General features: G+C 38.6%; 5 protein-coding genes across 12 annotated transcripts in view; 3 read left to right on the plus strand and 2 right to left on the minus strand.

Annotated features, from left to right (window-relative positions):
- syk (spleen tyrosine kinase) overlaps positions 1 to 4,005 on the minus strand; it is a 23,987-nt gene extending 19,982 nt beyond the window's left edge. The window contains exon 1 of one of the 3 annotated variants that reach the window (XM_084400305.1): positions 3,723 to 4,005. The gene's annotated coding sequence lies outside the window, so the exon portion shown is untranslated. The remainder of the gene's footprint in view (positions 1 to 3,722) is intronic. The other 2 variants (XM_084400304.1, XM_084400303.1) reach the window with 2 other exon arrangements.
- Positions 4,006 to 11,201: 7,196 nt separating this feature from the next.
- diras2 (DIRAS family GTPase 2) lies at positions 11,202 to 13,381 on the plus strand. The gene is made up of 2 exons (XM_084401239.1): positions 11,202 to 11,395; positions 12,568 to 13,381. Exon 2 carries the CDS (start codon positions 12,586 to 12,588, stop codon positions 13,183 to 13,185), a length of 600 nt encoding a protein of 199 aa, XP_084257365.1. The 5' UTR covers positions 11,202 to 11,395; positions 12,568 to 12,585; the 3' UTR covers positions 13,186 to 13,381.
- An 11,154-nt stretch (positions 13,382 to 24,535) lies between these two features.
- Positions 24,536 to 40,346, plus strand: pdzph1 (PDZ and pleckstrin homology domains 1). Of its 2 annotated transcripts, XM_084401456.1 has the most exons (14): positions 24,536 to 24,978; positions 25,595 to 25,687; positions 26,833 to 29,100; positions 30,338 to 30,505; positions 30,890 to 31,060; positions 31,140 to 31,241; positions 32,456 to 32,566; positions 32,896 to 32,961; positions 33,260 to 33,438; positions 33,521 to 33,678; positions 34,342 to 34,384; positions 34,575 to 34,761; positions 35,500 to 35,635; positions 38,144 to 40,346. In XM_084401456.1, the coding sequence occupies exons 2-14, from the start codon at positions 25,630 to 25,632 to the stop codon at positions 38,241 to 38,243; spliced, it is 3,747 nt and encodes a 1,248-aa protein (XP_084257582.1). In that variant the 5' UTR covers positions 24,536 to 24,978; positions 25,595 to 25,629; the 3' UTR covers positions 38,244 to 40,346. The 2 variants fall into 2 exon arrangements, with proteins under 2 accessions (XP_084257582.1, XP_084257583.1); XM_084401457.1 differs by lacking the exon at positions 32,896 to 32,961.
- A 367-nt stretch (positions 40,347 to 40,713) lies between these two features.
- st8sia4 (ST8 alpha-N-acetyl-neuraminide alpha-2,8-sialyltransferase 4) lies at positions 40,714 to 60,639 on the minus strand. The gene is made up of 5 exons (XM_084401458.1): positions 60,458 to 60,639; positions 52,271 to 52,399; positions 51,318 to 51,575; positions 43,684 to 43,977; positions 40,714 to 41,944 (listed from the first exon to the last, which is right to left on the minus strand). Exons 1-5 carry the CDS (start codon positions 60,577 to 60,579, stop codon positions 41,662 to 41,664), a joined length of 1,086 nt encoding a protein of 361 aa, XP_084257584.1. The 5' UTR covers positions 60,580 to 60,639; the 3' UTR covers positions 40,714 to 41,661.
- Positions 60,640 to 63,521: 2,882 nt separating this feature from the next.
- The window catches only part of pam (peptidylglycine alpha-amidating monooxygenase), a 52,756-nt gene continuing 44,188 nt past the window's right edge, over positions 63,522 to 72,089 (plus strand). For 2 of the 5 annotated variants that reach the window (XM_084401460.1, XM_084401462.1), the window contains exon 1: positions 70,558 to 70,664. The gene's annotated coding sequence lies outside the window, so the exon portion shown is untranslated. Of the gene's footprint in view, positions 63,818 to 70,557; positions 70,665 to 72,089 lie in introns of those variants that run through there. The other 3 variants (XM_084401461.1, XM_084401459.1, XM_084401463.1) reach the window with 3 other exon arrangements.

The raw sequence follows: 72,089 nt of genomic DNA on the forward strand, positions 1-72,089 counted from the left end.
TATTTGACCCAAAGTTGGGTTAAAACAACCCAGAATGTATGTGGACAATAAGACATTACAGACTAAATGTTGTGCCTAACAGCTGCAATTAAAAGAATCAAAACTAAAATACTGGACCAATGTTCATTTACATTATACATGTGTATATATATATATACACACACACACACACATGTGATATACATGTGACCCTGGACCACAAAACCAGTCACATGATTTATACATAATCTGAAAGTTGAATAAATAAGCTTCCCATTGATGTACGGTTTGTTATGACAGGACAATATTTGGTCGAGATACAACTCTTTGAAAATCTGGAATCTGAGGGTGCAAAAAAATCGAAACATTGAGAAAATCTGCTTTAAAGTTGTCCATTTATGTTCGTGATTGTGCTGCATTCACTCACAAAAATAAATGTTTTATATATTTACGGTAGGAAATTTACAAAATATGTTCATGGAACATCTTTACTTAAAATCCAAATGATTTTTAGCATAAAAGAAAATGGATAATTTTGACCCATTCTATGTATTGTTGGCTACTGCCACAAATATACCCGTGCCACTTGTGACTGGTTTTGTGATCCAGGGTCACATATATATATATATATATATATAATTATATATTTAAGTACTGAGTAATATTAAGCAACTACATGTACTCACTATAGGGTTAGGGTAGGATTAGGATTTGGTTGAGGGTTAGTTGCATGTAATTATGCATAATTTACTGTTATTACTATGGTAAGTACATGTAACATATGTAACAAGGACAATCAAATAAAATGTTAGCCATATTTTTAGTGAAAAATCAGTGAGGCTTCAATCACACACCCACGAGTACTGTGCACATTTAAATACAATCTAGAGATTTAACCCTGTGACGATAATGCCAACCTTATACAAGATGCCATTTAATTAATTCACTTCATAAAATGATGCTGTAAAGAATATTCATATTGAAATTTGTAGGCTGTTATGTACTGTATAGCATAAGACATTACAAACTGAATGTTGTGCCTAACAACTGCAATTAGCCATTAGCGTAATACATTTTTTAAAGAAATAAAATATTGGACCAATGCGGTAATCATTCTTTTAGCGATTTACTTTACTTCATTACACACTTGTCCCTTTGATGCATTCTGTCAGCTCACACTCTCTCACACTGTTTACTAATTTTGTGTGTTCTTTAATTCTGTTATCTTTAACACTGTTATCTTTACTGTTTCATTTTAATCTGTTTCTTATCATTTTGAGATATGATCACTTAATGTATAGTAAATATAGAGATATAAATATGAATTTTGTTTATTTCCTTGTTTATTTACGTATTTACACTACAAGTAAATGAATTGGCATAATCTGAATTGGCAAAACATTTCCAGGTGGAAAAACTTGAGAAAACTCAACTAAATATGAGTAAACTAAACGTATATAACCATTGTTTCAAGTCACAAATGGATTACTTCAAGTCAAATGTTCTGAAACCGCATAAGCTTGAGTTCAAAATTCAAAACTTGTCACGACAATTAGAGTTAAAGAGAAGAAAAAAGCTCAAATGACTTAATGGGGCTATCTGTTATTAATGTTTCCCACATTTTCTACAATAGTAAACTCTGAAATAACACAAAAATAGAAGTGTGAGAATCATTTAATGATGAATATTAAACGGATCATTACAGTCTGTCAAACAGGAGTTTCTTATCTATGGTTGTTTCACCTTCACCACCATGTCCAAATCATTAAAAAATATATATTTTTAAATGTATACATAGTCACATTTTATATATATATACACAAAATGAATTTAAGATCAAACAGGTTTTGAGAGTCTTTCCAAACCTTTGACTGGCAGTGTATTTTATTTAATTTCCCCCCTTTTTGTAGCAAAACTAAAAACATCTTTTAACTTGTGTAAGAAGTTAAAAGATGAACGACATGCGCCTCTGAGAAACTAGTTCACGCAGAAAGAGGAAGCGGTCAAGTCTTTTGCAATAACATTTAGACTCTACTACTTAAGCCCATTCCCATCATGCGTGCTTAAAGATGACTACTACTGCAACTATACAAGCCAAGGTCACACAATTAAACACTTTACATGGAAATCACAGATCTCATGCTTCAAGAGAGAAATTGCCAAATGCTCATTTGTGGTATACCACAAAGGAAAAACATTTAGAAAATAGCGTGGCATCATAATCATTATAAATAAAACGTAATCATGCTAACTCAATTTTATCTCAGCAATTTAACCCCAGTCTGATCTCCTTGTATGATATATCTTTATTTAGACTTCTGTTATATGGTCAAAGCGAGCCAGATTACAGTGGCCTGACTAAAAATGAATGACTGAAATACAGTACGCTGTGTCAGCTTTACATTGTGCTACATTTATATCCATCATGCTTCGTTTGTTTTTCTTTTAATTTCCCCCATTATAATGCAAAATTAATGTGCCTGAAGTACAAAATGAAGCAAACAGAAAATACATCCTCTAGCCCTTTTACTAACTAAAAAGCAACCTCAAACACAAGCGCTAATGCAAAACCTCAGGGTCTCGTGTTAATGCATGAAAGAGAAGCAAGTCGAGCGGAGCATCAAATTCAACCACAAAAGATTCCATAAAGAAGAAGACATGGTCAGGTTATTGCAACCAAAAAGCAAAATGAAATGTTTCTAATGGAAAATTAGTTTCAGCTTTCTGAGAAAAAGCAGAAATCCACAAAAGCAACAAAGCAGTAATAAAGCATTAATAGCCACTGGTCAGATGTGTGTTTAAATGATGTAATTTGGGGATTTTATAGTTCTACAGGTCTAAGGCGTTTTGGTGAGATATCATAAAATGTTATACTAAGGTGTATTATACTGGCAAAATTATATTAGAATAGTTTTGTGTCCTATATTAACATTTTCTTGCTTTTTGTTCTATAGAAGAGCTGTGGACTATAATATATATATATATATATATGAAAGGATTTCTGACATTTTTAAAAGCCGTTTCAAATTATACAATTCTTTCATCATAAATTATAATATATAATATAATACCAATTTGGTAACATAAGTGTTGTTATAAGTTTGTCATTAACATCTTTGTTGTACAAGTTTCAAAACCCTATGAATTTCTAATTATTTCCAGGTTAGAAATATATTTTAAATAGCTCCCATGTAGACGTTTGCAGATGTTCCAGATTTTTGGAAGTAATCATTAATAAATGATTGCTGAACTTTTAACACATGCATAAAATAAGTTTGTAACTTAATAAATCATTAAAGACAAATAATTACCTTCTTTAAGAGAATTGAGTCCACGGTTAGAGAAACATCTGATATTTCTGAACAGCTTTGCTTTTAAATTTACTTCAAAGTAATAATGACAGATCAGTTATTGCCACAACAAAGTGCTGTCGCAGATATTACACAGATCATTTAAAACGTTTCTTTTCCCTTTTATTTTCCCTGTACCATAAATAAATGAAGATAGTAGAAAATTATAATATTTATGTACACGATGATCAATTATACAATTGTATAATACAACATTGCATATGAAATATTCAAAGAGAAATCATGTGAAACTGTAATGAAAAGTATTTTTGTCTCACATCAATAATTTAGGCCACTTAATTCACTTCGCCTTATGAATTTGTTCAATTTAACATCATACTTGAGCACACGACCTGACGTATACGTAAAACAGAGAATTAGACATATTCTTACCTTACAAAGTGTGTTGAACTCCCCTCACTTTGGACAAGGACTACATAGCATGTTCAAATTGCTCTAACTGAACAGGATGTGGTATGACCAAAAACTCAGTGGATAGTTCAAAAGAAGCTGTCGATTCGGGAGCACTTACTTCTGTGAGAAACCGTGAGCGTACACTGATGTGTGCATTGCTTTTTCAACTTTGTGTTGCTGTTATTGAACTGACACAAACCTTTTTACTTCAGTAAGTAAATGGAACTATTTGTAGACTTCCTCATTTTAAGAAACTTCTGCCTACTTCCTTTGCTATTTTTTTTTTTTTGTCCTATCTTTAACTTCCCCCTCTCTCTCAGAATGAAAACACTCAATAGCAGATATTTAGTCCAGGAGCAGCCTATGCAATAGTTTGCATTGAACAAACATCACATTGTACAGTTTGTAAAACTCCAGATATATTACGGTCCTGCTCCCCATGTACATATTATACTAATTACAATAATTGTGTAATAACTAGGTACTAACGCTGAACCTAACCTTAACCCATGTAGTTACCTTATATTACCCAGTACTTTCTTAAGTACACTGTAAGGGTGTACTGTCAAATAAAGTCAAAATCAAACCACATGGTTTATGTGCTCCCAATTTAGGTGTCTTCAACATCAATCAATAATTTAATAGTGAACAAACATGTTTCTACATTGCGTCCCCTTGGAATTATAAGGTTCTGTCTGCGTTCTGAGCAGTTTTGAGATATTGAGCTTTAAAGTTTTTGCATTCCATTCGACTGTGTGGAAAGAACCTTTTTAGTTTTTAAATAAAACTAAATAAAAGTTCCAAAATGTACACAACTTAAAAAACAACATCACATAATGTAAAGAAGTGGTCACGGAATAAGAATGACTAAGAATGTGAATAACTAAATTTTGACAAAAATGTCAGATCACCTTATAATTCCAAGGGGACGATTGTACTTATGTATTCATCATTGAGTTAATACTATAATATGATAACAACTAAGCGATGCTTTGCTTAACGGTTAATAATGATGAAATGGTAGCACTTTATTTTACAGGCATACTCCCCATGTACTTATTATAGTAGTTGCAATAATTGTGTAATAACTAACCCTAACCCATGTAGTTACCTTATATTACCCAGTATTTTCAGTGCATGCACTGTAACATAAAATGCAAGCGATGAAATACATACTGTAACTGATGGAAAATGCAAGCCACAGCTGTTGCACAACCAATTAAAACCTGTAAAATATAGCCTGCATATTAATCTGCCACAGTGCTGTAAGAGCAGATGTGTTACGCGGTTCATTGAGCTGAACCCAGCTGTGATGACAAATTGTACAAATTTACATTGCCTCCTTTGTTTACTTTAGTTCTGAGTGTTCTGAGTTACACCTGTTTGCCCGTCAGTCCGCGGTTATATACAACTGTGATCGTCTTAATAAACATAATAAATGCTAAAATCATACGCCTTATGTTGCAAATGCCGACACAGAGGATTGTTTGATTCCAGCAACAGAGAGAAATGCCACACAGCTTCAAGAACAACCATCTGAGAATTTCGCAACTGACTGACATTTAAACCCTGAGTCGCATTTTAAGCTTCAGAAATGCATTTTAAAGCAAGGCTTGAGGCTCTGCGCTCTTGGAGGGAAATCATTTCTTCAAAACTCACTGCATTGTATTTAAATATGTTTCAGGCACAGCATATAATGATTGTGAGGACCCTGCAAATGGTGGCCGCCGTTGATTTTGGGGTTCTGGACATGCGCTCGAGGTCAAAATATATTCCTCCTTTTCTTTCGCATGCAGTACTCTTGTGCCTGTAGTATATTTTTAGAGAATGCGGTGAGTTTTGAAGAAATCAAACTTGTTTTGTGAAGTTTCATCTGTTCTCAGCAGAGGGCGGCACAATGCCGAGATCAACTGGAACGCCTTCATACCACATCTGTTGCTGTGGTTAGCAGTCCTTTATTTTCATAAACTGATCAAAGTTGATCTTATCAGACCAACACGTACTGTATCTCGGCCTTCAGTCTGTTATCATTTTAATGTTTGAATCAAATCTCCAATGCAAATATGATTATGTACAATTTTATACACAAGCTAAACTGATGATTACACTATTCTAGAAATGATATAACTAGAAAGATGTATATTCATTATAAAAATAACCAAATAATAAGAAATATTTCGATTTTTAGTAGTTTATTTCAAGCTTGTTTGGTCTTTTAAGTTATCTTGAGGCCCTCTAGTGGGCCCCGGCCCCCGGGTGCAGAACTACCGCTTTAGATTTTGCTTAAAAACTCATGAAATTCGGTCGTAAAGTCGTAGTCACCAGCCATTAGGCATTGGCAAAACTTGGAGATAATTAAGATGTGCATAAAACAAATGTGCTAAAAACTTGGTATATTGTACATAAATACTGTACATATACTGTTGAGCCGAACATCTTAAAAATATCACTCTACCCAACAGGAAGTCGGCCATTAAGGGTTTTGTGAAAATGAAAATCACACAACTTTTAAATACTCTTAGAGGATTCATGTTGACCAAACTTTTTATGTTTTTGTATGAAGGTTCCCCTTAGGCAAAGTGTTTTCAATCAGGATTGCAAGGCAACATAATGCTATGTCTATCAATAGTATGTTTATTTGGTGGTATAAATAAATAAAACGGGTCATGACATAGTTTATTTGAGTTTTCCCCGAGGTCTCTGTAAAATGTCAGTAAACATTAGGTTACTCACATAACCGCAGTTCTCTGTAAACAAAGCGAGTGTGTGGAAGAATAGTTCACAGGTCATCATAAGGAGCCGATTCCCTTCTCTCACAGTTTCTGCAGTTCACACAGTGAACAATATGTGCAGGTCAATGCATTCGATTCCCAGGAAATTGCATGAACTTATGAAATGTAAACCTTCAAAGACTGTGGAAGTGAGGTTTGCTTATACGCAGCAGACAGACATCATATCAGTTCTCTCTCCATCCCTGACAGAGAGCCTTGATTGGCCAATGTCTGCAAAACAAATAAGGGATGCTGGGAAACAGGAGGCACAGAGGCGAAGGACGGCTATAGGCTTCTTCTGGTGCTGATTGGTTGGAGGGACGGCTATAGGTTTCTTCTGGTGCTGATTGGTTGGAGGGACGGCTATAGGTTTCTTCTGGTGCTGATTGGTTGGAGGGACGGCTATAGGTTTCTTCTGGTGCTGATTGGTTGCAGGGACGGCTATATGTTTCTTCTGGGGCTGATTCGTTGGAGATACAGCTATAAGTTTCTTCTTGTGCTGATTGGTTGGAGGGACGGCTATAGGCTTCTTCTGGTGCTGATTGGTTGGAGGGACGGCTATAGGTTTCTTCTGGGGCTGATTGGTTGGAGGGACGGCTATAGGCTTATTCTGGTGCTGATTGGTTGGAGGGACGGCTATAGGCTTCTTCTCGTGCTGATTGGTTGGAGAGACGGCTATAGGTTTCTTCTGGTGCTGATTGGTTGGAGGGACGGCTATAGGCTTCTTCTGGTGCTGATTGGTTGGAGGGACGGCTATAGGTTTCTTCTGGGGCTGATTGGTTGGAGGGACGGCTATAGGCTTCTTCTTGTGCTGATTGGTTGGAGAGACGGCTATAGGCTTCTTCTGGTGCTGATTGGTTGGAGAGACGGCTATAGGTTTCTTCTGGTCCTGATTGGTTGGAGGGACGGCTATAGGCTTCTTCTCATGCTGATTGGTTGGAGGTACGGCTATAGGTTTCTTCTGGTGCTGATTGGTTGGAGGGACGGCTATAGGCTTCTTCTCGTGCTGATTGGTTGGAGGGATGGCTATAGGTTTCTTCTGGTGCTGATTGGTTGGAGGGACGGCTATAGGTTTCTTCTGGTGCTGACTGGTTGCAGGGACGGCTATATGTTTCTTCTGGTGCTGATTCGTTGGAGATACAGCTATAAGTTTCTTCTTGTGCTGATTGGTTGGAGGGACGGCTATAGGCTTCTTCTGGTGCTGATTGGTTGGAGGGACGGCTATAGGTTTCTTCTGGGGCTGATTGGTTGGAGGGACGGCTATAGGCTTCTTCTGGTGTTGATTGGTTGGAGGGACGGCTATAGGCTTCTTCTCGTGCTGATTGGTTGAAGGTACGGCTATAGGTTTCTTCTGGTGCTGATTGGTTGGAGGGACGGCTATAGGCTTCTTCTCATGCTGATTGGTTGAAGGTACGGCTATAGGTTTCTTCTGGTGCTGATTGGTTGGAGGGACGGCTATAGGTTTCTTCTGGTGCTGATTGGTTGGAGGGACGGCTATAGGCTTCTTCTGCTGCTGATTGGTTGGAGGGACGGCTATAGGCTTCTTCTCGTGCTGATTGGTTGGAGAGACGGCTATAGGTTTCTTCTGGGGCTGATTGGTTGGAGGGACGGCTATAGGTTTCTTCTTGTTCTGATTGGTTGGAGGGACGGCTATAGGTTTCTTCTGGTGCTGATTGGTTGGAGGGATGGCTGTAGGCTTCTTCTCGTGCTGATTGGTTGGAGGGATGGCTGTAGGCTTCTTCTCGTGCTGATTGGTTGGAGGGATGGCTGTAGGCTTCTTCTCGTGCTGATTGGTTGGAGGGACGGCTATAGGTTTCTTCTGGTGCTGATTGGTTGGAGGGACGGCTATAGGCTTCTTCTCGTGCTGATTGGTTGGAGGTACGTCTCGACCTGACTGCAGTTCATCATCGTAACCGTCTTGAGTGGGCAAATGCTCACATTCGATGCCGTCTGGCACTTTGGAGAGGTGTTCTCTTCACAGATGAATCCCGGTTTTCACTGTACAGGGCAGATGGCAGACAGCGCGTATGGCGTCTTGTGGGTGAGCGGTTTGCTGATGTCAACGTTGTGGATCGAGTGGTGGCGGTGGGGTAATGGTATGGGCAGGCGTATGTTATGGACAACGAACACAGGTGCATTTTATTGATGGCATTTTGAATGCACAGAGACACCGTGACAAGATCCTGAGGCCCATTGTTGTGCCGTTCATCCACGACCATCACCTCATGTTGCAGCATGATAATGCACGGCCTCATGTTGCAAGGATCTGTACACAATTCCTGGAAGCTGAAAACATCCCAGTTCTTGCATGGCCAGTTTCTCAATATTTGAGAGAAATAGGCCTTTTGTGTACATAGAAAAAGTCTTAGATGTTTGAGTTCAGCTCATGAAAAATGGGGGCAAAAACAAAAGTGTTGCGTTTATAATTTTGTTCAGTGTACTTCTAATATTTTAAATTTTCCTTTCTAAAAAAGGCCTACTGCTTATCAGAAGCTCTTCCAGGTTTGTGGAATTGTCATGTGACTTTCACTGAAAACTGAGATTTACAGAAGTCACTTCACTCATAATAAGTGTTTTCTTAATCTTGCAACTTTGCAGCTCCTGACGAACACATTAATTATTATCTGAATGATCACTCAGTCAGTTATTTAACCATGTATTACTTTCTTAGGAAAGCTTTTGTCTTTTAAACACATTAACCAATGTCCAAATACACATAATGGTCACATTGTCAGTTTGTTTTAATTTCTGTTCTGGTCTGTGTTAAGTTAATCTGGTAATAATATAATAATAATAAAATTAAAGCTACAATATGTAAAAAATTTTCGCTGCTAGGGGTCACTAACCTCTTACAATAACAAAGGCGTATGTTAATTGACGCATAAGCAGAATTATGGAACTTGTTGTCATGCTGATGGATCTAATAATGTTTATGGATGAGTGAATACATTGATGTTTTTAACATGACTGTGGAATGAAGCAGGGAGTGATTGCTAATGAGAGACAGATATCAGCACCACACGCTGCTGTGTGGACTCCCGCGGATATAAAGGAATGAGGACATTTCATTCTACCGAACTACCCGCAAGTGTAGAATTACTAGTTACTCACACATGTCAGTTTATTAGACGAATAAAACTTGTGAGGTAACGCAGCGCTGTTTCACTTGGTCTACACAATCATACTAAACTGCATTTGAGTGTGTTGAAAGTTATAATGTTATTCTATGTGTTAGTTTGTTGTCTGTATGAGACTAGCAGTAAGCTAGATCAGCATTAGAATAAGATACTGATCATATTCTAACATTTCAACATGTTGAGATTTAACATTGATTAGTTTTATGTATATTTGCTCACCTGGCTGTCTAATAAAGTACATGCAAGAGCGGCGTCTCTGTCAAGTCCAAGTTTGTTGCGGACGTGGAGCTCTCGGCATCTCGAAAACACCATGCTGATATTGATCCTCGTTTTTGTTCTCCTTTTGTCCCAAAGTCTGCTTGCCATGGTCCATAATGTTTGAAAGAAACAACAACAGCGCGAGCGTGCCGCTAGACGTAACGCAGTTGTCCATGTCTGTCACCATATATGAGATATAACCAGGAATAACGTGGATATTACGTCATTGACAGGCGACAATGACCAGGGACAAGTCATTATTTTAAATAGGAATTTCTCTGAAATTAAAAATCTTTGGGAACTTTTGGGATATTGTACACAACGGCAGGAAATATATCACACTGTGCAAGTGATTTTTGGATATTTTATTTCTAATTGTATAAAATTGTACTTTTAAGTTTATGGTTCTCTGATGGTTAATAGTCACATGACATGCAGGTAAACAAATAAAACATTTCATCTTTAATTTTGATCATCTGTTTTAATATGATTATTTTTATTTTAAAATTATTCATTTCAATTTAACATTTTCATGACTTAATTAATTACTTAATAGCTTTGAGCCCCAGTCTGGGAAACTCTGACATAATGTAATATTTAATGTAGGCTACTTCATGTTGCTTGTAACAGAGAATAGAATATATTTTCTTTCTCTTTGTATTTTTATATCAATTTGGTACAAGATTATCCTATTCAAATGATCAATATGATAAATGAGTTAGGTCAAAAGCGATCAAAAAGTAGTCAGATTATATTACATTAAATGTGTAATGTAATGGATTACGTTACTACAATTTTTTTTATCATGTCATTTGGAATCAGTAACTGATTACAATTTGTAAGTAACCTACCCAGCTCTATTGTTTACATAGGATACATTACTGATGCTAGGCTTGAAAGGATGTATAATTTGAGAATGTATTTTGTAACGAACAGTCGTACAGTATGAAACTCTATGAAACACACTGAAAACTGACATTTAGCCTATCACATTGGAGAGGACGTTATTATTTAAAGAAGGGAAGAAAAAAGCCGTTCACAGTTCAGTATGAAGACCATTCAATAATGCCATTGCTATCTGTTTACATTTCGAATGGTAAACATTTCGAATGAAATTCTAATTTTAATCTTACATTTCTTAACTTCACAAAAGCCTAACGCACATCTACAGCTGAATTAGGCTATATATAGCCCACTATAAAACGGAAGGGTCAGATGAATATGAGGAATATAATGAGGCAGGGCTTCGTGTGTGTTTTGCAACGGGCTGAAATCCCAGATGATGACGTCACGGGGAGAGAACGGGAGAGAGTCAGCAGACACTCAGGAAACACACGCTCCCTTTAAACATCACAGTCATGCCTCAGATGGACCTTTAGAGGGATCGCAGACCTCAGGAAAAACAACCCATATCCCATCATCTCCATCGTCCACCACGACATGACAACGGGAATTTAAAATTACGCCTTTGTACATCAGCATTTAGGTGAGTTTCCGAAGCGCATCCATTCAAACCAGCGAATTAAATCGGGTTATGTATTATTTATTATTTAAAATACACCATATTTATTATATATAATTTATTATATAACAAGGAATATCAAAGGTATAGTATAGTGGTACTCACAGTTTAGTGCCGTTTTCTGTTGGTCTGTGTTGTTTTGCGCATTCTGCCTCCATCAAACAGCGCTGCATCACATCCTGACCCGTTTACCGTCAAATAAAAGACGCATTCAGATATATGTCCCGTTTTTGCTTGCATCCATGTGCTCACTGAGCATGTGCTGCTCCTGTGTTGAGGCTTTGATATTCGTCCTGCTGGATGAACTGATCAGGGAAACCTAAATGTCAGACTGGCAGGAGTCTCATTGGCCAGTATCTCTACTGACTCTCATTATAAGAAAGCTGAGTTTACTTTGATTTCGAATTGCATGGATTTTGAATGCTTTATATTAGGGGTGTAATGATACCCTCATGTCACGATTCGAACATATCGCGATACTGAACTCACGATACGATATTATTGCGATACTCCAAGACATATGGTAGCCTTAAAGGTTAACCAAAAATGTACAGTTGATTGACACGCTAAATTTGGTGTTACATTGTGGGTGTAAATGAATAGGCTTGGACTTGGTGCTGTAAACGAGACACCAGAATAAAAAAAAATCATGATTCTGGAGCTGAAAATACTGACTTATTTTAGACGAATATACTTGCACTTGTACTAGATATATTTAAAATAATGTAGGCCACTTTTTACTGGTAACATCAGACATACGGCATTATCAGGACCCACAAATATTCCCCCATTGCATTATTATATTCAACATCATATATAGTAGTTTAATACTGACACAGAAATGTTCATTTTGGGTGAACTATCCACGATACATATCGATGCATTTTTGTATTGCGATATATCGTGACACCCCTTCTTTATATATTTTTTATATGTTTATATTGTAGAAAGCTCTCTGTAGGCTACCGAAATCATCTTTTAAAACAGACTTAAAATAATGTAATATCATATTAATATTATAATATAATGTTTGGCTCGTTTCTTGATTTATAATGCAAATACAGTGTTGTCGACGGGATGTCAAACTTCTGGTGCTTGTATTTCATAAGCATTCCTTTCACTTTGCCTCCATCCAGGTCTTTTTAAGCGCCGCTATGCCAGAACAAAGCAATGATTACCGGGTGGTTGTGTTTGGAGCCGGCGGAGTGGGCAAAAGCTCCCTGGTCTTGCGCTTTGTGAAGGGAACCTTTCGCGAGAGCTACATCCCCACCGTCGAGGACACCTACAGGCAGGTGATCAGCTGCGACAAGAGCATCTGCACGCTTCAGATCACGGACACCACCGGCAGCCACCAGTTCCCCGCCATGCAGCGCCTGTCCATCACTAAAGGCCACGCATTCATCTTAGTCTACTCAATCTCCAGCAAACAGTCTCTGGAGGAGCTCAAGCCCATCTTTGAGCAGATCTGCCTGATTAAGGGAGACATCGAGAACATCCCGATCATGCTGGTGGGAAACAAGAACGACGAGCTGAACAGCCGTGAAGTGGAGAGCGGGGACGGAGAGGCCACGGCCAAGAGGTGGAAGTGTGCCTTCATGGAGACCTCAGCCAAGACCAATCACAACGTCAAGGAGCTGTTTCAGGAGCTTCTGAACTTGGAGAAACGCAGGACTGTGAGCCTTCAGATCGACAGCAAGAAGAGCAAGCAGCAAAAACGAGCTGAGAAGCTGAAGGGCAAATGTGTAGTCATGTGAAAAACCAAAGTGTGTTTGGAAAACCAAAGCATTTCGCGGATGGTTTTAATGCGCCTGAAGACAAGAACGTTGGAAGAGGAGCAAGGATTTAGTGGGACAACTGTTGTTTACTCGGATATCTTAAAGAAAGAGTTCATCCAAAAATGAAAATGTGGTAAACCGTTAAGGCTTTATTTCTTCTGTGGAACACAAATGTAAAAAAAAAAATTTTTAAGAAGAATGGGCGCTCTTTTCCATATTAAGTAAACGGGGTAATGTCCAAAATGACAAACAGCAGTTCATATGACTCATGCGCAATATTCCTAAAGTCATTCGCTTACTGGAAGGGAAGATCTTTTTCGATGATGCCTTTTAATTTAGGAGCCTGACTGCACTAGTCCCATCCACCAACATTATATGCAATTATGCAAAAGAGTGAGCAAAATATACATTCTTTACTTATTCTTTGACTTTATTTTCTGTGGAGAAATACGGAGTCCCTAAAGGGACATGGTGGTGGAAAAAAACATGAGATGGGACAAACAATAAGTCAATGCTTCTCTAACAAATCAACCGAGAAACTATGTGTTCACTAGCAAAACATTTTGAGCTCTTTCTCTTTTTGAGTTTCTTGGTGGAACGCAAGCGTTTTTGCGAGGGAACGCAAAGTTTCTCAGGGGAATGCAAAACATTTGCAAAACAACGCAAAAGCACTGACAAATAATTTTTCCTCCATCTCATATTTTTTCCTTCATCATGTTCCTTTAGGGCAGGGTTCACCAATCTTGGTCCTGGAGGGCCGCTGTCCCTGCAGAGTTTAGCTCCAACCAGCTCCAACACACCTGTTTGAAAGTTTCTAGTATGCCTAGTGAGACCTTGATTAGCTGGTTCAGGTGTGTTTAATTGGGGTTGGAGCTAAACTCTGCAGGACACCGGCCCTCCAGGACCGAGATTGGTGAACCCTGCTTTAGGGGCTCCGTAGAGAAATGCCTAGAGAACCAATGTTCATACAATTTTAAAGGATTAGTTCACTTCAGAATTCAAATTTCCTGATAATTTACTCTCCCCCACGTCATCCAAGATGTTCATGTCTTTCTTTCTTCAGTCGAAACGAAATGAAGGTTTTTGAGGAGAATATTCCAGGATTTTTCTCCATATAGTGGACAGTTATTAACGGTTTAAAGGTCCAAACTGCAGTTTCAATGCCGCTTCAAAGGCTCTAAACGATCCCAGCCGAGGAATAAAGGTCTTATCTAGCTAAACCATCGGTCATTTTCCAATTTTTTTTTCCATTTATATACTTTTTTAACCACAAAGTCTCGACTTGCACTAGCTCTGCGATGCGCCACACATTACGTAATCACGTTGAAAGGTCATGCGTGACGTAGGCGGAAGTACAGATCTAGTGTTTACAAAGAAGAAACATTAATAAAAGGTAAAACAACGATGTCGGACGATTTTGACGTTGGAGGAGAAAATGAGATGAGAGTTTTTCGCCCTACCCTACATTTTCCACATACGTCAGGTTACCGACTGACCTTTCCAACATGATTATGTAATGCGTGAAGTCGTGGACGTGCACGACGAGCATTTGTGGTTAAAAAGTATATATAATTTGTTTGTTTTAGAAAATGAGTGATGGTTTGGCTAGATTAGACCTGTATTCGTCGGCTAGGATCGTGTCGAGACTTTGAAGCTGCACTGAAACTGACATTTGGACCTTCAACCCGTTGGACCCCATTGAAGTCACTAAATGGAGAAAAATCCTGTGTTTTGTTTTGTTTTGTTGAGGAATGTTTTCACCTTAATTTCTTTTCGCCTGAAGAAAGAAAGACATGAATATCTTGGATGACGTGGGGAGAGTAAATTATCAGGAAATTTTAATTCTGAAGTGAACTAATCCTTTAATTTTACACTTTGTAATGACATAATTTCGTCAGCTTGTCACAGTTGTGATTGTGGTGTAATCAAAGTTTACAGCAACATCAGTGCCTGGCAACCTGTTCTGCGCTCAGTTTTACTCCCTTCTAGACCACAAACTCAAAGGGAAAACCCCAGGCTATAACCCAGCGGCAGTACTAATACCTTTCTTTTTTTTTTTTTATCAATAAGCATTTCAAAAAGCAGTAAAATCAGGACAAGGGTTTTAAAAGCTATTTAAAAGCACTAGCTGTTCCTGAAATCGATTGAAATAGTCGCATTAGCTTTATAGCGGTTGTGTGGAGAACAGCTGCCTCTTACAGCACAGGCTGGGCGAAATGAATGTGTTTATAACAGAGACGTCATATATGGCAGTTCATGATCGCATTCATCAGCTGAATGGTAACGTCAAGGCAGCCAGTAGTAATCAACTAAAATAAGCTAAATGGTGGTTACTGTGTTAGTTGTGCAACTCACTGTCAAGGTTTTAAGGACGGCTGTCATAGTTTTATTATATGCCTTCGATTGGATTTTATCAAAGATTTAGTTTTATTTTCAGGGTTTTTAGGTTTTCTGTCTATTAATGAGTTTATAAATGTGCTCTTCCAAACACAGAGTTGACTATTTTCCCAGTAATATACAGTATTTGTATGAAGGGATATTGTAGTATGAAAGGAAAGATCAGCTACAACACAGTCACATTAACTAATTGTAAACCTTATTGGCAGATTCATTTTTGAACACGGTAAACATAATAATATTAATCGCTTTTTTCAAGCGAAATAACTATCTATCATCTACATGTGTTTACACATATTTAGTGAAATATCAACGTGCTTTTGAGAGGATAGCTTTTCTAATTATGTATTTTAGCATGACAGCTCTTGTACAGTGAGCTATTAATCAAGTTCAAGTGCTATATTATATTTGTTACAAGAAGAAACTCACTTGTCTGGTTAGAGTGAAGTAAACAGCTGCATATTTTCTGTAGTAGCGTACTGGAGAGCTTTATCAAATGTGATATTTAACTTGAATAGCATAATCTGTGCAAATGTAGCTAGTGAAAACGTGTATCACGGGTACAGGAATCGCTAAGACCCAAAGCTTACAGTGGGTTTCTGTCATACAGTTGGAGTTCTGATATAAAAATTGTTCTATTGTTTTGATGAAATGCCTGTATAGACATCATGTGTGCCTACAAGTTTATATGATTGTATTTTAGGTCACAAGAATAAATATTATTATGCATTTGATCGAATGTCTTCATTCGTAAAGTTATTTAAGAATTTAACTAGAAAATGAATCCATCATATTCACATGAAAGAACATTTTAAGGGTTGTAATAGAAATTTCGGCTCCCTTTGTATTCAAACGATTGTGTTAAGATCATTCTAGCAGCTGCCACGTCTATACGTGCATCTATTCAAACAGCTGATGAATGGTGTGACTCTGGGCAGAAATGATGCTGGTGTGTGTGTGTGTGTGTGTGTGTGTGCACGGGGGAAGAATTTCTGTGCTATTTAGACATGTCAGAGTAATAAAGCCCGTGAGGCTCATTATCGGCAAGTCAAGTGTCCTACAGTATAATGGAGCACCTGCCAGCACTTAACCAGCATCAGGCCGGAAACACAAGCTCTCTCATGATGATGAGCACCACCAGCACAATACACCATTCATCTGACTAAAACATGCTGTCATTTATACACAACAAAAACTAGCAACTGATATCAGATGACTTTGACATCATATCTGACAGGAGAATGGCTCCATTTTTGATTATTTTGATAGTCCACTTTAGAAATTCTGCTAGCTAGAAGTAACTACGTGTCAACTTATTATACTACCCCTAAACCTAACCTAACAGTGTAGTACAGTCTACTTATACTCTAATGAGAGTCCGTTGGCATGTAGTTGCATATTAATGAAGACAGGGAAACAGGGAAAGCTGCAGGTCGGGGACATGTGTGTGTCAAAGTGACGAAAGTTACACAATGCTACAACACAAACTAACCCCTAACCCTGCACCATAAGACAGCTTTTGCAACCAATTGTAAAGACCTTTCGGCATGCCCATTACTCCGACCGGCAGATTAATGAGAGTTAGTTGACATGAATTTGCTAAGTATAGGTAGAAAATGGGAATAATGCCATTGTTTCCTATTTGTTTTTAGCTCTGTCTTTGGGGTTTCCCTTAGCCAATCCAGCTTGTAATGAATCCACTGGAGGCAAGTTGAACTGAACCCATGTGCAGATTTATTTAACGAAACTTGATCAAAACAAATGCAAAATATAAACTCACCTTACACAAAGCTAGATACCAGACAATGGGAACATAGGGCTATATATACACAAATACTAATGACTTGACAAGACACCTTAAAGCAATGAACAATGAACCAATGACGAAACAGAACTGAGAACCACATGACTAGAACAACTAATGAAAACAACACATGAAGCAAGGAGAGCACATGACATGATCACATCAGGAGAAAGGGAAACACGTGACTGGCTGTGTCCGAAATCACATACTCTCTTGAGTGGGTACTTATTTTAAATATGTAATAATAATAATAATAATACGTTCTATATACTGTAATATGAATGAGTGTAGTATGAAGGTAATCCGGATGTAGTACATCCGCCATGTTGTCATTATCATGTCAACTACCAGCGTCAGTTGTGTTGCATCACCGCTATTCACAAATCCTCTCCCATGGCCTCATGGGATAGTAAAGTGTCTATCTATATACTTCAGAATCTTTGTATTAATTTTTTTTTGTCTGTATAAGTGACACTAACCATTGACTTGCATTATATGATTGTCATTATATCACCAAGGACCACGGTTTCAGCTAAAAACCTTCTTTACATTTCTACTGGAGAAAAAAATACACTTACATCTTGGATAACCTGAGGGGGAGTAAATTAGCAGCAATTTTTCATTTTTCAACTATCCCTTTAAGGACTAAGACAGCAGCAGGTTTATTAGGCTGCTGTCCCTTAAAGTCCCAATGAAATCAAAATCATTGTTTGGCTTTTACTATGAATTAAAAGCTTACTGTTATCTATAAGCTAGTGTGCTCCCTAAACAATGACAAAATTCACATTAAGAAGATATAAGCATTCAAAACGTACAGTCTCTCACTTCCGCAAATATGGATTAATGATTTTGATGACATCACTCTGCACTTCAGCTTCTCATCAGATTTTCTGTCCAATCAAATGCTCTCTAGCATCTGAAGCTCCGCCCCCTACATTATGAATAGACGCTGAAGCTGCGGCTGAAATCGGTCACTTGTTCACACATTTACTATTTTCTACATGGTGAATGGCAGATAGTGCACTACATAGGGGATAGGGAGTGATTCAGACAGTGTAAATATGTTTTCCATCAGGGCGAATGAAGTCTGGTTTCATGTTAGTGTCACATGAACCGCCGCAGCTCCGGTCCAGAGACACAATACACAGAGCGGATCATGTGATCGAGTCCCGCATACCAGATAACATATCAGACCCATTTGAATTATGCAGAATGCTGTATTTTAAAGCGATATGGTGGAGATCAGGAGGAGAAACGGTTAGAGATTAGGAGGAAACTGAAGCTATACTGAGCTCAACGGCTCTGGCCGAGCTGTGATATAAACCGAACACTATTGGCTATTTAAAAAAAAGGGGAGGAGCTGTTCGATATGTCCCGCCCTGTCTTCCTGTTCAGTGGAAATGATGTTAACACATTTGCTGCCTTCAAAAATCGATCAGATGAAGGGATCTGCAGGAGACAGGAGTGTCTTTCAGGACACACATAACATTGGATTCAGACGTGCCTTGATGCCTTCCTACCTTGGAATGAATCCTCCGAAGGCAGCATTTTTAAGTTTTCGAATGCAACCATTGAATAATGCTGTGCGTTTCAAAGCACTCCATTGGGCCTTTAAGACCTGCACGTATCCAACATACTGTTACACATGGGTTTTCTTAAGACATAACTGACTATGTTTCACAAGGATACTTGCCAAAACGGGCATTTTGACATAATTCTCTTGTGAATTTGTCTGTTCAAGCGCAAGAAGTCGAGAAAGTCAATGCAGTAGGCTATTTGCCCTTTTTTTCGCTATTTCCCACCTCTCTCTCTCGCCAGTTAACGTTAGTAATATGTTTCTCATTTTACTTTCTTTGCTATTGACATATCCGACCAACCTACAAACTTTCCAGCGATGTCTGTAAAAAAGGGATGCACTCAACAAGATTGTGTGTCTGTGCTGCTGTGTGCTGGTATTAGTGCATCCCTAATTTTAATAAAATATTAAACACTAAAGAGTATTATTTATTTTATTGAACACTTTGGCAGACTGCTTTAAATATTATCATCAAACTGGTGTTAATTGACCCAGACAGGAAGTGCAGCCCTATCATATTCATAACAGCCAGTCTCACACCCATGGCTCCCAACCTGTCAGTCAAAGTCTGATAAACTGAGCCAAGCAGTGTGTCGCGTGAGACCAAAGCTTGAACAAGACAAAGAATGTTACAACCCTTGAGATGGAGACATTCATTTACTAATAACTAATATATGATAAATGAAAGCAATATGAAAAAAGATAGCATAAATGGAGTATATGTATTTTGCACTCTTGAAACCACACACAGGTTGCTGTAAGAATCCTTATCCGTAATTTCCCCCTTCTTAATCATATATCAAAACATTTGACAGATTGATTAAAAAATGTATTGATTAAGCAAACTTTTGATTGTCATTTTCAAAAAACTGTAAGCCTGGATGGTGGCAATCTGCATATTTTTAAGTGAACAGGCCTCTTTAGTCTCCCTCCATGTCCCAGACTGTCGTCTTTCACCAAGCAAATCTACACTTACAGTGGTAAGATGATAAACACCCCTGAAACTGCAACAGCTGAAGCATTGCAAAACATGCCCAAATACATTGTTAGCTTCACTTCCTGTCTCCTGAGATTCCTTCATCTGATCGATGTTTGTCCCAAGACTTGAAAGATAAGGTCCTTCCCCATAACTTCATCCAGCATTTAGCCAGTCTCTGTTTTTGAACCTTTTTGTACTGCTGCAGTGAAAGCCATACAACACATTAATTGCACATCTGCCTCAGCAAGATATCTGATAACGACACTGAATGACAATCAACCCAGTTTTTACTAGCTGATAAGTTTAAGTCTACCCATGTTAGTCCTGTCACTCTGTATTTTGCCAGTTTGTTTTGCCAGTGTAACACTTTCCACCATGCCTGATGATTGAAAGTGCATTGAACCCAGTGAAGTCTACAGACTTCTTGTCCTACCTGACCATCAAATCCTCTCCTCACGAGAGAAGGCCTATTTATACATACACTCACTCTCGGCCTATCCTGTCCCAGCCAGGGATGCAGGAGGAGTACTCTGGGTTCGGGCCAGTTTCCGAGCTCGGACGGCACGCCTAATACGCCTACTCTATCTGATTATTTGTAACTGTGAACTTGTGAAACAGCTTATAAACAGCTTATCACTTAATGAATTGACAGCCTGTCCGCTAATCTTCAACGTGTTTGCTATTAAATAGTGATCCTGGGATGAGCTACTATCTGGAGTTTGCAAAAATACTTTATTAATGAAATCAGACAATTTTGCAACAGGTAGTATTCAGTTTACAGCACTGGTTCAATTCTATGGTATCTGCGGAACAGACTGAAACAGGGCTTGAATACACAGAACACATCAGGGAAACGAGACACAGCTGGGGCAAATTACCTAACAAGTAATTATCCCTCTGGGGTCTGAGGTGTTTTCTGGACCCTGGTGGTGTTCTGAAATATGCTCTGACATTTGTGCTTATTTCTGTTACTTGTGACATTTTCATGGCTAAAGTCTGATTACACTGTATTTAGGACAAACTCTGCTACAATAATATGTCAGCAGCATGTTTGTGAAAGTTTATAGTTTTGAGATAATGACGTTTATGCGTGGGTTGTGAAAAAACTAAACAAAATTGTCACTGAAATAAGGTCATGAAACTCATACTGATTATTTCTTCACAAGACTTTTGAAAATCACCCTGGAGGCTGACGAGGGCGTGGCTTACCCAGAGCTGGAAGCCTCCAGGGTGGAGCCGGCAGCTCGGGAGACCAGGGTGGAGCCGGCCGTCCAGTGTTGAGCGTCTTGAGGATGGCCTTCGTGGGGGTGTTAGTGGCCTGGACCAGAAATGGAGTCCTCTCTGGACTCTCCTGGACGGGGACTGGAGTCCTCTCTTACGGAGTCCTCTCTGGACTCTCTTGGACGGGAGAGAGAGTCTCTGGAGAAGCCTTGTTGGTTGTAAAAACCGAAGAAGCTTGTCGTTTTATTGTTAACTGTCAACTTGCTTTATATCATCGTTACAACGTTAATCGTTTTTGCGTGTTGAATGATGTTGTAATTGTAGAAATGTAATATACCGTTAATGTTACCCAGCAAGCATTAACTTCTTGTCAACGTAGCACATTGTAATAATATTAAGCTGGATGGATTGATATTGAAATATATCAATATATTAGGTCGCTGCTGTATTACTGTGTTGCAAGGTGTATATGTAATCAATGAAAACTATGCTGTGTGGCAGAAAAAAAAAATCAGTAAATAAACTACCTTTGCAATCGTGACAGTGGTGTCATTTTTGTTTAATGTAGACCCTCTTTTATAATCATATCAGCTCTTTAAATGTGCCAGAGTGGAGAAATGTAGGCAGTCTTGAAAAATAACACAAGACTCAACCTTGATGACTCGACTTAGACTTAAACACGGGGGGCTCGAGACTCGACTCGGACTCCAACTCAGGTAATGGTGCTGGTACGAGCACACTCATAAGAGAGTAGCCAGAAAAATGGAGCGTAACTGGAAGAAAAAAAAAAAACAAACAAGAGTTTGTTTATTTATTTTAGCCACAGTGGCTAAATTAACTAAAAATAAAGCTTCAACCCCAGACGTTTCCAAGCAGCACAGCAATAATGACTTCATGAACATCTTTACTTACAAGATTGACAATATCAGGAAAAAAACAACAACACTCTACTACAGTGTTGCATCAGGCAGTGCATTGTAGTCACCTTGAGGAAAAATTCAATTGATTCATTACTATAGGAGAGGAAGGATTTTCTAAACTTGTTAAATCATCTAAATCGACAACATGCATGTTAGATCCTATACAGACTAAGCTATTGAAAGAGATGCTTCCAGAGGTCATAGATCCTCTTCTTAATATCTTAATAAATGAAATGAAAAAAAAGGATACACACCAAAACTTTAAGCTGGCTATGATTAAACCGCTTGTTAAAAAAAAACGCAACTTGATCCTACAGAATTAGTCGATTACAGGCCGATCTCGAATCTACATTTTCTGTCAAAGATACTAGAAAAGGCGATATCCTCACAACTATGTTCCTTTTTAGAAAGAAATGATATCTGCGAGGATTTCCAGTCAAGATTTAGACCATACCATAGTACTGAGACTGCTCTCGTTAGAGTAACAAATGATTTGCTCTTATCATCCGATCGTGGTTGTATCTCTCTATTAGTGTTACTCGATCTTAGTGCTGCATTTGACACTATTGACCACAACATTCTTTTAAATAGACTCGAAAATTATGTTGGCATTAGTGGAATTGCATTAGCATGGTTTAAATCATACTTATCTGACCGTTTTCGGTTTGTAGAAGTAAATGAAGGGATGTCTTATCGGTCAAGTTCAGTATGGAGTACCACAAGGCTCAGTACTAGGACTGTTGCTGTTCATTCTGTACATGCTACCCTTGGGAGATATCATTAGGATGCATGGCATTAGTTTTCACTGTTATACTGATGATACTTACAAAGCACTAAATGGTTTAGCCCAGTACTTGAGCGAGCTCTTAACGCATTATAGTCCTTCACTTCTATTGAGATCTACCTAAAATATCAAAACTGACTGCTGGCGCTAGATCCTTTTCCTATTTAGCACCAAAACTTTGGAACAGTCTTCCTGAAGCAGACAAACTCTGTCAGTTCAAATCTAGACACATATCTTTGACCTAGCATACACATAACACATTATAAACTTCTATAATTCAATGTTAGGCTGCATAGATCAGGTCAGCCAGAACTGGGAACATCAAATCCTGATCCTCATAAGTCTCTGTTTATCCTGAGGTTTACCGCAGTCCGCCGGATCCAAGCCGTATCCAGATCTGATGAAGGACCAGCGCTTGGACACGACGAAAACGCAGTCCTGAAGTGTCAACTATTCTCTCCCCTGTGAAGGACTCCTTCCCTTTACCTCTGTACACAAAACGTTGTCAAAATAATTCCAGTTCACATGGCTATGCGGAAGCGATAAATAATTCTGTATTATAAATCAAGGCCAGACAAGTAACTTGTTGAGGTCAATATGTAAAGAAAGACTACACACCTGTGCACATATATATTCAAACGCACATCCCTACAGACTAAACATGTAATAAGCATTTGCACGCCGTCAGTGTTTTCACAGGTTTGCGTATTTTAAGTTTTGCGCAGAGATCAATTTTTCAAATTTTTTCAAGGCTTGCACCTTGGAACCCATTTCAAGGTTTGCATTCTCACGCCACTCTGGAACGGCGGCGGCCATCTTGGGACGAGACAGAATTTAAGAATGGCGGGCATTTAAGACGAAGAATGAGGTGTGGCCACCATCCTAGCTGGAGACTCACTAGGTTGGCTCAGGAATCTCAATTACTGGACGCATTGTGACCACTTTTACTGCTGCTAGATTAGGGTGACCATATTGACCATACATGTCCGGCCGGGATTTCGAGATCGGCTTTTGCTTTCTCGTCGCCATTCATTATGTTTACATGCACACTCTTTGATTCAGTAGGAGTGAATTAATTCCGATTGGTGAATCTGAATGTAGTGCTTACATGAACGCTAAACAAGTGATCGGTTGATGTGCGTTTTAGCATTGCTAAGAAAATTCCTGTGTTTTCGTCTCGATCGGGATCCGTGTGAAGCAGAATGCATGACCTGCAAAGCTGGCACGTACGTGTCAGTGTCAAATAATGTAATAATGTAAACATAATGAATGGTGACTGTAGAAAGCAAAAGCCGAATCCCGGGCATTTTGGGCGATCTCGAAATCCTGGCCAGACATGTCCTGGTTAAACAGGACGTATGGTCACCCTATGCTAGATCCAATGTAGGTTTGTCATTCTGTCATACGCAGAGAGGGATGACTTGCAGCAGCTTAACTTTATTTTCAAAGAACAGAAAAGAAACCAAATACTCTAGACAAGAAACAGAACAACCTAGCATATAGCAACAACAACAGACGAGGAACAGACTGAAATGCAGGGCTTAAATACACAGAACAGATCAGGGGAACAAGACACAGCTTGGGAAAATGAACTAACGAGTAATTAACAAGACAGCAGTTGAAATGGATCAAATTAACCTAGAAACACAGACAATCACAGAACGGAAACAGATCAAAACATAGCAAACAAACACTCAACTTGACAATATGTCTGTTCATTGGTTTATTTGATTAGTGAATTATTTCAATTTTGATTGATGAATTTGTTAAGTTTTTTTTAATGAAATACTCGCTTTAATGAAATTTCCTTGCAAAAAAAAAAAAGAAAAAAAAAAGACAACATAGAAAGAGAGAAGCTATTGGCTATCTATCTTTCTGAAGGGAGTTTCATACACTGATACAGGGTTGGGTCTGAGGAGCTTCTTGGGATTAGTTCAATTAAGCTCCTTCTGGGCTTTATGTCAAGAATAGAACAATAAGAAGTGGAGCAGTGCTCTGATATCATCTAATGCTGCTGTTTGTGCAAATACCCCCTTTTCATCATCACTTCTCTAAAGACACCACTGTGGAAACATACCGGACTGCCTTAAGGTAAGAATATATATTTGTTTGGATGTTTCTCTTTCGAGATATAGTGTTTGTCACGGCGAGGTTAGGACTTTGCTGTCTCTTGCAAAATTTGGTGAGGAAGACACATAACACCTCTCATCGTATTTCCCGTCTTCCACAAAAACAAATTCAGAACATCAATAAAATGAAATTAAAGTACCTGAATTATAAACTAATGTTGCATTTATGGTTTAATTTCTGTTCCAGCAGGGAAATGTCTGTTTGTTGACTGAGTTTAATGCATACAGCTTTTATGATTATATTAATTGAGAGAGAACACAGAATATTTGGACTTTTAAAAATGAATTTGCAACAGGATCATTTAAAATAAACTACTGAATACAAGAACATATTCCAAACAATTTGTTAACATTATTTAATGTATGAAGTAATAATTTTTAATCTAGTGTTTATTTCTACATATAATAGTACATTTTTACAATTTCAGGTTGTATAAATTACCATTATTTGGGATTAATTCATTAGTTTAGTCATTAGTTTATGAATTAATAAGAATTCACAATGAACACTAGTATATATTTATAAATAAACAATAACATAGATGATGAAATTGCACCATGTTTTTTAAATGTTTTAGCTGAAAGGATTGTAGATGTCACGTCACACGGCAGAATGAGTAGGAGGAAGAGGAGAAACAGTCGCAGGAGGAAGAGCTCCAGCAGCAGTAAACGTGAGTGTTGATCTATATGTGGCTCACATGTGTGGAGAATAATCCTCTAAACACTGTCTGACTCACGCTTAACCCATGCCTGCAGCACAGCCTGCAAACAGGTGCCGGATTAGCCCTGTTTATATAGCACTCGGCGTCACACAAACATATGCTTCGGAAAAAATGCTATATACAATTAAATAATAATGATTATTTCTGCTGGGTGATAAAAGTACTATGGAAAAAATCTCTAAAATGCAAGTAAATGCACCAACTTAAATTTTTGAAATACAGAATTTAGAATATAGCAGCTCACATTATTGAAGGCCTTTTACAACTACAACGATAAAGATATAGTTCATACCACAGAGTTCAAACCACAACTATAATGATAATGGCACAGAGAAATTATAATGTTGGAATCACTTTCAGAGCCATATTTTCCAGCTGATAAACGATAAAAACAATCAGAATCCATTGTCATCCATAATCATTGTTATCTTTATAATTATTGTTCTTGGTGTGAACGGGCCTTTGGAATGTAAGAGTTATTGGCCCGAAAATTATTATGACACTAAGCCACACATTATAAAAATCAATACACAAAGCTAATTGTAAAAAAATATCAAACCTAGAGGCCTTTTCAAATAAATGTTGAGCTTTTCGCAATGACATCCAGATATCGAGACAGGTGTGGCTGAAGTGTCCAAATACATTTAGGGCCACCAGTATGGCTATAAATAATTTCTTTAACAGGTTAAAGTCGGCATGAAATGAATGTTGTGATGTATGAGTGAAACAGCTTCTGGAACAAGAACAAATGTAGGGCGGGGCTTGATTTTGCCTGTGCGGAAATGATTGGATGGTTAGTGGTTTGCTATTGGTGAATCTCATCATGTGAGTGACAGGTTGCCCCGCCCTCGCGCCAGTAAACGCATCATCAGAGAAGATGAGAGATGTGCATGGATGAATCATTTATAATACTGCAATATTCCATAAAAATATAAGAATAGTGCATTTTGATTTCATAGTGACTTTAAGCTACTTTACGATTACTACTGTAAAATTAAAGTGACTTTTCCTTTAAAAGGATTGTGTTACAAATAAGATGTCAAGAAATGCATGTGCAATGTGATGCATTTAAACCTCTTTTCTTTTTTGTACAGAATGCATATCTCCATATAACTTTCAGAAGCACACTATGGTGGACACTGAGGTTCATGGGGAGGAAGCTGCAGAGAAAGGAGAAACTGACTCATTCTGCAAAGAGCTTATATTGTCAGAGTCTGAAGATGAGAAAGAGACCGAGACTCCAAACACGGAGAAAGAAAACAGACCAGGGAGTTGTGAAGATTTTTTCCAGGAAAAAGAGAAAAAAGACAGACAAAAGTCAAACTTGGAACCAGTGGACAGAGATCCAGGGTTAAAAATAACACATTCTGTGACCTTTGATAATTTTGGACTGACCTCTCCCAGAGTTGTGTTTGAACGATGCCATGAGGCTTCTGCAAGAGGATCAGTTAGTAGTGTGATCGCAGTCACAACCACTAAGGTCAAGGACATGACCCCAAATATGAGGCTTGAGATCAGTGAAGAAGTGACGTCAGATGATTCAAATATCAAGACGACTATTGTTCTTCAAAAACGCAAAGACAAAATAGAAGAGACTCATTTTAGAAGCCAAACTGAAAAACACCAAAATCCCACAGTCTATTCATGGAACCAACATGGAGCAGATTACAAACTAAATGTCAATGAGAATGTTATCTATAAGATTAGCATTGCAGAGTTAAATGCTGAGGAAACACACGCTTCTAAGAGTCATTGCTCATGGGACGAGGCCGAAGAAGTGGATTGCCGTAAAAGCTGCTGTAAAAATAACTTTGGTTGGGGTAACGCAGGCGGCCAGACTGACACTGATTTCACACTGGTTGATGGATCTTCCTGTTGTTCATCACCCTCAGATTTCTGGCAACGTCAGAGACCGCTGCCGCTGCCTACCAGTCAGAGCAACGAGGCGTTATGGGATATCCCGCCCCCTGATGAATTTGCTGATGCGAAGGTTGATTTTCTTGCAGAAAATGTTGCATCGTGTCGGATCAGTCCCAAAGAAAAATTCATTGACCGTGACAACACTAATTTTACACGGACAGCATCTGAGGTTCCCTTGTGCAAAGAGTTCATATGCCAGAATACACTGGATGCGGACAACGGGTGCTGTGAACGGCTATCCGATTTGAGTCCTCAGGAACATTTATTCATGAATCCCAGAGTTTCAATGAATAGATCTTCCTTCACTAAACACTTCATCGACAAACATGAAAGGAAGACTCGTTTGCGCAATAACAGCATTGCCATCCTAGAAACCCAAACGCATCCTCCAGGCTACATGGACATACCACCCAAAAGACGAAAGACTTACCCAGGAGTGGCGTATCATATGAGTCAGGCCAGAGAGAGCATTCCCTCATACAGAGAGTCATTTTCTTCTGGCACACTGTCCTCGTTTTTCATGCAGTCCCTTCCCTCTCAAGCTGAGAGGAGGGGGAGATTCTACCTCGAAGACGAAAGACTTCGTCCATTTGGGAGCCGCAAATCTTCCAGTAGCAGCAGCTATAGACCAAGCTCGAGCTCTACAACTGGTCCTGACTCATTTAATCCCAAATGTAAGGCTTACAGCACAATCAAAAACCCTTTCTATCCATTCAGGTCAGATGAGAGTCCAGAAGAAGTCTTCTTTAGAGGTGAACAGTATCATGGGACAGCACAGTTAGATGAGATGATGCAACCGGGTTTGGATGGTGCTACTGCTGGTTTGATTGTTGTTGATCAAGAGCTGAATGAAGTCAATGAAAGTGGCTTTGAAGACGAGATGGTGGAGCTGGATGAGTCGATTTCGCCAGGTGACACCATGGACAGCCATCAAAGGGAACTTCTTATCCATGTCATCCCACCTTCGCTGAGCAACTCTGAAGAAAAAATCGATGAAGGAACACCCATCGGTGTCAATCCTATCATGTGCTACAGAGATGAGGCTGACGCCCCAAAGAAACGAAGAGGTTCAGTAATGACAATAATCACTGGGGACTGTGAGCAGAGATTTCTACATGGCAAATATGGCTTCTCACTTGATAAGGACATTTCAGGGGAACATCCAGTAGATACTTTGAGTCCTGTGAGTGAGTCCCCTGCTGGGTCTCCAATAGAGGACATGGGAAGCTTCAGAGAAGCTGTGGAAGAGCTCCAGGATTCATCCCAAGCACAAAAAACCACAACCTCTACAAACTCTGAGCTGACCTTACAGATGGACACATCCAGTCAGCAGCCTGGAGAAGTGCAAACAAATGAATCCCTGGAAACAATAAGTGCAGATGTCTGTATGACACCCAAACTCTATAAAAATGATTTGTCTGAACGGCAAAGTGCCTCAAAAAGTGAGCACTGAAATATTTTATGCTTTCTTAACATTGGTTTTCATCGGTGGGTCAAAACCTCATAAGCACTCTCCTCCTAATAGTAGAAAAAAGTAGAAAAATAAGAATTATAATAATATTTAATAAAAATTCGGAATGCTAGAGAGATTGAAAGCTACTGTTCACTCTCTCACAGATGGAGGTTTTGAAATATCATGTCCGCCTATTACCACAGCCATGAGCCAGAAGCAAATGCATCCTCCTTAAGATAATCACTATTTTATACTTTATCCAATTATATAAATAATAAATTATTTATTTAAAATATGCTATGTTTAAGTTAACATTAAGTTACTTATATTCACGGGCGCTCGTGAAGTGAAAGACTGCCGTCAGCCAATAATTGTAGTGTTTGGTACACGTGTTCAGACACTGGTCACACACCGAAGACATTCCCCGTAACATCGACTCCATGATGCCACGTCTCGTTCCCTTTCTCAGGGAACCAGGGTTACAGTCGTAACCTGAGATGTTTTTATGCTAGCTTCACTGAATTATGCAAAGTGTCCTCCTTATTCGTGTAATAGAAATGTCCACCCTAATCACAATGTTCATTAGAGACGTTTTTAATTAATTCAGGACTTCATGAAAATCATTCCATGTCCAGCAATGAAACGAAACAACACTGGATCAGTCCCTGTCACATCAGACAGGATTAAGAATGCGTGCTGCACCGACTCTTAAGTATAATTAAGAGTGCATAGTTCAGATTCAATTATCTTATCAAATTAAAAGAGGAAATGCTTCCAATAATGTTAACATCAAAAGCTATGTAGCCGAATAAATGTGCAGGTTGATTGACACCCTCAAAAACCATTAACAAAACTATGCAAGGTACAACAAAAAAAAGACCCATACTTCATAAAATGCAGCGAGGACAATCATGGTTTGTGCTGACCCCAATTTGCTGAAACCTATTTTAGAGATATTTAGACACCAAAATGGTAAATGTTCCTATTTAATCTGTCATTTAAATCATTTTGCATAATGTTCGGGCCTATGAAGATCATGCATATAATCATCACTATATTCACAATTATCAAATTTGCCACTGTGTTGGGTCATCACTTAATGTCCCATGCAAAATCTGGGTTCTGAAGATGACAACCGGATGAAAACCACAAAAAACATTGTTTTGTTGGCTTTGGTTTTACACTGTTCCTGTAATGAAGCCTATTCTTTTGTTTATCATTTATAGATTCATTAGAGGTCAAAGAGCACCTCAGGCCTCCAACAGATTCCATTCATAAAGATTCAGAGGAACACTCAGACCACTGGGCGAAGAGACGTAAGCTCTTCAAGGAGAGCAAACAACGCAGTTCTGCAGGAGGAAGTTCTATAACTAGCAACATCACAGATGAATCAGGTAATCACTTACATATATGCTCATTTAATTTGCCATATGTGAATTGTGTGATTGATTTCTAAGGAAGTTTCTGTGCAACCTGCAATGCTCTGCAGGGAATTGAATTATATAAAATGCATTCCATACTATTTATGGCAGGAATGTCAAACTCGCAAGCTTTACTGGACTAAATATCTCCTTTTGGGTGTTGATTCTTTTATTTGTTAAACCTTAGTGTAACCATCGAGCTCACATTGAACTTAGCTAGAGTTAGAGTGTTTGATATCCCTGATTTCTGGTATATATTTGGAAGTTTGGCTTGTGTATTGAGAAATGTATTGTGACAATAACTATTGACTAACAAAATGTTGATCAAAAATCGGATTTTTTTTTTCTGTCATTAAGACACAATGAATTCTGAGGACACTCGTTCAGTGGACATGTCAATGCGAGATATTGAGGACAGAGGATTTTACACAGAAACGTTTCACTCAGTATCATGGATCTACCATGGAGATGATGTTAACCAGAATGACAGTCCACACTGTCTCACCAGCTGTACCCGACCAGCAGCAAGTGGGTTCTTAGCCAGTTCTAGCCAACATTCATCATAGAATGCTATTTACAGTGTTTAAAGATGCATTATATATTTCAGTTCGCGAGCGGACAGTAAAAATCGGCAAAGGCATGGGCGAGTATCCCTGGGGCTTCCGAATTCAGTTCTCCAAACCCATTGTGGTTACTGAGGTGGATACAAGTAAGTTATAGTTTTATAAAATATAATTGATAAAAAGCAATAGTTTGAAGGCACTGTTAGTCACTGTGAATTAACGCATCAGCCAAATGCATAAAGGTAAATGTACTGTAGGTTTTCTCTAGATTACTTTGCTAAAAGAGCTGTCCTGTTTGTTGTCCTTAAATCATGGCAAAATTAGCCTTCCGGGAAGACCCAAAAAATGTCATGATGTAACTCTTTTTCATTTTGGCGAATTGAAATATTTGTATGCTTTCAAGATCTGCTTCTTCCCTACTGAGGGTTAGCTTTGGGGGTTGAGCTTCATTCTTGCTTTTTATACAAATTGTATGTTTCATGTACAATTGAAAGATTGATTGTAATATCCATATGTTTACTTTGTTGCGACGTGGATTGGCAACGGCAGGAATATGCTTTGGATAGTTTTTGAGTCATTTTAGAGTCTTAAGGTTACAGAAGCTGTACTGGGTTTAGGAGCTATTTTTACCTTTCAATTTAAGTATTAAAAAGTTCTCAAATTAGGAGTGACACATGGCTAAATTTGCTTCAAAATGTTCACACTAAGAGCCACTTTTAGCCTTAACCCAGCAGACAAAAATATGTTCTGAGAACTTTTTGCTAATGTTCCCATTAAGTTATGAAATGTTGATTTTTGTTTTTGATTATGCAAACATTAGTGAAAACATTAGGGGAATCTTCCATTTCATCATTTTGGGAATGTAACTTTTGAATGTTCTCTGAATGTTTTGAAACGTGTAGTAAGTAATAACGTCTGGAAAATATTAGACGAATGCCCAACTAAAATGTTTCAGAAAAAAAATCTTCCATGATTGATGAATAAATAACGTTTTTGTGCTAACGTCATTAAAGACCAGGCAACTTTGAACAAACAACCATTAATGTTACTGGATGCACGTTTGTTCATAACCTCGCCAGAACGTTAGCCTAAGTTCTGAGAACGTTCCCTGTTAGCCGGGAAGATTTTTGGAGAAAACGTCCTCCGGTTGTAACAGCTCTATTATTGTGCCCTCTGTAATCACATTACTCATACTCATGAACTCAAACCCTTATCAACCTTGAGCAGATGGACAATGCAGGAATTCATACAGTTTGAATCTGAGTAACATAGCCTAGAGTGTGCTGTTATGAGCCATGTTCTTGTAAATGTTGAGACCTGGGATGAGGTAAGATGAAGATGCTGGTCTGCTCTGCTTCAGATGGGGCAGCGGAGGAGGCCGGGCTGCAGGTCGGAGACTATGTGCTGGCAGTCAACGGCACTGATGTCACTAGTGTACCACACTCAGAAGCAGCTGACCTCGCACGCCAAGGTAAGCTGGACACTCAGACTACATTATTAGAGATTATTATTCATTTTATCTCATGTAACTGGTAAATAATCTGTTGTTTACAGTTCAAGACTCAGAATTACTCAGAATATTAATATGGAGATATATCATCTCAAACATATAAACAAAAATAAAAAATTTAAAAATATGTTAAATGTATAAAAATTTGACGTGGCTGTAGTGTAGCCACAAGTGTGGTCTTTCTTCATTTAGAATCTGAGGATGTTGTCTCTTAAACTCTGAATTTTATGAAACATTTTCTAAGACCATGTCATACCAACACCCACTTGCACTCTATTGTCTATGTCTAGTGAGGCGAACTGTCCCATTCACGTTTCTATTGTTCTCACTCGAGAAACCTTTCACACCTCTCCCGGGTATGAAAACAAATCTTCATTGTTCTTTTTATATCAAATTTTTTCTTTTGTTTGTATTCAGCCGTTATTAGCCTTAATTCTGGCATTACCTGGCTTGCCCATCTACACCACTTTGATATCTGTTCAGATTTTAAAAGTTGTGTAGTGTATTCCAGCCTTTGGGCGAAATCATGCTCACATCCCTCATGATTTATATGGAAATGCATTGCTCTTGTGGGACTGGAGCTCAACAAAATAGCAGATGCTATTGTATAACTTCATTTTGTGTTATTTCCTTTCATGTGATTTATGTTTAAAGGCCCGGACATATTAACTCTGACCATCGGCTCGGATATCGGCCGAATGCCGAACACTCCACGGCCGACGTGCAGGGGTTACTTGCATAAGCGAACTCAATCCAGTTTGCTGAAGGGCTGGAGAAAGAGGTGGTTCGTGCTCAGACACGACTGCTGCCTCTATTACTACAGAAACAAGCGTGTAAGTTCAGTTTTCTGTTTTATCCAGAAGGGTTTAACCTGGAAAATGTGAATGTGCAGTGACTTTTCCTTCTTCCTGGCAGGATGAAGGGAAGAGCCGGGCTCTGTCGGTGGTGAGTCTGGAAGGGGCGCAGGTGGAGGCCGACACCAGCTTAGGAAAGCCCTTTGTGTTCAGATGCTGCCCTGTCTCTGGGAACAGAGTTTACTACTTGTATGCTACATCAAACCAAGAGATGAAAAGGTGAGAACATACAGTGCTTTCTGAAAGTAAGAGATTGTTTTGCTGCTATTTTGTAAACATTTTTGATTAATAAAACTTTATTAATGAGAGTGTGCAAAAAAAAAAAAAAAGAGATACTGTACTAAATGTGTGTTTTGTGTCACTGCACTAGCAGACTTTTTCACTTAATTGTTTTTAACGTGTTTTTTGAATCTGGCCAGTGCAGGAAGACAAAATGAACTCATATCAAGATATCTTAGTGACTGTTGCATCAATTTATTTATCTCATTTATTTCTAAATTCAAGTCAGGTTTATTTGTATAGTGCTTTTCACAATACTCATTTCTAATGTCATTTCAAAGCAGCTTTACAGAAAAGCCGTATGTGTTCATTGTAAGTGGTGTGGTCATTGCAGTCCTACAAAGCATTATTATGGCAGTGATTAATATTAGTGAGATTATTAGTTAAATTGAATGGTTTTTGTTTGTTTGTTTGTTTTTTTCCCTAGTATTGGTTATATTTGTTGTAATTGAAATGTTAATTCAAATTGTAAATTGAAACAAATTGAAACGCTGTGCTGTCCAATGGATTAAGGTGATTAATGTAAGGCGATTTAATAATGTGCGTACGTACTAAAAGCCATCTGCTAAATAACAAATAACTTGAAATAAGTTTGTTTCTCAGGTGGCTGGAGGCTATGGGTCGAGCTGTTCATCCCATTACTCAGGTAACTTCCTACTCATTTGTGTACATAGTATTTGCTGTGACATTATTACACATACCTTTGGTATTTCATATGTAAATAATACACATGATCAATTAATAAATCAGTGTCTTGCTAAACAGAATATCCCATTGGCTGATTGAGACTGATGTTGTTATGGAAGTAATGCTAATGATGGTGATTGTTGAAGCAGAATCACGTGTGGGTGGACGTCACTCGACACAACTCAAACCTGCCCCCGCTGGCAGTCAAGACCCCAGAATGCCTTGGGTTGCTCCACCAGCTGGACAGGAACAAGGACTCATGGGTGCAGCACTACTGTGTGCTGAAAGATGGATGCCTCTATTTCTATGTGAGCATTCGCTCAACCTGCGCCATCGGTACGTCTGGGAACTTTTCACAGTGCAACAGTTTGAACTGCCATGTTGTTGTGCGACTGCTAATGAAACAAAATCACATGTGAATTATCTCTTCATAAAGTTGGGCTCCAGATAAAATAAAATGACTAGGGAGCCAATGGATCCTGAAGTTAAACATCTTACAGTTTAAAATACTGTTTTCTTTTAGTTGCCATATTTGAGAATTGTTCAAGAAGCACGTTTATCCATGCTCATATTCAGTTTTGTGGATCGGTTTTGAAGATCTATTGCAATAAAAAGTGCTTCTAATTTTTTACACATTCTGTTCATTCCACGTCACCTTCCTTTGAGTTTTACTCCCAAACAAACTTCTCCCTTACTTTTTACAAATATTCATTGCTTTAATATTTATTGCTACAAAGCTCTGTTGTGAATGTGTATCTTACAGTGTTTAAATTGTCGCATCAACAATCAGTTTGTAATCAAGCACAAATAACACCAATGGTGATATTATTATTATTATTATTATTATTATTTTATTTATTTTTTATATAATTTTTTATTTTTATTTTTTCTTTAGTCACAGCCTGTAGACCTGTAAATGATTCTCTTTTTATTAGGATATATTAAACAAACAGTTTTATTTATTTTCTTCAAACATATAAATATATATATTTCTTGTTAATTGTATGCAAATGTTTTATTTTATTTTAGTAGCTTGCTAAGCTATGACTAATAACTCCATTTGTGTGATTGCAGGAGGAATCTACTTGCACGGTTACACAGTGAGGGATCAGCCGCTGGGGTCCAAGAGATCCACGATTGAGCTCAGACCTCCATCTGAAGAGTTCAAAGTGTTCTACCTCTGTGCAGAGAACGCTAATGAGAACAAGCGGTAATTAACTAGATTTGAAATATTGTCCAGCAATAATATTCTTAGATGAAAGAAATAGTTCAAAAAGATTAAACAGACTAAAGTTTGCCATTTCTAAACTTTTTTTTTAAGCAGTTTTTTTTTTTTTTCATGAAGTCCACTTTATAATGCTTGTCAATCTTTCTTGCACCAAAAGCAATACAAATTTAGACAATACTAATTTCACCTTTCTAACAAATAGGGATTTGAATCTAAATTCTCTTTTAAAATCAACTATCCATAAGCTAGACAGCGCCTTGTAATATTGTTTATTGCAAAGAACTAGCATGGCTGACAGCAAAAGTGCATTCCTTTTTAACTAAAGTGCATAAAATGATCAAATCAAAAGCTTTGAGCCTAAACTCAGTCTTAGGTGTTTTCACTCAAGACAGGGCATGAGCGACTCTCTCCCCGTTACATTGGAGTCTTTAAGTAGGTCTCGCTCCCCTGCGGCTCCCCTGGGCTTTTGAGCCTGGGTGAGGAGAGTTATTGGCCAAACTGCATTATGTAATGCTATAGTGTGTATAGCACCCTGAAGGGTGTAGCCTGTGCAGGAGAATAAGTGGTTACCCACTCTCTCTATACTGAGGTTTTTAGCACATTGTATGTTTGCTTTGTAAGGCTGCTGAAGTAGAGTAAGGTGAACAGAACTATGATGGGCAATTCACAGGAGCCCCTCTGTTTCGTTCACCTCCCTCCCCAACTGCTGTTGGGTCTTGAAGAAGGGATGTGTCCTCCCATTAGGTGAGGTGCTTCTATAGATGTGGTAGCACCGAAGGTTGTTGTTGGGAACCCAGACAGCAACATAGTGTCTGCCTTTACATCGGGCCCGTGTGGAAACCAGATGTGGGCCAGATCTGGTAAGACACTATGTTGCTGTCTGGGAATGCTCCTTTCGGTAGGCTGATCCCTTTGTAAAATACTGGTAAGATATGCCTGACAGAAGCTGAGGCTATGTTGGGTGTTTTCTCCTTCGAGCTCTGCTCTTGGGGCCGTGTAGGGCTACATCCGGGACTTGCCTTGGAACCTGGGGGATATTTCCCAGTACCTGGGACTATTGGCTTAGGGAGTAGTGCCACCATATGAGTCACATGGGATGTGCCCATGGGGTTGATATGCTTTTGACTCCGGCTGAATAATTTGTAGAGTCAAGTTATGCTGTGCCCACTATGTTTGTGCATATTCACAGCCTAGTGAGACAGGCCTTCCCTCAGCATGGTGTAGTGGGGATTGTTTCCCCATAGTGTCAATACCACGACACAGAGTCGAAGTTCCACTTCGAAAGGGAACATCTAGGTTACGACTGTAACCCTAGTTCCCTGAGAAGAGTAATGAGATGCTGCGTTTCATTGCCAAACCTCGGGCTTGCCAAAAGAGTTTATGACGTATAACTCAGGCACCCTTTTATACTCATGGGCACCCTGCGTGTGACGCCATTGATTGCCGTCCGGCGTCCGCCAATAATTATCGCTGTTTGTTTACACGTGCCTCAGACACTGGTCATGCTGATGGCATTCCCCACAGTGTAAATACCAAGACTCAGCGTGTCGTTCCCCTTCTCAAGGAACCAGGGTTACATTCGTAACCTAGATGTTTTCAGCCCTACTAACCCAGACAGCAATATAGTGTCGGCCCAGATCCGGCCCACATCTGGGCCGTGTTGCTGTCTTGGAACGAGCAGGTGCGTCAATAGACCCCAATAAAATATTACTGATAAATCCTTGCCTGATGTCTGATGATTACATATACTGACCTGAGAATTATTTTCCTTGACAATATTTCTGCAATCATGCCATATGTTTGCTATCAGCTATTCAGAATCTGAACTAGCAATGCCAGATTCACGAATGAACAGTTCAACCGGATTGAAACAGAATCATTTGAAGTGGTTTCTCACACTGAAATAGTGACAGGATACTTTATCAGACAGAAATCAAAAAGAGCACTAGATGAGGTGGATATTTAGGCTACATATATGCTGTATTGTCCTATAGTCCACTGTCGCCTAACGTTTTTTTTAGCGATGAAGCAGCACTTTATTGCCTGCAGATTGTGAACGACTCTCTACTGCAGGGAAAGACAATTTATAGTATCAAAACTTTTTTTTTTTTTATGAAGACCTGTTCCCCAGAACTGATGAAAAGCTAGAAAGGCTCTGGTAACAAGTGTATCTTGCATACCTTAATCCCAGACAGCAACATAGTGTCGGCCCAGATCCAGCCCACATCTGGGCCGTGTGGAATCCAAGAATGGTGGACGTATGGTGGTGCTTTATTAATGTGCTTATGGTTGAAACTATGATGATTTATGGGTGACCCATTATTGTAGCTTCAGAAAATCCTCTTGTCCATATGAAACAACTGTTTAACGAATAATATTTTGTGAAATTTGCATGTATGTCTGTCATCATCAACAGTGATGAATTGGCAGGAATCAAAGAAATCATATACTGATGAATTAACATGATCCTTTTCTCCACTGTTTCCCTAGATGGATTAGTGCAATAAAATCTTCTATAGGAAAATGGCTGCCATTGCATCAAGCAATTCAAGACTACATGAGTCGCCCACCAGAGGAAACGAGAATGTGAACAGGACAGATCTTGCCACGAGGCGTTTCGCAACAAGTTTAGCGGTGGAGGGAAGGGAACGTGATGGTGAAGATCCTATGCCTTGTAAAGCCTTACAGACGTACTGTATCACACCACACTGGCATTGAGATACAAAATCAGAAAGATCAGTTGTAAGTAAGTTAGTAAGATGTGATAGGATCTTTACCGTTTTGCTAAACATATGTTGAAGTGATCTGGAGAATGGCTTTGAAGTGCTGCATTTGTTTAACAAACTTATACAATTTGATAATAACATTAAAAAGTACCTAAAAAATGAAGATGAAAACCTAAAATAAGTGTAACTCCATATATTCAAGTGCTTTATGACAACAGAGCAGCCGCGAGCGCATGAAGCTGCCATGGCAACCAGATCCTGCACAGTTCCCGCTGCGCTGTGACGGCTGCTAGCATAGAAGCAGAGGCATAATTCACTAAACTGTACATGCAGTATTAGGGCATCACCATTAGACCTCAGCCATTTAATAGATCGCATACCAAAAACATGAGCTTATGTTATATAGAGCTTCAAGAATGAATTATTTGTTCCCATTAAACTGTTTTCTCTTTCACATTTATACATATTGTACTTTTTAATAATCTCGTTTTAGTTCCACTTAACCATTAAGTTGTTATATGTTTCTTTGCATTCAGGCCTGCATTCCTGTAAACCTCTTTGTGTCACATAGCTACTTTCACTTCTGATTATGTTTCAGGATTTGCTAACTATGTGAAGCCGCTGCCGCCGCTATTGTACATAATACACATTTTCTTGGTTTTTGCTGTCTAGATCAGTTCCATAAAACATTTAGTCATTTTTATATAACCCACAGTAAAATATCTTACTGCTTTGTCTTAGCTCATTTGTACTATTTGTATGGCAATATTATGAACTTTTCCTATTCTTTGTATAAATAAGGATACATTTCTGGCTTTTTGTATGAATATTTTTTACTAGTACCGGATGTTTTCAGTTGGATAAGAATTATTACAAAACTAAGGGAGTATTTACACCTGGTCACTTCTTGGATTGCTGCCCATCTCAAATGCATTAACACTTGATGATTGGATGGCTGTCTGATCAGTGATAATTGATAATTGATCAAGTGTAAATATTCCCTAATGATTAGCTTAGAATTTGATGTAGTCTGTTCATTTAAATGCTTGTATTGCATGTTAATATCCAATGCTACTGAGAAAGCTTGCCAAAATACAGACTTGCATTATGTTCTACCTCACATAAGTTGTTCTTGTAATATAAGTTTCATGATTACACGGGTCAATGGTGTCATTGAGGGGTGAAATATTTTGTATGAATCTATATATAACCACTGATCAGCCACAACATTAAATCAACCAGCGTAATATTGTGTCGAGGCATGGACTCTGAACGCGTTCTGTGGTTTCTGGCACCTAAACATTAGCAGCAGATCCTTTAACTCCTGCAAGCTGCGAGGCGGATCCTCCATGGATCGGATTTATGGATTCAGAAAATCCCATTGATACTCAGTCGATTGAGATCTGGGGAATATGGAGGTCAAGGCAACACCTTGAACTCTGTCATGTTCCTCAAATCATTCCCGAACAATTTTTACATTTTTATCCTTATCCTGTTAAAAGAGGCCACAGTCATCAGGGAACACCGTTGTACGTGGTAGTGGCATAGCCAGTATATTATTTTTTGGGGGGTTCCCATCTTAAAATGAGGTGGTCACATTAGGGATGTTCATTTCTTTTCCCCCTGACTGACAACCAATGCTCGTTAAAAGATCATTAACTGTTAACTGACAAAATTATGTTAAATTAGAATTAAATTGGAATGGATGTGTCTATGACCCATTATCAAAACCTCATTTTTTTGTTCACTTGTACATGCGCAAATAGCAGCTTAAGGATTCATGCATCGTCACATGACACACGTGCATGCAGCGCTTCTGTGAATGTAGAACAACTATACAAATATGTAAAAGGAATAAATCCCTTTCACTTAAATGCATATTATATTTTAAAATAGCTGAAAAATGTTTTTATTCTTAGGCTATTCTTTTTTTAGAAGGTTTGCCGTGCCACCACCAAAATCCGGTTAACAAAGAAAAGAAAATAAGCAGAGTTCCACCTATTCGTCCAATTTCCGAACGGCTTGTCGCAGGGATGCCGGAGTGTATCCGTGTCTCGGGTCACAGGCTGGGAAACACCATGGATGGACAGCCAGACCAACACAGGGCTAGTTACATTAGATGCCAAGTCATTATTACAGATAACAGTTCTTGTAAAAATCGTGTAAAAAACAGTTTTTCATTATCATGACTTTTTACTGTGGTGGAAACGGTTTGCATAGGTTAGATTATATTGCAATATTTCAAAATAATTATATGTATTATATGTGATATGTAGGCCAATCAGAAATCAAGTAATCAGAAGTGTCAACAAATTCAAATCAAGTAGATTTTTTGCTTTTGTATAAAATGTATTTCCACATATAAATTTGGCAAACTGAAATCAACATTAAAGCTTTCAAAAAATTACAGCAATACAAACGGTATAAAAACACAAATGCACCCATCATGTTTAAAAATACATTACAACATAAATAAAAGATCAAAAAACAACACTAAAGTAGAAAACAGAACTATCCTGAACAATAAATGAACATCTGTTTCAAGCGTGCCAACACATTATGACATACAGTACAATGATTTAAAATGACTTGGACAACATACAATATATTCAGTCAGTTTTAGAAAGAGTTTTTTAGGTGTAAACATAAGGTTCCTTCACACCGAACCAGAAATGTGTTCCTTTGAACTCAGTAGCCTATCATTTATAAAAGAGATCATTTACAATTATTAATCACTTTTAAGTCCCTTTGATTGATCTGCTTTGATTGTAATCCACAGAAAATTCATAAAATGTATATTTTACACAAATTGTTTTGTATTTTGGACATGTTTACTTGGTTGAGAATCTTGGAACTGTATGATATAAAACATCATTAGATAATAAAAGTTTATCGTGACAAACTTTGATGTTGGCTTGAGAAAGCCTTGACCCGAAAGTCTGAAGTAGTTTTAAAATTTGAGGGTTTTGAAGGCCATATAGTCTGTCATACATACAGAATCTCTGTATAAATTAAAACATAATCATGTTTCTACATGCTAAAAAAGTACAGTATAGAGAAACAGACAACAATCTCTCAAACAGTATGTTTGTGTGAGACATTAATATAGATCGACTGTTTCGCCCGTCATTTTAAAACCAGAGTAGATTATTCAGTATCTAAAACATTGCACATTATTAATAGTAAACCAATCTAAAGTCTCCCAAGATGAACCGTTCACAGTTTCCAGTTGAAGGCACACTCCTCGTCTCCTCATCACAGTGTTCGTCCGCGAGCTGCGGATCAAGAATATGTGCATTTCGACGTTGTGAGTTTCAGTGCACCCTTGTTGTGCAGACTTTTGAGCGTCCTGAACTCCAGTGGCATGCGGTGGGGACTCGCACTGGAAAAATACCGATATTTTAGTGTGTCATAGTAATGATACTTAACAGGATTTCCATCGGTGTCTTTTGGAAAAGGCCAGAATCCGTACAGGTGGATTTCATCACAGAAGCGTGTAGCCATGGTGTACATCAACAATCCAGTAGACGGTCGTTTGATATTTATCTTATTTGTAAGCCAGAACCTAAGAGATAAAAAAATACATTGTTAAGTATTAAGTGTAATAACATTTACATTATAATTATTAGGATGGTGGCTTGAATATTTCCGGTCGTAATGAAAAATATTTAAAATGTGTAATAGATCAGTACATTCAGTTCGTACATTTGTTTTAATCTGTTAAAGTCCCCCTGTAGTCAATCATTTTATCCCTTAAAACTCATCTTTGATCACCAAAATGACACGATTGCCTCATTTAGTATGCGCGGTTCTATGAATATGCAAATGAGCCCCGCCTCCACTCACTCACTCAGCTCAGAGATCGTTGACGATCACACGTTGATCTGATTGGTTACAAGGTAACTTGTGACGTCAGAAACACCAGCGATTTCAAACCGTGTTTTTGAGACTGTCTTTGGAGAAAATACTCAGCAATGGTGTCGCCTTATGAATTTACACATGGTTTGTCTTAAAGCATATTAAAAACACCGCATAGACGTATAAACAACATTAAAAACTAGATTTTTACCACAAGGGGACTTTAACCAAAAATGTTTCTACAGTATTGTGAAAAGTGACAGAACGTACTGCAAAGGAACATCCAGTAACAATGAAGCAGATACAGTTAACCGTAAAAGTTTGATATGTATATATTCTTTTCTTTCATATGCAATTGCCCTGGCAATTTTGAGAGGGGTCATGAAATGGGGAATCAAATTCTCCATGATATTTTGACATTTAGAGGTCATCAGGTCTTTACACATTACTACACTAACTAACTACTATAGCACTATAAAACATAAATCCCCTTTATATTCACGTTATTTATGTTGAAATATAAAAGTAGGCTACGTGCACATTATATTTGGAGTCCTCCACATGTGTTTTGCAGTATCAACGTTAATGATTCACAGATTAATTGCTTGATTATTTTGAAGTCAATAAAGGACAATTAATAATATTCCTACAAATTTACATTCTTAGTATAAATTCAAGACAACTGCCATATCAACCAGTGCAATATAAACAGAAGAATACCCAGTGCTCATTGAGGCATCTTACGTGAACGAAAGCTCAAATTTGGAAATTACTCGGAAAATGTTTGAACTTACAGAATTGCAATTCCAAGAATTTAAACACAGCTAATGCATTCTGGGAAGTGAAGTGTTCTTCCACCAAAATGAATCCAAAATGCATGACATATATCGGCCACCATATCAGTATCGGCCGAAATACAGTATGTTCATTTTTAATGTTATCGTTATCGACCCGATAAGAAAATTTGGCCGATATCTTAAAGCCGATAAATAATGTATTGTTTCCTTCAACAGACACTTCAGATGCGCACTGTTCGACATGATGGGTTTACATTTCTAGAAATATGATTGAAATCACTTTGAAAAGGAAGATACAGTAAAGTGCAACATGTGCAGCGCAAATCTGTCATATAGACTACATCAAATTATAATGAAAACACTACTGTAAAAGAAAGTTGGGAATTCTTTCCCAATATATCGTTTATCAGCTTTTAAATATAAAGAATTTTCATATCGCTGCATCCCTAAAACTATTTATTTACTTATTTATTTATAAACTTAAAAATTCTTTTATGAAATTTTATGAAATATATAAAATAACTACAACAACAAAGGGATGAAAACCTTCAGTATGTCTTGACAAACGTCTGATTTTCAATTTTCAATTACACTTCATTCCATATATATTTTAATTACAGTTCTCCACTTTTGAAACGTTACAACTCACCCTCGTACAGCATGGATAAAGCGGAGCGAAGGATAGGCCATGCGCACCCTCAGGCTGTGTTTGAGAACGAGCTGGTTGACGGTTTCGACGTGCCTCTCGCCGCCCTTCACCAAGAAGGCCGGGATCCAGAGCACGCTGCTGTTCAGCTGCTGTAAGCGCCGGATGAGCTTCCCCCGCTCCGCTTCATCCTGAAGACCACCGTACACCCGCGGGATCACTGAGGGGTTCATGGTGGTGAAGTCTGACCGCAAACCCACATCATCTGCAAAGTCCTCTAGAGGAGCGAGGTTACACCTGCGCAAGAACCAGAGAAAACAGGTGGAAAATAAGATTAGAGATATTACAGTTTAAGGAACAAACTTCCGCCTCACTTTATTTTATAAACACAGATGTCGGCTTCCGGTCTGAGCGGTGCCATGTGAGGACGTGTTTCTACCGAGCTCCACGCCAACACTATTAAGAAATACAGAAGCAGCAATTTAATGTAAATACCTTTAGTCACGCTCATTATTGAAGCCAATACGTCATAACAGGCTGGACAATTTGAACAAACGCTCGTTGAAAATGTCTAAAAACCCCCGAAAAGCGCCTGATACAAGGGTTAGCTCCAAGGCTAGCCCAGAGGCTAACGCTGTACAAGATGGTGTAACGTTACCTAACGCCGCACTTGACCGCGGACCCGGACATGAGGCCATCCTCCTAGCAATCGCCGAGTTGAGGACAGAATTGCTCACCAAAGCAGAGGCACAATCCGCTGAAATTCGAAATCAGGTTGACCAGCTAAGAGCAGAAATTAAACTAGCCAATGATAATGCTAACGCCAAGAGTGAAGCCCTAGATAAACGGGTAGTCGCCCTCGAGTCGGCAGCTGACAGCCACTCCGATCTGATTGCTGCTCTGGAGCGTGATATGGCTAACGTGCGGAGGGAGCTCGCGACCCAGAAAGCACGAAATGAGGACTTGGAGGCACGGTCGCGCCGCAATAACCTGCGTATTACTGGGATAAAGGAAGGACGGGAGGACGGGAAGCGCGCGACGGATTTTATATCTCATTGCCTGAAGGAGACGCTTGGTCTCGATAAGCCCCCTTTACTAGATCGGGCACACCGTACGCTGCGCGTGAGACCTGTTAACAGTGACCCGCCGAGAGGCTTCGTCATCAGATGCCATTATTACCAGGAGAAGGAGGAAATACTAAGGAAAGCTGGGCAGATGAAACAACTGACTACGGGGGACGGTGATAAGATCCGCATCCAACCAGACTACACACAAGCAGTGTCAAAGCAGCGGGCAGAGTTCAATGAAGTGCGGGGCCTGTTAAGGAGTTGTGAGGGAATCCGCTACGGCCTGTGGTACCCAGCGGAGCTGAGGATAACGACGTCAGATGGTGTGCGCAATAGCTTTAAAGACCCAAAACAGGCCAAGGATTTCATAATTGAAAACCTGAAGAGCGCAACCTAAAGATGTGACAGCGCAGAGTGACGTACTTTCCGTGGTTTCATACATCCTGTATAAAAAGGTATGTTGGATCAACGTTATCTGGACTACCATCTTGATAAAGACTTTATTTAAGCAAAGGGGATTTTAATATATCCAATCACCAGCTAAAGACCGTCAGCAAAGGCGCAAATTTACGACAAACTTTCTGTTTTGGGCTGATTTGGCTGTGAGAACACACAACGGGTTGATTTAACATGTGCACTTCCTTAAACTTAACTTAGAGCTTTTCTGTTCATTTTTGGCTAAATGCCGTGTTGGCATGACTGAACTGTTTGGAAATCCCATCGAACGTTAATGGTGCCCTATTGTGTCCAGTATGCACCAGTAGAAATTTAATTTTGTATTGGTTTTGTTTTTGAACTGTCGGGCCCTGCTAACTGACTGGTTGGCTCGGAGATTTTGTCTATGTTGGTTAAGGTTACTCATATAAAGTGGAATATAAATAAGGTACTAGATTGGACATGTACTGAGTGTGTACTATATTTGATTACAGTTAAGATTAGCTGCAACATGTTATTCTGTTATTAATATAGTTTTGGTGGGACTCGATCTCACGAGGTAAGCTTTGTCATGTTGTGCGTTAATGTACGACTGGGGGAGTATGCAGCCTTTCGTTTGGGGAGAGGCCAGCAATGGGGTTTTGTGAATAATGTGTTCGATTTTGTGTTTTTGTATTTTCTGTTGTTTTCATGTTTTTTTCATTTATTGGTTTCAATTGCACAATGTCTATACAGAGATCTGTCACTTGTGAATAGGCTTTACGATCAGGTTGTTTCTAGACAGGCTGCTGTTAGATCATTTCAGATATTAGAATATGGCGATCCCTAATTTTGGTGGTTTGGGGCGGGCAAACACTAAATTTACGAACTGGAATATTAAAGGGCTTAACCACCCAGTAAAACGTAGTAAGGTGTTTTCTCATTTATCGAAGCTGCAAACAGACATAGCATTCTTAACCGAGACACACCTGCTTGATAAGGATCACTCCAGACTTAAGAGAGGGGGTTTTTCCCAGATTTTTCACTCCAAATTTAACGCTAAATGCCGCGGTGCGGCCATTCTCATCCACAGGGAAGTGCAATTTGTACAGACAAAAATGATTCAAGATAAAGATGGTCGGTTTATTATTGTTCAAGGACATTTATTTAATTTACCAATAGTCCTGGCCTGCGTCTATGCTCCAAACTGGGATAATGCTAAATTTTTCACTGACTTTTTCTCACTTCTTCCAGAATTAAACAGTCACCAATTGGTCCTCGGGGGAGATTTAAACTGTGTTCTGGATCCCACTATGGACCGTTCTAGCGCTGCACCGAGAACACTTAGTAAATCAGCTGAGACTATTAATGCTTTTCTCCAAGCGTATGGGGTGGTTGATGCATGGAGATATAGAAATCCGGTTTCTAGACAGTATTCTTTTTTCTCTCCAGCGCATAATTCGTATTCCAGGATAGATTATTTTTTGCTGGACAAGAAACTCCTCCCCCTGCTGAGATCTAGCGAATACGATAGTATCGTTATCTCTGACCATAGCCCAGTAACAATGGTGCTTTGCTTTCCAGATAACGAGCCTCCACAACGCAACTGGAGACTTAACCCACATCTTTTGTCTGATGAAGATTTTGTTAATTTCCTATCCGCCCAAATTGACTTCTTTCTAGAAACAAACCAATCACCAGACACGAGCCACTCGAACCTGTGGGAGGCAATGAAAGCGTATTTACGTGGTCAGATCATATCTTATAATGTAAGCATGAACAGAAGACGGTCAGCCCGCCTTAATGAGTTGATTTCATTGATAAAGGACGTTGATCATAAAAATTCTGAAGCTCCATCTGCGGCTCTGTGTAAAGAGAGAATAGGTTTGCTAACAGAATTCGATACTCTCTCATCTGGAGTAGTTGAGGTGCTCTATCTTAAATCTCGTCAAGAATTTTACGAGCATGGGGAACGAGCCAGCAAACTACTAAGCCATCAGTTAAAGCAATCCGCAGAGGCTGGATTTATAGCAGAGATTAACACTCCAGAAGGGATAACCACAGATCAAAAAAGCATAAATAAACAATTTAGAAAATTTTATGAAGACCTCTATACCACTGAAAATTGTGATAGCACTAAGTTAGCTCAGTTTTTCGATGGTCTCGAGATCCCAACCGTAGGCCGGCAGGACAGGGCAGATCTTGATAGCAACATTTCAGCAGCCGAAATTGATCGGGCAATAAAAAAAATGAAGAGCGGTAAAGCTCCGGGGCCGGATGGCTTCCCTATTGAATTTTTTAAAAAATTCTCATTTAAACTAACCCCTCTTTTAAAAAATGTGTATACCGAGGCATTAGAGCGCGGGACTCTCCCTCCTACAATGACCCAGGCCACTATCTCAGTCCTTCTTAAGAAAGGAAAGGACCCTCTGAAATGTGAGTCATTTCGGCCTGTGAGTCTACTCTGCTGCGATTACAAAATCTTGACCAAGGTTTTGGCTAGTAGATTGGAGTCTGTTATGCATACAGTGATACATCCAGATCAGACTGGTTTTATTACTGGGCGGCAGCTTTTTGGCAACATACGAAGGCTTTTTAATATTATTTACTCCACGGAAACTCCACCTACAGCAGAGGTTTTGCTCTCCCTCGACGCTCACAAAGCATTTGACCGGATTGAGTACGAGTATCTTTTTACAACTCTGGGGAGGTTTGGTTTTGGACCGGCTTTTTGTTCGTGGATAAGGATCCTGTATGCTACCCCGCAGGCCTCCGTCCGTACTAATAAAATAATCTCCAACTATTTTCCTATAGGTAGGGGGACAAGACAGGGCTGTCCATTGAGCCCACTTCTGTTTGACCTCGCCATTGAACCACTGGCGGTTGCACTTAGGAGTGCCAAGGAGCTCACGGGTGTTGTCAGGGGGGGGCAAAATCATAAACTGTCTCTATATGCGGATGACCTGATACTGTACTTGTCCGATCCTTGCACCTCTATTCCTAAGGCATTAGAAATTATCTCTAATTTTGGAGAGATTTCAGGCTACAAAATCAACCTTACTAAGAGTTTGCTCTTCCCTATTAACGACCAGGCTCGGCAGATGTCATTTGAGGCATATCAACTAAAAGAAACCCGCGACACTTTTACTTATCTTGGCGTTTCAGTAACCAGCAAATACAGGGATTTATTTAAGCATAACTTTAAACCAGCCCTGGAAAGGGCCAAACAGGACCTTTCCCGTTGGTCAGCGCTGCCTATATCACTTGCCGGCAGGGCTAATTCTGTCAAGATGATAATTATGCCCAGGTTCTTATTTTTGTTTCATACAATACCTGTTTTTATCCCAAAGTCTTTTTTCAAAGAGCTAGATAAATCTATATCTACCTTTATCTGGAACAAGACCATCCCACGAATAAGAAGGTCACATCTGGAGAAACGGAAAGAGGCGGGAGGCTTAGCACTACCAAATTTTTTACAATATTACTGGGCAGCTAATATTTTTAAACTAATATACTGGGTTTCTGCGTCTTACGAGGGGGGTGGGCCTGTGTGGGTTGAAATGGAGCAACATTCCGCTCATCCGGTGTCCTTACCTTCTTTAGTATGTGCGCCATTGCCACTCAGCAAGCAGCGCCTTACAAATAACCTTATTGTGAGCGGCTCACTCAGAATATGGGCCCAATTCAGGACCCACTTCAAACATAGACAGGCTATGTCCTCTCTCCCAATCTCGGCCAACGCACTCTTTCCACCCTCACTCATGGATACAGCATTTAAGTCATGGTTCAGGAATGGTCTGAAACGGGTGAAAGATCTTTTTAAGGATGGTGTGTTCATGTCATTTGAGCAGCTGGTAAATGAGTATAATATCCCCAGTTCGCATTATTTCAGGTATCAGCAGGTGCGTGTCTTTGTTCGGAAACATTTCCCTTCCTTTCCGCTACTCTCGTCAAATAATTGGATAGAGGAGTGGTTGGAGGGGGATCTAAATCAAAGAGGAGGAGTGAGTAGATTATACGAGGATATTCAGATGATCGCCTCGCCGTCACTTAGTCATATTAGGACAGGATGGGAGGGGGAACTAGGATTTGGACTGTCGGACGTTTCCTGGCAAAGCGCAATTAAAAGAATACATTCAACTTCGATCTGTATTAGACATGGTTTGCTGCAGTTTAAGGTGCTCCACAGGCTTCATCTATCTAGGAGTAAGCTTGCCAGGATATATCCAGATGTTGACCCGATTTGCTCCCGATGCCGTCAGGCTCCGGCTACCCTCTGTCATATGTTCTGGGCTTGCCCAAAGTTGATACAGTTTTGGTCTTTAATTTTTGACACTTTTTCTTACATTTGTGACAGAGAGATAAGCCCTGCTCCTGAAATCGCAATATTTGGTGTGACCCCTGCTGGGATGGCGATATCTGGTGCACAATCAGACGCCATTGCGTTTTCATCTCTATTGGCCAGACGTCTTATTTTGCGCAATTGGAAGTCAGATATGCCTCCCACACACAGGCGCTGGGTTGAGGATGTAATGGCACACCTGAAACTTGAGAAGTTGAAACACACGATCAGGGGTTCAACCCAGAGATTTTATACGGTCTGGCAGCCATTTCTGGATTATTTTAATTTACAATTTCCTGCGGGAAACACTGGGACATAATTGATTCACAGGCTCTGTAACTCTGTAACGTGTCAGTTTTTATTTTATTTTATTTATTTATTTATTTATTTATTTATTTTTTTTTATTATTATTTTTTTTTTTTTTTATTACTATTTTATTTTGGTTATTGTCATTTACTATTGTGTATGTTGGGGTTACTGTATGGGGACTTGTTAATTGTTTATAAGTGTTTACAATTGAAAACCCAATAAAAATATTTGAATAATAATAAACACAGATGTCTCTGCTTTTTAATAACGTGGACTGAGGCGACGGAGCATCTGAAAAATCCCATTCAACCATGTGAAACTTAAAGGGTTATTCATCCAAAAATGAAAATTATCCCATAATTTCCTGACCCTCAAGAACGAAAGTCTTACGGGTTTGGAACGACATGAGGGCGAGTAATTAATGACAGAGTTTTAAGTTTTGGGTGAACTAATCCCTAAATTATATCCTGGCTCTTCCCAGCTTTGTAATGGAATTGAATAGTGCCAAAGTTTTTGAAGCTCCAAAAAGCACATCCATCATTAAAGTAATCCACGCGACTCCAGGGTTAATAAAGGCCTTCTGAAGCAAAGCCATGGGATTTTGTAGGAAAACGTACGGAGGTGAGAAATGGCGAATGTGGAAGCGCAGAGGATAGAGCAAAACAAAATGGCAGTCATGAATGTGAAGTCTAAAATGGGAAGATTTTATGAGAGGATTTCGATATAAGAGAAGAGCTATGTCAGGTCAGAGGTCATCCTTCCGCCTGAACTCGACTCTCTTGTGGAAAAGTGAGTGTGAGGAGATTTGAAGGAAAGATTATCTGTGAATTACTTCAAATTCAAGTTTGTTCCTCACACAAAGCTATAGTTTGGCTTCTGAAGACTTGAATCATAGAGCACAAGTTGTACATACTACTTTTATGGTGAATTTGTTGTTGTTAAATAAAACTTAATCCTTTTCATTAATAAAAAAAAAAAAAAAAAAAACTAGAAAGAAATAAAATATAAAAATGTAAACTTATTTTATTTCAGTTGGCCAAGGCAACAAGTTGAAGTACAAAAAAACCCCATTATATATATATATATATATATATATATATATATAAATACACACACACACACACACACACAGACAGACACACATTTTAAAATGGCAAAAGCACAACAAAATTACTAAACCTTTGTTAAAAAAAAAAAAAAAACCTTCCAAATAAAATCTAATTATTAAAAAGAAATCTAAATATTACAAAATCTACAATAGTATGTCAATAATACTAACATAATGACATGATTGTGTTTATTTTGGGGTGAATATTAGGCATGTGAAGTTTCTAAATGACGTTGAGCTTTTGTCCCTGGTTCAGGTTTCCAAAAATGTGATTTAAGGTGAAGACGGTGAAAACACGGATACAGTGAGAGATGCATGACCATTTAGACCCTAATAGACTCTGCCTTACCAGAAGACGGTAATGATTCAATTACTGCAAAGAAGGAAATACATTACCGTATAACAAAATCATGCTTGTCTATTTCCTTCCCACATCCGCTCTTTAGGAGACTGCCCGCGTTTCCCACCACAGCACATGTTCTGAACCTCTTGTTCTTCAGAGGAGAGACTTCGGGAAGTAAACTGTACAGGGTCTGAGAAACATTGAAGGTCTTGCGTCTGTCCAGAACGTAGTGGTATGTGTCGCCCGGTTTAAAACTGCTCTTGAGAACAGACACGTCTCTCTCCGCATCCAAGAAGCGAAGTATGTCCTTCCTTTCCATGTGTTGAAACAGATAAAAAAGGAAAAGATTACAGGCTAATACTGATATTTCTCATTAGTTCATATCCATACCAGCTTGAAAAAGCATTCACCAAAAGTGAACCAATAATGTCATGCTCTGAGAAAGTGATAGAGTAGACAATCTGATTTGTGACACAGCCTGAATCATAAGCACATCATGTTGATTCATTTGGCCAGAGATGAACTGGTCCTGGTTTTTTCCAAGTCTTTTCCTCCATTTCTGTCACTGATGGAGTTTGGGTTCGTCACTGTCGCTTGTTTAGTTGAGGACACTTAATATTCAGCAGTATTATTGATCTGACTGTTGGATGAGAACTGAACTGAGCGGTTTTCTCCAGAGCTGCTTTATAGATGAACTGAACCCATTTCATAATTGATGATCTGTACAGAGTTATTGAACTGAACTGAATCAACATCAAGATCCATCTTTGGTCCAGTCAGATGTCCTACTCCCTGCATGATATCACTGCTCATAAACTTACGCCATTAATCCTGGTGTAAATCCGGGATGAACCTCAAGAATGCTTTGTTTTGATGTTATAGACTTCTGGACACTAAGAGGGACTCATCCCTCTCAACTCAGCCTATGATTAACGTACAAGTATCACATTAAGCACATTTTTAGATGACCAAACAAAACCTTTTTTATATAGTGCAGGTTCCTCACCTGATCATGGTCACAAGGGTGGCATTAAGCCTCCAATCCACTCCCAGGTCACTCAGATCACTGACACCATTGCCGAGAGGCGTCTCGGAGCCGTTGGCCATCAGTCGAGTGCTGCTCGCCCTCGAGTTCCTGTTCAGACAGAAGCAGGGTCTGGTTTAGTAACTCCAGCATATGCACCAGTACTGAGGCTAGCATTGGGTTCAATACTGTGCTCATGTAGTCAAACTCATTCATACAGTCTGATAGCAGAAACATGTAGTGTACTAGTACCCGTCCGTCACACTATCAGCGAGTATCCAAATAAAGGCCAGCACTGCCAATATATTATTCATCAATATATTAGGGGTTGAACAGACTAGTTGACTTTAATGGTCTGGCATGATGCTTTAAGCTTGACGTCGAGTCGACTAGTCGCTGATCATTCATGGCCTATAGAGGGCGCAACAGGATAAGAAATTATCAATTCAATTTCTTACGCTCTGTTTCAGTTAAAATGACAAATAAATGCATACTCAGCAGGGCCGTGCACAGGGGGGTGGCCCGGTGGCTAGAGCCACTGCCCCTCTGCCCTCATCGACTGAGGTGCCCCTCTTCCCCACCCCCACCACTCCGCCCCGCTCAAAGCATTTAGCTGATTCCGCTAAACCGCTCCAGGTTTTCCCACTCACTCCGCAGCATCACTCACTGTATAGGAAGGTATGCTATACCTTTTACGCATTAAAAGGTAGGCTATGCAAGACAGTGGTTGAATCTGCGAAATTAGTCTTTTTTTTTATTTAATTTTTTTATTTATGTCGGTAATGTTTTGCTCTTGGTCTTCTACTAGTGCTAACAACTTGTACAACATATCCATGTTCTTAGAATTAGCTGCTTGTCTAATCAAATTATTGTACTCTCGATCAGATCTTATACAAATAATTTTCTGTTGTTGGCACACTTTGTAGACAAGGTAAACTGGGTAAACCAAGCCCTGGGTATTTTTGAGAAAATGAAAGCTCAGACGGGCGAATCTAGAATCTTCCCCTTATGTCGTCATAAGGGGAAAGGTTACCTCCCCTTTCTCTTCTATGCCTTGGCCCGCCCATGAGAATAATGAGCTGCGTGAGCGCGATATTGGTTTTTCCTCGAGAGACATCATGGCTTGCAAACGAGCGCAGCATGGCAGTTGCTCAGTGTTTGGATGTACAAATGAACACAAAAGTATTTTTTTAGTTCCTTCATCCGAGCCTCTGAAGAACCAGTGGGTTATGTTAATTTCTGATGTGTAATTGTTCAGATAATCTCTCTCAAAATCGTTCAATACTGTTTATGCATCAGTAAATCAAGCCAGTGACTAAACGATCAACTTCACGTCGTTTCTTAGTAGGATGAAAATAATCTTACTTAAACTGTGATTAATATATATACAGAAAGTGATCAAAGAACAATCCCTTTCCAATCGCCCAAGCTGTCAATCACACAGCGCGAGTTTATCTGGACACTTGCCAAAACTCATTATGAAATCAATGACGCTGTTACGCTGCACAACAAAGCTCTTACTGTACTTACCTCATGTTTGCATTGGTGAAAGCATTAGTGAGAGTGCAGAAACTGTTGCAATGATAAGATCTTCATTCACGCGATCAACAGGCTGTCATCTGCTCAATGCTCATCACTGCAACCTTTTATGTGATGGGAATAGATCTAAATACTTAAAAACTTCTTATGATTCGTTAATCCCGATAGCTGTAATGGTAAAAACGTATAATAGCTGTAATAGTAAAAGTATTCGAGAGAGTTCCACATGTAATGCTAGCTATTTCATATGCAAGCATGTCAGCCAATCACAGCAGTTGGCGTTTACACTGAAGTCTCACAGCAGTGGCCGTTTACACTGAAGTCTTACAGCCAATCACAGCAGTGGGCGTTTACACTGAAGTCTCACAGCCAATCACAGCAGTGGCCGTTTACACTGAAGTCTTACAGCCAATCACAGCAGTGGGCGTTTACACTGAAGTCTCACAGCCAATCACAGCAGTGGGCGTTTACACTGAAGCCTCACAGTCACAGCCAATCACAACAGTGGGCGTTTACACTGAAGTCTCACACAGACACGCCCCTTCAAACAGAGTGTTCAAATCAGAGGCTAAAATCAGGCTAGGAAATATGCCTTTTATTTCTAAATTATTACAACTTTTGATCTTAAAAACATACTAACATTATAAGGGCACCCCAGGAAACATTCTAAAATAATAAAATAATCCATGCAATGGGACCTTTAAGATCTTTTAGGACATGGTACCAAATAGAAAGGTTTTGCTGTAAAAGGAAAAGGTAAATACCAAAATGTAAAACGGTAAATAGTTTCTGTTATTATCACCAATGTGTAATTGTGAATCATAAAAAATGACATTTTTTATGTGAATCATAAAAAAAAGGTTATCAAGATCTTTCAGGACATGGTACCAAATAAAAAAAGTGTTGCTATAAATGGAACAGGTAAATATAAAAATGTAAGACAGCAAATAGTTTATGTTATTATCAGCAATGTGTAATTGTGATGTTCTATCAAAACATCTACAATAAAGTCTAAAATGTATTTGAGCGTGTGCTGTCTTCTCTTTTAATTGTATATTTTGTAATAACTGGATAATTTATGTTAACAAGCAACCACCCCCTTAGTGGCCCTTTTTTTGTTTTAGGCCACTGCCCCTCAAAATGTCTGTGCACGGCCCTGATACTCAGAGAGCGCTCCACAAGATACGTCTGATTTTGCCATCTGGATGCTCAACATTGATCACGTGAATGCACGTTTTACACAGCTTATTGTACAGGCCGTTCTAAACTGCTGCTGCATTACGCACACACACAGAGAGACACACACACACACACACACACACACACACACACACACACACACACACACACACACACACACACACTGTGTTTATTTTAAACATTGAGCCACTTCCTGATTACTAGGGCCAAACACAATGACCTCAGTTTTATCGTCATTTAATTTATAAAAGTTTGCAGCCATCCAGGCTTTGATGTCCTGTAGACAGGCCAATAAATGATTGATAATGTTCATGTTCATGTTCGACTGTCTCACTGGAAGATCTGAGTGTCGTCCGCATAACAGTGGAGGGATACATTGTATTTTCAGAAGATGGATCCTAAAGGCACACTGTAAAAAGTGTTCACTTCACTTCACTTCACTTCAATTTTTTTTAGTAAACGCGTTGCCTTAAAATGATTAAGTAACTAAACTTAATGATTAATTGAAAATATTAAATTATGTGAACTTGACAATCCCACATCACGATTAAACATGAAGTTTATTTACTTAATTTTAAGGCAACGGGTTTCCTAAGTCAACTGATCCCTTTTTACAGTGCAACATGTAGAGAGGAAATAATATTGGTGCAATAATGGAAAAGCCTGTTTAAAAAGGCGTGGTGGCAAAACATCAGCCTTAGAGGAAGAGGGTTTGAGATGAACAGTGTCAGCCAGAGCTGAAGGAGATGTAGACTGAAAGACTCTCCACTCAGTAACACTACAGGTTGAGGGTACAGCCGCCGGTAATTGCGGTATATTGGAGTGTAGAGCAGCAATTTTCCCATTGAAAAAGTGAAGAAAATCTTCTCAGAGGGATCTGGGTACAGACTTTGAGCAGGGTTAATAACTGAATTTATAGTAGCAAATAGAATTTTAAGCTTATTTGCATTACGAGAGATCACATCAGAATAAAGTTTATGTTTTGCATCTCTCGAAGACTTCTGAAATGCTAGCAGAGATTCTCTAAAGATGTCATAGTGAACCTGTATTCTGTATTTTTTTCCATCTCCTTTTCACTTGCGGAGTATGTTTTCTAAGAGTACGGACCGTTTCATTTAACCATGGCCAAGAATTTGGCTTACAATTCATAGCTTTAAAAGAAGCAATAGAGTCCAAATTTTCAGACCAGGTGGAATCAAATTGCTTCAGATGTTCATCAACATTTAAAGGAGCTGTATGTAAGAAATCTATTTCAATGAATCATAAAATGGCCCTGATATGTCACTAGACATTAAGAAATCATGTTCATTTCAAATACTTATATCACTGACAACAGTAGTCCGGCCAGGATATTGTCATTTAAAAGTGAAGTTGCAGCCCTCAACTGATGTTGATGTTGTCATGTTGTGTTTTGGCCTGAAGCGCCACCCTCCACCTATCTACCAATCACGAAGTCAGTAGTGTTTTCGGCATCCGGGTTGCCAGCTCAGCTCTAGTTACCACAGCTGCAGCTACAAACGTTCCTGCTGGATCCTGCAGCCTATCTGGCAACCTCGAGTCAGGGGGGAGGGGGAGGGGATACACCGCTCTACAGTAATTCGAAAGTGATTGCAGTACCAGTTTTGGCCACAATCTTACATACGGCTCCTTTAAAGAGATCGAAAAAGTTTCAGATAAAGTAGATTCACAATGACTTCTATATTACTCTGCAAACTCAACATTAGTCGTAGCGGTTATTTTTCTGATCCACTTTTTTTTTGACAGTGGCCTCAGTTCCTTACAAATGTATACATTGAAAAACACCTTTTTTTAATCAAAAAATAAATAAAAATACTTCATCAAATCACAGTGTCCTGAATGTGCAAGTTATATGATAAAACCAGATCTAATATATGGCCCAACTTTAACCCATTGTCTCAGATCAAAAGAGTCGATCAAATTCAGAAACTATCGTGGCCACAGCATAGGTGTACATTAAGATCAAACTGTGTAGGGAAGCTGCCACGTGCAAGTCACACGCAATCGCTCGCTCTCTCACTAATGCATTCATATAAATGTAATCTGGTAACACCAGATAATAATGACTTAATGTATTTTTATTGACTAACGTTAACAAAGATTAACAAATACAGTAACAAATGTATTGCTCATGGTTAGTTAATACATTAACTAATGTTAACTAATGAACCTTATACTATACTTCTACTTTATCTGTATCTGATTTAGAACGAGCAGAAATCTGTGAGAAATGTAATGACCCAAAGACAAAAGAACTGATAAAATAAGATGTTATGTAGGAGCGCTGTGTCGTATGCCATATCTGTGCACAAGGCAACCCGCGTTCGAGTCTCAGCTCGAGGTTCAGGCTTATTTGTTCATCAATGATGTCATCACCGACTAGTCGACGTCGACTCGACTTTCAACACATAAATGTCGACTTAAAAAAAATCTGAAATCGTTTAACCCCTTCGATATAACATAACTGAATTACCCGTAGCAGATCCAGACAGGTGGAGCCGGGGAGGGGTGGAGGGTTTCTGAAAGCGCTGCACTGCTATGGCAAATGCTGACCAAGTATTTGAAGGTTGAGCAGCGAGCTCATTGGCTACTGATACAGCAGGAACCAATCAGCTGTGCCCTACAGAGAATGATGTGATCACAAGCAGACTGAGTTAAGGACCTGTCAGCCTGCGCCATCTAGAGTTTCTAGACTCTAACTTTGTATTAATTTCATTCACTTTTCCTGTGTTCTTGTTTTGTTTCTTTATACTGATTTTGCACATCAGTTATTTTAGTATAGTTGATATACTATGTATAATAGTTTTTGCTAATCATTTGAATTAGATTATATTGTTTATATATATATATATATATATATATATATATATTTTATAGTTTTAATTTTATTTAAAGTTTTAGTAATTTTATTGTGTATTTTTGCCATTATATATCATCTCTATAAGTTAGACATAAGTCGACACCATTGCTGAGTGTTTTCTCCTTAAAACTGCAGTGAACCAAAGACAATCAGATCAACGTGTGATCGTGGGATCTCGTGTGAGAGAGGGATCTCTGGAGCTGAGTGAGTGGAGGCGGGGCTCATTGCATTCATAGAACTGCACATACTAAATAAGGCAAGGGTGTCGAGTTACATTCAAGTTATTTTAAGGCATGAAGAATATTTTTTTCAAGGAATTTTTTTTTCATTTTGGTGATCAAAGAAGAGTTTTTAAGGGATTAAATTATTGACTACAGGGGGACTTTAAGCTTTAGTTTTCAGTAGTTCAACTAACAAAAATGCCGCCATGGCTACTAGATGAACTTGTTAACTTTCAGTTTTTTACTTCAGTATTTCAAGTAGTGAAAGTAGTAGTTTTAGTTTCAGTTTTAGCTAACAATAAGAACCCTGCACATCTGTTTCTTGTTCTCACTATCCAGCAGTACATGTTTAAAGCTCTCTGTTTCAGTTGTCTTGTTTTCCTTTGTCTATGTTTTTGTAAGATGCTGTTATATTCTTTGGATCCCCGTGTTCCTGAGTCTTGTTTTAGTTAATAAATTCAGCTTGCGTTTAGATCCACACCTCTGATTCTGCTTCATCCGTTACAGCGTTACACTGCAAAAAGTGATTTTCTGACTCAGTGGTTTTGAGTTTTTCAGTACAAATATCAAAACATTTTTGAATCAAGATACTTGTGAAGCAATGGGGTAACAAAAATAAACTTTATTTTATTTTTAATTTAATTTTTTGCTAATGATTTTACACAGAAACATGATTTTAAACAGAAACAACACATTCTTCTGGAACTTTTCACTGAAAAGAGAACAAATTATTTTCATAATTTTTTTGTGAGGGAATAAAAGTTACTGTAAACACGATTTTGTTTGAATGTACAAATCTGCAATTTGCAAATGAGCAGACTGTCTCTGCACAAATGCCAAAAGATTTGTATCTCGTAAAATCAAATCGAAACTCAACTTCAGATGCAGTTGACATTTACTGTGGGGGTTTTTCTACTTCTGTTTCTAAAACCATGTGCAACAACTCTGCATGAGACAAAGGAAACCACATCTAATGAGCAAAACCTGTCTGCTGTCCTCTCACTTACCTGACAACACATAACTCTCACACACACGCACGTACGTACGCACGCACACACACGTCAGAGCCGAATCACAAACAAAGTAGCCTATATTTCGAAATGTGTATGATGTTTTGGCACAGATAAAAGCCATCAACTCATGATCTGTTGTGAAAAACTAAAATTGCCCCAATGCAGCGCATGTAAAGCGAAGCATATCAGCAAGTATGAACTTGACCACATTTTTTTCAGTTCCTGAAACAAAACAAGAGCAAGTTCTTCAGTGAATAAGACCTTGCTATTTAAAACATTCAGTTCAAATTAACGCATTACATAATTTCAAAAGCCCCCCCAAAAATTATTATTTTATCATTTTTTTATTTGGTATTATAATACTTGATCTACTTCAGCAAGGATTTGAAAAGACACGCAAGTCAATGACAGGAAAGAGTATCAAAAAAAGAAAAAAATATATTTTTAGCTACGTAGGCCCTGAAAAAAAGTATGCTTTACCATATTTTTGCTTAAACAATATACTTTAAATGGCACTTCTTTGAATGAAGTGCAAACTGATTGTAATGTGTGATGTTTTCACACACGTTATTGCATGTTATTTTTAATTTAATGAAACTGCATTATATTTTAAATGCATAAAAAGTAAGGCCTTTTGACCTACTTAAGTTTAAGTACATCTGTAATTTCATAATTACTTCTATTGTCTTTGAAATAAGGTTCAAGTGCTGAATGTACTGAGAAACATTTATTTATAACTATATACTTCATAAAATATACTTTAATGTAACTTCTTTGAAACTTTTATGTAATGTTATTAAAACATAATGATTTAAAATGTCATTTATGGTATGCCTTCTTTTAATGTGCCATTATTACAAGTGCACTTTTTAAAACAGTCATGAAAGTGTACTCTGTTAAGTGACTTAATCATTAATATTACATTATCTGCAATTATATATATATATATATATATATATATATATATATATATATATATATATATATATACACACACATACACATATACAGTATATATATATATAGGCCTAATTTTCAGATTTGAAATTACAAAATGCACATCCAATACAATTAAGTGCACTTCTTTTTCACAAGGGGTGTAAGAATAAAATGGCCTTTTCAACTAAAACAAAAGAAGACTGTGACTCGATCTAATTAAACCGAGGCGGAACAACGGTATGGCACACGAACTGAAGTTTACGATACAAATGAATAAATAGATCAGCATAAATGAATGCCTAGTTCATAGAGACACGTATAGACTTGAATTAGACTTCGCCGTTCATTAGATCAGCAGTAACAGCAGAAGAGCCCTTACCCTGTCAATCCAGTTTTCTGATGCACTTCATTTCTGACAATATCTGTCGTTTTGTAGAATATCACCAGAACGCTTATGGCGCATATCGTCCAACATTTCCGTGTAAACCGCATTTTGCACATCAATATATTTCTGAAGATGAGAAGAAAACAGTCGAGTCCTCTGTAGCGGCTACACGCCCATCTCTCTCTCTCTCTCTCTCTCTCTCTCTCTCTCTCTCTCTCTCTCTCTCTCTCTCTCTCTCTCTCTCTCTCTGTGACGCGTACAGGAATAACTTCACCAGTATGCTAATAATAATCATGTGCAACATCAAATTCACAAGCAAAAACGGCTTAAATCTCCTTTATGCCTTCCTCTTTAGGCTATTTTTCTTATAATTAACAAAAAAGTGCAATTGTTTTATGCATTATGAAGACTTATTATGATTATTATGATTTAACCTTATTATTAGGTTATAACCTATATTATTATTTCATATTTTGATTTAAGCAAATCCATTATATCTATGTTTTATGTTTCTATCCTTATGATTGTTCATTGTAAGAGATATAAGCGTGCTTCATTTCATAATCATTCTATCGAACCAAGCCTTAAGTCTTGTAAATGTATTCTGTAAATGTATTCTTTTAAGAGAATAGAAGTTTTGAATATAAAGTGCACATAGTAATGTGATCTAACCATCATCGAGTCTGTCATACATGAATTCTGAAAACAATGTGTCAGACTAAACTGAACTGTGGCAACATGCTTAGAGAAATGTATCATGCAAAGCTGAAAGCATTTGGAAAATTCAGGCACTTGCTGTAAACAATGCTGTAAAGTGAGGATGTTTCCAAAAATAATGCCACAAATAGATTTATCAATTTATTAATTGAATCAAATCAGTATTTAGCATGGCCACCGTTTGCCTTATAACAGGGGTTCTCAAACATTTTTATATCAAGAACCCTTTCTTTGACCCCATAGCCTCAGCAGACTTTTCCATTTCTTGACGTGGTTCGATTCAGATGGTAAGTGTCATATATTAAGTTGGGTGTCCATCTTAGATGATCACCATATTTATAATGAAACAGTCATATTTAATGATATTATATTAATCATATCATATAAAATATGATTTAATGTTACTACTGCTATTAAATTATTATGGGATCTCCTTCCATGCTTTCAGAATCTTCATTTTGTTATATATTAACATATTTTAATGACAGTATTGAACAAAAATGTCTTCTTTTATTTATCAAAATAAACAGAAAATAGTGCAAACTTTGCTAAAGTGATTGTTTTGAACAAGTATTAACTTAGACATTATTAAAAACGTATTATTTTAGCTGAAGTATTTGTATAAAGACAGTCTGTCTTTTACCCCGTGTGTCTGTGGGGTAAACGACCCCCCTCGCCGCCTCGCCACCTCATACATTTATTAAACAAAATAAACCTGTTTCTCGATTTATTTTCACTCAAAACCTGTTGCTCCATCAGTGTTCAATACAAAAATTTTTTTTGCAATCATACTATGCGAGTAGTGAAAAGCACGTATCTTTGGCCCCGTTGTGCCCTATACTGATAGGGATGATGTATTTTTGTAGGCCAACCCATAAGTTATCATTATCCTGGTTCCCTTGACAAAGGTCCATTTCACTGGCTTTTGGATTAAGCTCTGTGACCAACAAACGCTTGTGATTCTTACACGTTTTGTTCATCGTGAGTAGGCTAGTGTTGTCACGATACCAAAATTATTGTTTCGATACCGATACCAAGTCAAGTATTGCGATTTCGATACTTTTTAGATACTTTTCCTGAAAAGGGAGAAACACTCTCAAATATCATTGCTGTGCTTAATTTTAAAACCGGGACAACATTCTAATCATAACACACTAATAAATGAACATATGAACAGCATTTGAACAAAATATGAAATATCAAAATATAAAAAATAAGAGAAAGAAGAATGTCATATACACCTAGGTTGGCTTCAGGATGAGTAAATCATGGGCTAATTTTTGGGTGAACTATCCCTTTAAGCTCTGAAACTGCATAAAAATTGCTTCATGGGATTGTAGTTCTTTCCCTCACTAAAGCCATTAAGTACACTTGTAAGCTAGTTTTGTCCAATTTTCTAATACTTTTTTTTTTGTTTCAAATCAAAGTCTGTAATGTTTTGAATCACCTCGTAGCTGTTTGGCTTGGTTCATGGCTTATAACTCTTTAAATCCTTTTTTTAAATAGAAATCACTATAGAAGCGCTGAAGGTAAGAAAAAAAAAATCCTTCCAGAATCAACGCCTATGAAAAAGTGGGCGGGCACTATTGCACTCTTTTGATTGGATGATTGAGGTTTGCCATTGGTGTATCTCATCATGTGAGTGACAGGTTGCCCCGCCCTCACGCCAGTCAACACATCATCGGAGAAGTGATACAAGAGGGAGAGGAAGTTATTTTGATTAAAGATTACGAGTGCAGATTAATAATAATAATAATAATAATAATAATGTGCACGGATAAATCATGATAAATAAATACTGTACATTCCTAAAAACAACAAGAATTGCACATTTTGATTTCATTGGGACTTTAAACTGAAATTAAATAACAGGTAGCCTACTTTGGCTTGGTCATCGTATTTATTTTCCTATAAAAGCAAAATAATTTAAATGGCATTCAATTTATTTGCAACTGAGCACTTGAAAGTGAATCACGAGATATTTTGACAGCACATTATTTCACTTTTCTCTTCCAACTCTCGTCTATTTTCAAGGCGAGGAGTTTGGATTCTCAAATCTTTTGACCACCAAAAAAATAATAAAAAAAAGATTAATTAGTGATCTGAAGCTTACATACCCACGCCAGTAGGTGGCGACAAAAGAGCGTGTTATGAGACTTTATTAAAATATTTACATCTACAAATTCAATTTAAAAATAATTTATTTTATATGAATTTATTTACATTTAAACGTGCCTATTTGTCAATTTAAAAAGTTTTTTTTTTCTATTTTTACATTTGAATTATTAAATGTAAAGCTTAGTCTAGTTTAATTTTAATGTCACTCTCCAAACACTATCACGTGGTTTTCTCACTCATGAACTCACGTATCGATTACACTGGTCTGACTGAACACTGAACATGACAAAACAAGAACAGAAAATGAAGGTAAATAACCGCCATGTTTCTGAACATATTATAAACATCCTCTGTTCCCTTTTAAGTCTTTCACAAGCCTGTCGTTTCATCATATGAGTGTTTTCTCAGCTTTTGAACCGTTTCAGTGAAGTTCACTGAACTTCACACGACGTCATCGGTTAGCAAAGCAGCCTAGCCACTTACAGCATACTTTCGGATTTCATACTGAAACCTGAATATGTAAGATTTAATTACTTACTTATTACAACTGTTACGAAGTTGTACTTTAATGTGAAGACTACTTTTATATTAAAACCGAGCTTTTATTAATTGAGAGCTATAGATGTGACTATAGATAGGATATATCTGTTGCTATAAATGTTTATTAAGGTTTTAATTAATTCTAAATGATCGTCATTAAAGAAGGAATTGTGTCATTTATTATTTTTGGGTTACTGTTTGTTGGATTCAAGAGGTCAGAAGTATATTATATAGCAGTATATTTAACTGTGGGCATGGAGTACTTCTTTATCCCTGTGTGACCCAAACCCATCTGGTGTGTTTGCTGCCATAAAGCTCTTCTCTGACCACAGAACCCAGTCCCGTGTGTAGGCCCAGTGTCTGACAGCTGAATATGCTGGAGTGTGTTCTTGGATAAGCGCAGAGGATTTAAAAAAAAAACTATGTGGAGATTGTGGTGCTGTGTGTTTTTTTTTTTTTTTTTACGGCTTTCTGACCCCAAGACTTTAAGAAATTATAGACGCGTCCTTTTCCAGGCAGATTCGTAACATCTTTGTGCTGCACATCAGAACTATATTCTGGGGGTTTCCTCATTGTGATGGATGATTCTGGGAATTTAGCCTTTGCGTGTCCTCATATTCATACTTCTGTGAAACGAGAAGTCATAGCCGGACAATTTCATGTGCATAGTCACCCATATGTGCTAACATTTGTTTTAAATATGAATCCATTTATAATAGGTTGTTATGTAAACATACCTTGATGATACCAAGATTGAGTTGATGATCGGAGTCAGGTGTTAAATAAGAGAAACCGACAAAATGTGCAGTGGATCCCAGAACCAGGATTAAAACCCACTGATATTGGGTGTTTCAGGTCTTGTGGTCTCTACTAATGAGCTGATGAGTTAAATCAGGTGTGTTTGATTAGATATGAGTTTCAGGGAGAGAGGTTCAGAGACGGCTATTGTCATGGTCTTGCGACCACAGATAGCCAGCGATAATTGCATTTATATTCTCCTCTTTCGCTTCCTCTCTTTTTTCAGCGAACATTAACCACAATTGCCAAAGCACGATTCATCTTGCTCTGTTTGTTCACCACTAGCTCATGCTTTATTCTTCTATACTAACTTGTGTCGTAGCCTATGATTCAATAGGTGTCATCATCGTACAGTCTACATACATGCCATACCCTAGTCTGTTAGAGCCATGTCGTACAGTGTGATTTGTAATGATCTTATAGGATTGCCGAAATCGCACAGGTTGTAGCTGGTGTTACTCAAAAACGTCTCACTGCTTGTAGCTGTTAAGATTTTTGTATCTTCAACTTGTGTGCTGTTACTTTGGGTTCCCTTTGAAAAACAAACTAACATGAAAATATTATTGCGTGCACAGTGAAGGGGGTAATCTAGAAAGCGAGGTTAATTTGCCGTCACAAATACCCTGAACTCTCGGTTGATTACCCCAAAGCTTGCTCACTCGAGGTATGCAGGTCTCAAACCCTGCAGTAAGTTCAGTCAACCTGGAGTATGAAGCTCAGAGTTTCTGTGACCACACAAAAGGGCTTTTCGCACTTGAACTAGTTAACCCTGGGTCATTTAAAATCCCGGGTTATCTTTATTCACGTTTCACACTGCTCATAATTTACCCAGGATTAACTGTTTCATAAACTGCTTTTTCACACTGTATGTTCCTAAATCCTGTGTTTACGTCCTTATTTGCATATGTGTGATGTCAGTGTCTCTGATTGGGCAAGCGCAGAGCGTAACCTGTTTACATAAAGACTCTAGCGTTGCACATCCTCAAATTACACATTGCTGTGACTGTAATAAAAAAAATATTCTGAGTGAAACTATCAGACTATAAAGGTAAGAAAGATACGGTTCCTTCACTTCAATTGTAGCGTTTTCCATCGCCGTTTGACATTTTTCCTATTATACGCAGAAAGGACTGTTTAAACATTGTGCTGTGTTTCCTTGACTGCTCAAAACTCGTGAATATAAGGCACACGATTGGTTGTTTTCGGTTGCTAAGCATCTAGCTGTAACATTCTAACACCGATCGTTTCACACTACCAGTTTGGCAACGCAATGCGGAGTTAACACTGCAAAAGCGGTGCTAACCCTGGAGCAGGGTTTCATAACCCTGGGTAAAAGGCTGTGCTAACCCTGGAGCAGGGTTTCATAACCCCGGGTAAAAAGCTGTGCTAACCCTGGAGCAGGGTTTCATAACCCCGGGTAAAAAGCTGTGCTAACCCTTGAGCAGGGTTTCATAACCCCGGGTAAAAAGCTGTGCTAACCCTGGAGCAGGGTTTCATAACCCCGGGTAAAAAGCTGTGCTAACCCTGGAGCAGGGTTTCATAACCCCGGGTAAAAAGCTGTGCTAACCCTTGAGCAGGGTTTTATAACCCCGGGTAAAAAGCTGTGCTAACCCTGGAGCAGGGTTTCATAACCCCGGGTAAAAAGCTGTGCTAACCCTGGAGCAGGGTTTCATAACCCCGGGTAAAAAGCTGTGGTAACCCTGGAGCAGGGTTTCATAACCCCGGGTAAAAAGCTGTGCTAACCCTGAAGCAGGGTTTCATAACCCTGGGTAAAAAGCTGTGGTAACCCTGGAGCAGGGTTTCATAACCCCGGGTAAAAAGCTGTGCTAACCCTGGAGCAGGGTTTCATAACCCCGGGTAAAAAGCTGTGCTTACTCCGCTGCTAAATTACAAGTGTGAAGCACTCCTTTACCCAGGGTTAAAAGTGTTGTTCAGAACGACAATAACCTGGGTTTAAGCGCAGTGAAAAGCCCTAAAGACATTCTCAACTGAGCGCCTAATCCAGGAGTCACCATGGTCCGTTTCCAGATCCACAGTGTGTGAGATGAGAATAAAATAAATTTGAGTAAAGTAAACATTGCTTTATGTTATAATAGTGCTTTATAATAACTAAATAAATAGGCCTAGGCTATATTATTAACCATATATATACGTAATCTGTCACGGCCACTAGAGTCTCATCAATAGGGAACGCTGGAGTAAACGAACCCTGGAACTGAAGGTGTTCCGGAGCTTCATACTGAACATACCCTGAGATTTACCTCAGTTTTTGGAGCTTAAAGTTGATTTTATCCTCTTACTCTGAGTAAACTTATCTTAATTAAATCATATTTATAATCTGTAGTCAGTTTGTGGCACATCTGTTTATGAGTGTAATGTGCCACTGAATGTTATGTATTATATGTATTTGATCACACTAACGGCCAATTCTAAAAATAAAAATAAATCTCACAGAATAAATGTGATGCGATCTGGGAAAACCCGTCGGATGTTTTCAGGAATATCAAAAAATAGTTTGGATGTCAGTTTTTAGTCACAGTTTATTTTTCATTAAATTATTATTCTATAACATCTTGTCTATCATCTCTGAGAATATCTTGAAACCAGCTCTCATATGGTATCAAAACCTGTAATTTCACCATATGATGGGTTTTCCCCGATCGCATCACAAATGTATCTTGGGGCACTAACACGAATACTGCATCAACAATGGCATGATCTGTAACAGGAAACCTCTATCTTTGCATGATGCTTTATGCACGCCGCCGTCAGCTGTCAGTGTGAGTTAGGCTAGTCTAACATTGAGCAGCGCAAGATAAACAAAATTAAGACCGTTAAGAGGGTAGCAAGTGTATTTGGTTATTTGTTAGTTGGTCTACTCTGCTCCGATTGGTCAGATGGTCCAGTCTGTTGTGATTGGTCTACTCCGGTCTGATTGGTCAGATGACCCAGTCTGTTGTGATTGGTCTACTCTGCTCTGATTGGTCAGATGGCCCAGTCTGTTGTGATTGGTCGACCACTTACAGTTCGTGTTGGACACAAATGACCATTACCATATCTGAATTTCAGTTCCTCAGCACTTGATACACAGTGATATGAATAGGGCTGCCCCCGACTAAAGATTTTTCTAGTCGAATAGTAGTCATTATTTAAGCCATTAGATGACTAAACGCACATTTATATTAATTGAATTGCTTAAATATATACTGGGGTGGAATCTTTGGCCTATTACGCGCACAAGTGCACACATAAAGCTTGCTGCAAAGCATCGGCAAAAGTAATGATTATAAACGTGTTGGAAAAAATAGCTGGGAGACATTTTAATTGTTTATTAATAAACTAGTGTTTTCTGAGTCAGTGTCGCTGCAAAGATGAAGTTGACGATGTGGACTCTCATCTCCGCAGTAAAGTGGACACACCTTTAGAGAGAAATGCACCTTTCATGCGGATTACATAAGCAGAGAGTATTTGTAGACATTTCGAGCTTTCTATAGATATATTTCTCATGTCTGTGAGGCAAGTGGACACTGAGTTTCGGTTCATTTTTGTGCCGTGCTCGAAGTTCACCAGTTATTTTACAAAAGCACAAAAAAAAATTTTTACTGTGAGTTTACACAAATAAAAGTAGACCCTTTGTTTCGAATTATGTATTGTATAATTATTATCTGTATGACCGAAATTAGTATTTTAAGTTGTTTCTGCTGTTAACAGGAAAAAATGCAAGTGATCACGCCGGCGCCAGTAAAGCACACTCTACTTCAGCTCAAACACTTGGATGTGCACCTAATAATAGCACACGTTTATCTAGGAGAATGATAGAGTTATGTAAAGTTGCTACTACTATCCTGTTCCAAATGGTAATCCATATTTGAGGTTGATGGATGATAGGCAAACGTTTGGATTTACTGCCGACATACTGTAATTACCACAAGAACCCGCCGTTAAAGGAGCCGTATGTAAGATTGTGGCCAAAACTGGTACTGCAATCACTTTCAAATTACTGTAGAGCGGTGTATCCCCTCCCCCTCCCCCCTGACTCGAGGTTGCCAGCTAGGCTGCAGGATCCAGCAGGAACGTTTGTAGCTGCAGCTGTGGTAACTAGAGCTGAGCTGGCAACCCGGATGCCGAAACACTACTGACTTAGTGATTGGTAGATAGGTGAAGGGTGGCGCTTCAGGCCAAAACACAACATCAACATCAGTTGAGGGCTGCAACTTCACTTTTAAATGACAATATCCTGTCCGGACTACTGTTGTCAGTGATGTAAGTATTTGAAATGAACATGATTTATTAATGTCTAGTGACATATCAGGGCCATTTTATGATTAATTGAAATACATTTCTTACATACGGTTCCTTTAACGATCTGTCCGTCACAGACTGCGTCACTTCGCCAATTCCTGTGGAGTTTTCTTTTTCTGCGACTAACCGAGTTAATAAAATCTGGATCGACTAACATTTAGGGGGCAGCCCTAGATATGAACAGTATTGATGGTGTCAGTTTTACAGTATCGATTTGAGTGCAAGTCTTCCTCCTTTTGGAAGAGCATCAAAGCGGATTCGCCGTGCAGAAAACAGCCGCTTCTCGACATGAATAACACGAGGTGTAATAACACCAGTCTCAGCTTGCAGATACAGTGTTTGAGGTTCAGAGCAGGTGTTGGTTGAAATGAAGACCATAAGCTGGCATTATGCAAATTTGTTACGAAGGTATGGAACAGGAAGACTCGTTTCAGGCAGTTCAGAATCTTTCCTTTTTTTTTTTTAGGAGACAATAACTCCATTCATCTGCACTTTGGTCTTTTGACATTTACAAACAGCAATATTACACACTACATGAAAGGTAATATCTGAAAAGCACAATAGGGGCACTTTAATGCTGCTACTGAAACAATGACTGCAGAGAAAGCCTTGCAACACATCAGAGTCATCTCTCAACTAATCTCTGATCACTCACAGTATATTGTTTGTCACATGAAGCGCCACATCCTGCGTCTCATCCTGTGATGTTGCTGACACAATGTTTGGTAACACTTTAGTTTAGGGTCAAATTCTCACTATTAACTAGTTGCTATTAGTATGAATATTACTATGATATTGTCTGTTTATTACTTATAAAGCACATATCATTGCCCCAATTGTTTATCTTGATTTATTGGATGTTTTACAGTAAAGAAATTATAGCATATATCTGTGATTTTAGGAGAAAATGATTCAGACAACAAACACTGTAATACAAGACTGTAATTCTGGATTGCTCTTGAATTTAAATACATGGTTGAATGCATCTTTAAAATAAAGCTCTTGCAAATTGAATTGTATCAACACAGACCTACCTTGAGTTCTGAAAGCAAGTGATGATTAATGCTTAAATAAGTCAGAGTGATTTTAACTTTGTTAAAAAATAACCAAATTCCCAGTGAAGAACTACATTACCCATGAGTTCAGAGGAGAGCTCCACCTGAGCAGCCGCTGTTACCATGGCAACGGAAACTGCGTCAAAGAGCTCGGCAACCGCCCACTCCTGTGAAGCATCATCAATGATGCGATCAGACTCACTCTCCCAACATTATACTATTTATATATTTCGATTTTTGCAATAGACCTAAATAATATTGTTTTTGCTCATGTAACAGCATTATAGTTTTGTTTCTCACAGTTGTTAGTCTCCGACACTGACTGCATGGGCGTAGCCACTGTGTTCACGGTGTGTTGCTGCGTATGAGAGCGAGCGGCTTAAACACGGATGGATCAATGTGGAGAGAGAGCGAGAGAGAGAGACTCATGGGGACGGTAACTATGGTAACTGATGGTGAATCCTGTGGGCGTGCAGTGGTTACCATAGTTACCTCCTCAGGTCTTGGGTGTGATGATGATGATGATGTCAACCAGCATGCTAGACTGTCTCTCTCTCTCTCTCTCTCTCTATGAATGAGTCAGGCTGCACTGAAGCAGACGTCCCTCTCTTTTCTCCAGTTCTCTCTTGTTTTCTGTCGTGCTTCAGGTCTCAATGTGACGAGCGAGTGAGGTAGGCAGTCTGTTATGAATTTTTGTCTTTCTCCTTCTCCCAGACTCTATTGTTCCCTGGGCTACAGTGTGTTTAATGCAGAGAGAATGCTTCGTGACAGAGCAGCTCTAGATAGTGCAGTGCTTTGAGTGGATTTATTGCGTCAGTGATCATTTACTGCGACTTCTGAGAGACTGAGCCGTGTGGCAGGTTGATATTTGCCGGATGATCAATGGCGTATGTTTGAGAAGGTGCAGGGGATCATTAGGTGTTTGTTTCTCAGAGTGGTGCTTGTCTCCCGCCATCCATAATCCATCCTCATCAAAAAATGATTGGGTCAGATTTCTCTTGAAGTAAAAGGCATCATGGGCTGCTGAAAAGTAGATGTTTCCCTGGATAACAGTGGCAGCTTTTCAGTTATTTGAGATTGCAGACTGCAAGTTTTGCATTTCATAACAGGTATGGATGACGTGCAGACTTGCGCGTGTGAGATGATTCATACCTAGTGAACGCACAATAGATCATGCGCTTTCTGTTTTACAGCTTCTGTTTTTTTTATATTATAAAATGGAAGATGGGATCAGTCTGTGACGGCTTAAATGCAAATGTTTTTTATGCTGACCTTTATCTCTTTTCTCACAGCACTGATACAGTTACTATATCAGTAGCTCAAGTAGAATAGGCTTAAATAATGTGTAGTAGCTTAATGAAGAGTTTTAGTGACCATTTCCCACTTATTCCAGTTCTTGAAGAAGAGAAGGGCCTAGTGTTGCTTTTAAAAAAGCAAACTGGTACCTTTTTCAGTCCTGTGTAATGAGAGATATTTCAAATTTATAGTCCATTTTAAATAATACAATTTCACAAATATCACCAAATACCGTCTGGCATAGTTCAAAGACAAATAAACACTGGAAAGACAAAGGTCTTTCTTCAGAACTATGTTTGCTTAAACCTTTTGGGGCGGACAACATCCACAGTCAGTTTTTAGAGAATATACTGTTTTGAACTTCCTTTAAAGAATTTCTTGGAAAGCAGTGGAAATCATTCATGTTCCAAAAGCAGGGAAATTTCACAATGAACCATTCAGTTATAAGTGTTTATGTAAAACCATGACGAGAATAATAATAATAATAATGGTTATTATTAATAAGGGTTAATGAATGGATGATGGAGTCCAGTCATCTTATAAGTGAGGCTCTGTGTTGATGCTCAGAGGATTATGCGATTGCTGTTTTCTTTGATTTGGAGAATGCATTTGATGCAGCTTGGACGTACATTGTTTTGTTTTCACAGCTGCCTACTTTTATTGATAACTATCAGTGTTTATGCTGGGGAATTTAATGTCAAGTCAAGTCACCTTCATTTATATAGCGCTTTTTACAATACAGATTGTTTCAAAGCAGCTTTACAGTGATAACAGGAAAATAATGCAACAAAGTTTGTTTC

Source organism: Rutilus rutilus (genome assembly GCF_951802725.1).
Source record: "Rutilus rutilus genome assembly, chromosome: 25".
Taxonomy (NCBI): Eukaryota; Metazoa; Chordata; class Actinopteri; order Cypriniformes; family Leuciscidae; genus Rutilus; species Rutilus rutilus.

Coding starts and splice junctions, on each gene's coding strand:
- diras2 (XM_084401239.1), top strand. CDS start 12,586: ATGCCAGAACAAAGCAATGATTACCGGGTGGTTGTGTTTGGAGCCGGC.
- pdzph1 (XM_084401456.1), top strand. CDS start 25,630: ATGAGTAGGAGGAAGAGGAGAAACAGTCGCAGGAGGAAGAGCTCCAGC. Junction 33,679..34,341: donor TCAAACCAAGAGATGAAAAG/GTGAGAACATAC, acceptor TTTGTTTCTCAG/GTGGCTGGAGGCTATGGGTC. Junction 35,636..38,143: donor AACGCTAATGAGAACAAGCG/GTAATTAACTAG, acceptor CTGTTTCCCTAG/ATGGATTAGTGCAATAAAAT.
- st8sia4 (XM_084401458.1), bottom strand. CDS start 60,579: ATGTGCAAAATGCGGTTTACACGGAAATGTTGGACGATATGCGCCATA. Junction 43,978..51,317: donor AAGCATGATTTTGTTATACG/GTAATGTATTTC, acceptor GTTCTTGCGCAG/GTGTAACCTCGCTCCTCTAG. Junction 41,945..43,683: donor TTTATCCATGCTGTACGAGG/GTGAGTTGTAAC, acceptor TTTATCTCTTAG/GTTCTGGCTTACAAATAAGA.